A 64,060-nucleotide genomic window follows, 5' to 3' on the forward strand; every position below is an offset into this window, starting at 1 on the left:
CAAGACTGCCGATCCCTTTACAGCAGGGTTTTTCAGCCTCGGCGCTCTTGGTATCTGGGGCCAGGTAATTCTCTGCGCTGGAGCTGGCCTAGGCATGGTAGGATGTTTAGCAGCGCCCCTGGCCTGCACCCACTGGGTCCTGCAAGCATCCTCCCAGCTGTGAGAACCAAATGGTCTCCAGACATTGCTCAGGGGCCACTCAAAACAAGGTCAGCGGAAAGGAATTCGGCCGTTCGTTTATGGCACCTGCAGAGGCCTTAACTGCTGAAAGCTAATGCCCTCGCGTTTACAGCAGCAATTTTCTAAAAGTAACTCGCCCGAAAACCACCCAGAAAATCTTGTTCCAACACAGATCCTGATTCAGGAGATCTGGGGCGGGACCTTCCCTGAACCTCAAAGGTCCAACCCGGACTAAGTGAGTCAGAATCTGTATTTTAACCGTATCTCCAGGTCATTCATATGCACATTAAATTTTGAGAAACACTGCCCTATAAGAACACACTAGAATTTAGCTGAAGTTGAAGTCCTGGCCTGCAGACTTGGCTGAAGAAACACAGGAAATGCAGCAAATCACAGCTCTGGCCCCAGTGTCTGCAGGACTTGCTTAGGGAAGCGTCTTCCCCACATAATGAATCCTTGTCTTGTGCTGTCTGAAGCTCCTATGGCTCTCTGACACCTGCAAAAGACCCCTGCTATCCCCTGCACTGTGCTGCCCTCTGTAGTTCAAGGTCGAGTTGAAGTAGCCTGCGTGCTAAGAACTCCATGGCCCAGGTTCATGCTAAGTCCCGCCCCATCAACCAGCTAAGATCATCACCTGAAGCTCCACCTGGGTGGGAACAGCAGCTTGTCTCAAACGCCACTCGCATTTTGCTTTTCTAGTTTGACTCCTCCTCTGTTTCCTAAGTTCTCGGCTGACATCAGATCTGAGTGTTGGAGGCTAGGCCATTAAATATGATTTGTTCCCTTCCTACGTCAGTAGCTTCCGTAGAGAATTTTCAGTTCTGCTGCTTGTTAGGCCCAGGATGCCTTACCTCCCCTGACTAATTTTGTTTTCATGGTTTGAAACATTTTAACACAAACACCGTAGAGTTTATCCTTACCTCTTCTATGCCATTTACCACTCTCTACTGAGAATTAGAAGCTATTTCTGCACCAGCTTGTCCCCGCCTCTGGGACCACCCACAGGGCAAGGCTACAGGTCTGGTTTGCTTTTGCACGCAGACAAAACGTTGCCCATAAGAGATGCTCAATAAATGTGTATTAATGAATGCTGATGACTGTTTATACCATGCTCCTTGGTCCATTTCATTATGAACTGAGTAACCCCCTCCCCCACTCCTGGGTGTGACCCAGGGCCTGGTTCTGAGGGTTAGCCCACCCCATCAGACCCCTCTCTCCTAACGGCACTCTGAAACAGTATCTTGCAGGTCTATGCCATACTCTCTAATTGGCTGATGGATTTCTGCCTTGTGTAGCCTTCGGTTAACGTTTGAAGTTACCTGTCTTTTTTGTTCTCATCTTGGATCACCTTTGTTCCATTATCTCCGCGGCTAAGGACTTGATTGACAAATCGTTTCAGATCTCGATCTGGAAATGTTCTCCGTGTAACATCAAAGTGGAACAAGGCGACTCTGCCTCGGAAAACACTCAAAGCTGTTTTAACCTTTGGTGAGAAGAAATGAGAAAGGGGTGGGCCCGAGCTTGGCTGTGGATGTCTTACAGATGGTGAGATTTAACACTGACTAGCCTGGAACTGGGGAATGTGGTAGTAAAGGTGGTGCCAAGGAAGAGGAAGAGGCAGCCACCAGCATGGTTTCTGCCACGACCCTCAAGAACAAGAAATGTCACATCGCTTTAGTGTACCAAATAAAACCCATTCGGTTCATTTAACCCAGGTTGGTGGGCCGTGTAAGTCAAGTCTCGGGGGAACTCTTCCTCTCCCTTGGGGTTGTACAGCGGTCCTGAGGATCTGCCCAGCCCAGAACATTCTAGAAAGAGTCGCGGTACACCCCGGCTGTACTCCCTAGTGATCACTGGTCCCTTCGAGAGGCTGGAGTCCATGGATCTTTGTTGAGGTTTCCAACTGCAGCACCTGGTATTCAGCTTCCCCTCCTCATGCTCCCCAGACATCTGCAGCCAGGAGTCTCCTGGGTGTAGGCAGGACCGTATTTCCGACACCCCGGGGAACCTCCTGCATGAGTCTAGAAATTTCTCAGTTTCCAATGACAGAACCCAAGTCAAAGTAACATAAGTGCCCAAGAGAATGTCTTGCCTCACATAATCTGAAGGTTCAGAATGAAGTCAAACGATGTTGGATCAAGGAATTCCTCTCTCCCCCTCCCTCAGTATATTGGCTCCCGTCCACAGGCAGCTTTATAGATCAAGGCCCCAGGGAAACAGAAGACCCAAAATCAAATCTGATGAGAGATTCTGATGGGCCCGGTTTATGTGCCTCTTCCTGGAACCAGGCCTGTGTCCGGGAGAAATAAAGAGCTGGGCTCAGACAGTGTGGGCTGTAAGTCCACCCTTGTGGTGGGAAGTGCAGGGCGCCGTGACCGCTAACTCCAGGAGATCACGGGCGAAGGAGGGAGAGACAGTCTTGTTTATCAGAGTAAAAAATGGTTATTACCAACAAAACGGAGAGGAAGTGTTGACGCCCTTCCCACTGTACCACACACACGCGCACACTCACATAAACACACACTCCCATAAACACACACTCACACAGAGAATGCCTAGTACCTGGACGTCCAATCTCTCTCCCCCCTGCCATGTGACCACCGCTACACCCCCCAGCAGAACAATCAGAAGGCTTTTCCCTATTTCAACAAGGTGTCTGGGGGTCATTAGAGCACTTAGTGGGGACTTTAATGCCCAAGATAAAAGAACTCTTGCTGCAGGCCAAAGGCTGGGTCCCTACCCCTTCATCTGAAAGCAGAACCCACTGAATGACAAGCCCCATCCACATATATGAAGAGGCTTAATGTCTTGCTTGTGAATATGAACGATGAAGGACCATGGAAAAGGTGAAGGAACACTGCAAAATGAAGGAGGCCAACATAATTGAACAAGGGGGAGGAGGATGACTCAGAAGAAACAGCTCATTGCGGGAATCGTGGGAGGCAGGGTGCGCGGGGCAGACGCCTTCAGGAGTGTGTGTCTCCTCCACATCGTCTCATTTCTCCTTCCAAGTCCAGACAATGAGCCTGACTTTCCACATCCTGTGATGTTTGAGTTCGCCAACCCAGGCTACACGAGACCCACAGAGCTGCCCGAGTCAGCACCTTGAATTGCAAAACCTTGGGCTGGGGCCCCAAGTCACATACCCAGCCTGACCCAGCATCTTATTCTTGGTGGAGGAACCTCAACGTCTGTTCTCACAATTTCTCCCCAGATTTTTGATCATAGGAATTAGTAGATTCCTTCTATTCTTTCTGCGATAACCCTTCTGTTTCTTACTCTAGAAATTCTAACCCTGAGCTTGCTGGGTTTTTTTCACATTTGTTTATCGAATACTTAAGTGCCTATTGTGTGCCAGGTGTTGTTCTAGGCACTGGGGAGAGAGCAGTGCACCAGACAATGCCTGCCCTCAAGGAGTTCCCATTCTATTGGCAAAGAAGAAAAGAAACAGACAAGGAACATAAAATATGCTGGGTGGTGCTGGCATCCTAAATATCTCCCCCTTGAATTAACCTAATTCTGTCAAAGCAACCATCCCACCATGAGGCCTCCTCATTCCTCAACCCCTTTGAATTGTCGCTGACAGGAACCACCCAGTCTGCCAAGCTGGGGCCTTGGCGAGCAGGTGGCTGTTTGGTGACCGTGGGTACCATGGCAGCTGGTGCGTCGAATCATGGCTCCACCTCTGCCTAGTCACCTCTCCCAGATCCCCTATTTGCCTCAGGGCCTGTTGTCTACAACCTTCTTCCTGGTACAATTTTCATATCAGTTAAAGATATTCATTTGTGCCCTGGCTGGTGTAGCTCAGTGGATTGAGCGTGGGCCTGCAAACCACACGATCATGGTTCGATTCCCAGTCAGGGCACATGCCTGGGTTGCAAGCCAGTTCTCAGCAGGGGACTCACGAGAGGCAACCATACACTGATATTTCTCTCCTTCTCTCCTTCCCTTCCCCTCTGAAGATAAATAAATAAAATCTTTTAAAAAATAAAGATATTCATTTGCAAGTTATAGAAGCTTAATCTATCTAACCAAAGCCCAAAACGAACTTGGTGAGAGGATGTTGGGTGACTCATAAAAACTAAAGAAGAGCTGATGTCGCAGCACTCAGGAGGGACAAGAGGCAAGGAGTCTGTCTCAGTAGCAAGACCTCAGGAATGGCCTCTTCAGGACACTGGGGACAGAACGCTGTGCTCCTTCTGTCTTAAACTGGCGTACCCTTCTGCCAAAGACATTGAGTCCCGGAAGAGCGGCTGATTGGCTGGTTTGGGTCATGTGCTTGCACACGCTGATGCTTATACACACTGCTGCTTTGTACACATTTCTGCCGGGCTCACTCAGGCTCACACATTTGCTAATCTGTCCGTGGAGACAGTACGGTGTTTTCATCTTGGCAATCGACATGGTGTTAGAACCCCTAATGTTTGCTCGATTGAATTGTTAAATTCTTTTCTCTCTTTGTAGGACTTGGTGGCCCTTAATTTGCACCTATCTGGGGTACCTCCAGGCAAAACCAAGGCGTTTGCTCTTGCTGGCATTTTCTCTCAGCCTTCTGGCAGCTCCTCTGTCGGTGCTGTAAGACTTGCTGGGAGCACCGGAGCTGCTTTGCTCTGTTCTTGAGACAAGCTTGTAGTTCTCGCATCTCATCTTGCTGGCTTCTTGGTTTAAGGAAACCCAGTTGCTTGGCTTGTGTTCTGTGTCTCTGTGTTGTGCTCTGGCTGACCAGCAGGGGGCCTGGTTGGGTCTTAGCGCACTGACTTCCGGATACCACTTTTGTATCTTCCAACAACTCACCGCAGCGAGTTTCATAGTCCTGGCCTGACACGGAGGCTTGGGGCAGATGCCCTCTCCAGGATTCCCCCAGACCAGTCAGAGTTCTTCTGGATTTTTCTCTGGGAGTAGTTTCAGCTGCACAATCTTATAGACTTAGTTTGAATTTGGTATTTCTTTCCAGCCAGTAGTGGGTCCTTCTTCCCACCCGCCTTTCATTTAATAGGCATTTCTGTATTTGCTGGAAGTGGATCTACAAGAAACCAGTGAAAGGGACACACTCTGTGTCTCTGCAACATCCATTTGCCCTCTTGACACCATCCCAACAGAACCCCGGTTTTCCTTTGGGGATCCACGCCTTCCTTGTTGCATAGCAACCATGCAGTTGTTTAAGGACTCCTGTCTCCTAGATCCAAGGATGGGCCCAAGGGATGGTCAGCCAGCTTCCCTACTATCCCCTTTGCCACAGAGGTTGTCCTAGACTGGCCTTCCCAGAACAAACCTGAAGATTTCTGTGCAGTGGCTGTGGGAAGCTGTGCCTCTTCTCTCTCTCCCGGTGTGAATGCGGACGTGTGAGGCCCCGTTTGCGTGCTTGTCTTAGCGTCACTAGGGAGGCCATCTAAGAACAAAGGTGACGCTGGGGGAGAGCAGCATAGGAAGAACCGCACAGGAAACAGAGCAAGAGCCACGATCCAACCGTGCCCGCCAGTCCCCGTGCCCCCCCCCCCCGCCCCCGAGTCTTCGCGGACTTGAGCCGGTAACCCGCTTCATTGTTTCACGTGGAAAACTGGTTACGTTGTCGCTGGCGATGAAAAGCGTCAATACATAAATATATGGTGTCCTATTAAAAGTAGCAAAATATACTGGGGTCCTGCACACATAATGCCGCTTTGTATTACAAAATCTTTTACTACAAACCCATAAGCATGCCATTCGGTAACTACAACATCACACTCAAGCACACCATATGACATTTCAGGCGAAATATTCAAATAAAAACTATAAATTATTAGACCCATATTCTTGCTCCACCAACCGCACTCAAGCAGGCATTACTTCTGCCAGGCCCTGTATATGGTACAGATACAGATCTTCTTTTCTTTATTCTTTCAACACACTATTTATTGAGCGCATTTTGTGCTAAGCGGTGATGACTCTCCTACCCTTATGGAGCTTAGTCTGCAAAGGGAGAGAGATAATCAAACAGTCATCAAAATCTTTAAAAATGCTAATAAACTGTGATGAGTGCTTTGAAGGAAAAGAATACGATGCTTTAAAAGCATGGAATGAGACTTCTGTGGCAGAGACACCAAAGAGTCAGGCTTCCTTGGTTGTGGGGAGATTATTACTGGCATGGAGGCAGCAGCCCCGTCAGGGACTACATCTCCCAGGTACTCTTTGCCTTGGAGTGAGGTCACGTGATTATTGCTGACCAGTGGCATGTGAGCAGCAGTGATGGGTATTGCTTCCAGGCTAAAACACTAAAGAAATGGTGCGTCTTCCCCACCTCTTTCTTCTTCTGTCTGCTGGCTGATGTCCTTGCTCAGGGTGACTTTGGAAGCCACGTGTTGGAACTGGAAAAGTCTTCAACAACCTGGATTCCTCAAAGGCTTTGTGAGGCAGAGCCAATTGGCATGGATCTGTTACACGAGAGAGGAATAAACGTGTATTGAGTCACTGAAATTTGGGGATTTGGGTTACAGCCACTAGCATCACCTTAACTAACATTACCTCTTAGACAAAGTGACATTAGTGCTGAGATAGGAAGGAGCTCACAGAGTAAGGAGGAGAACGTGACGCACAGCATTCCAGGTAAGGGTCCCAGGACAGGAAGCAGTGTGATGCCTGCCTTTAGCACCTGTCGCGTCCTGTGCTGGCCACGTCACTGAGCCAGTCCCCAGCATCTCTACTGCAACGCGATAACTTCCTTGTCAACTGGTCTTTTCACCTAGGCACTTACTATCTTTCAGGGCCTGAGGGGTTGCTTACGATGTTCAGTTATACCTTTTGTGGATACAATGTGCCAGGCACTGAATGTACATTAATCTCAAAGAGGTCGAGGCCACTTACCCAAGATCACAGAACTTCTAAGTGGTAGAACTGAAACTTAAGGTCAGGTCTGTTGTCCAAAGCCCATGCACATCATCATTGTGTGTTAATATGTGGCATATCACTTCCTGCTATGGGCTGTTGGCAAATGTCGGGCTATATGAAGGTCATAGGATTCGTCCCTGTGAACATACCCACCAGATGTCCACTCACCATAATTAGAAGCTGGTCAAATCAACACATTTTCCACATGCCTGTGCATGGTAAAGCTCTGTGCACCACGTGAGGGAGAAACAAAGACATAGAAAGGCAGGAGAGAGACCCGGTTTCTATTCCAACATGGTCACTAACTTCGAGTGACTTTCAGCAAACTGTTTGTTGCTCCTCTCTAGGCCTCAGCTGCCCCTCATAAACCTCGAGGGATGCAGATGAGATGATCTCCAAGACTCCTCCTGGCCTGATGCACCCAAGATCTATAAGAATCAAGTTCCCACTTGACCTTATTGTTTTGCTGCCCTGCTCCATTGGTGCTGCCTAATAGTCCCTGTACTTCACTGCTTCCTGCTCTGTCACCTCATTCACTGATTCCTACAAAAGGACAGGAAGAAACACTGTGACTCTTGCTTCGTGATGATTCCTTTCCAGTGTGATGGCCTCTCTAGCATCCACCCTCCCCCTCACCCAAGTGTGTAGCAGCAAAGGGTGGGATGCTTCCAGATCCAGCCCCCCGGAAGTGGGTTCTGATTGGTGTAAGCCATCAGGGGCTGGCCTCTTGGCCACTGTAATTGGCCCAGGCAACCCAGATCTAAGCCAATCATCACTTGCCATTTTCCCAGGCACAAGAATTTGCTCAGTCAGCCCAGGATCTAAGATGAACCAATCAGTGCTGTTGTTGATAGTTAAGGGAGAAGTCTCTCTCTCTCTCTCTCTCTCTCTCTCTCTCTCTCTCATAAGAACAAAGAAGCAGGTGGTCCCAGGGAGCCACTGGTTGACGCTCACATCACAACCATAAGTACAAGACTAAGAATAAAGAGGATGCATCGCAAGTAGGTGATCACAGACAACTGAACCCGAGTCCTGACCAAGACTTGCCTGGCAGGGAGTCCACCTGGGGACTCTTCACTACTCGAGCCAAAATTTCTTGCAATGTTTAAGTCACTTCTTCTGTTCCTTACAATCAGTAGAATGTAAGTAAGTTCCCAGAAAGCAATTGGACTATGTTGCTTACACAATGCCTAGGACAGTGCTGTTACATGGTAGGTACTCAGTGATAGTTACTGAATTAATAAATAAGCTGAAAGTGACTTGGTTGACACCAGGAGTGATGTGAGTTTTAGGAACTCACTGTGTCTAAGAGCAGTGGCCACTCCTATGAAACTTTGCTCCTGCCCTTGAGATGCTTCCAGGGCAGTCGCCAACAGACGTGGAAGTCATGCGTTAGCAAATACAACTCGTGGGCCAAATCCAGTCGGCTGCCTGGTTTTGTGAATAAAGCTTTATTGGAACACTGTCATGTCCTTTTGTCTGCATGTTGCCTGTGGCTGCTTTTGAGCTACAAGGGCAGAATGAAGTAGTATGACTGGCCATATGGTACATAAAGCTTAAAATAAGTACTATATTCTCCTTTGTAGAAAAAGTTCACGCCCCTCCCCGGATGTAGGTTGACTTGACTCTGTCCCTGAAGACGGCCCCTTTCTATCAGTCTAGTGAATTGTCTGATGCCACAAATTCCTCCCCTACCCGTGTACAGGTTCCTCTGTAATACGAGCTTACGCCCTCGGAGGGAGGGTCTGTTCCTCCACCTCCTTGCATCTGAACTGGCTTGTGACTTGTGTGGACCGGTAGAATGTGGCTGCCATGGGTGGGTTTCAGGGCCAGAGGACCAAGAAATGGCGTAGCTTCTGCCTCTGACTTTTGAGACGCCAAGCCCCCCGTGTAAGAAAGCCCGATCGAGTCAAATGCAGGATGAGCTGTCACGCCTCTCACCCTGATGGAGCAGCAGAGTGGAGGCGCCTTGCTGACAGCCAGCACCAACCAGCAGGCACGGCGGTGAGGCCACCTTGGACCTTCCAGCCCAGCAGGCCCTCCAGCTGAGGACAGCCCCCGCAAGGGAGCCTGCGTGAAACCAGCAGAGCAAACACACACCACCCCCCAGCATTGTGAGGAACAGCACATGGTTGTTCCTCAGGCCATTGTGCCTGGTGTGGTTTGTCGCCAACAGAAGGCAGCTGGAACCCAGGCTCTTTTGCCTCTGGAGTCCCTCGCTAGGAATTCCAGCAGGTCCAGGGTCAAGGCCCAGTGTAGAGCTCCAAGGCCTCTTGCAGATTCCCAGACCATCGTCTCGTAGTTTGGCTGAGGACGCAGAGGCCCGCCTCAAGGCTGGCCAGCGGCAGAGTCCGAAGGCTGATGGCCCACATCCCCGTTTGGGATTCATCCCTCCAGCCTGTGCCTTGGGCTCCCCCGGTTCCGAAGGAGCAGCGTCTCTGGGCCCTGGGGCATGGGTGCTGTCACCGGGGAGAGGAAGTTCGCAGAGTTTGGGGGAATCCAGATTACAAAACAAAGAGACTCCCAGGGCACCTGGCTACCTCCAGGGAGGGCAGAGCGGCAGGCTCTGGAAGATTAAAGCACAAATGGTCAGAAGAGGCAGCTCAGGGTGGCCTCGGTGCATCCATGGAACTAGACATCAACTTGTAGGACCCTGGCTGGGCCTCAGGGCGTGAGTGTGAAGGCGGTGTCAGGCCTGTCCCTGCGCTCACCACTGGGAGGCAGCACGGACTGCCCCATCCTGTGAACTGGGCAGGCCTGGGCCCTTGGTTGGTCACTTCCTTGGAAAGACATTGAACCTAAGTGTCATCATTTATAAAATAGAATAACGTTCTCCTCACGGGGTGGTGGTGGAAGCTAGTGTGTGACGGACACCCGAGGAGGTAGGGTCACTACCAGCAGCACAGACCCGAGATGAAGGCCACAGGAGGCCCTGCCCCAAGCCCCTGCGCTAAAGAACCCCACATATCACACAGACACACACACACACATACATAGACATGAACACACAGAGACACACATACATACAGAGACGCACATATACACAGAGACACAGACACAGAGACACATACATGCATGGACACACCACATACACAGACACACATACAGGCATGCACACACATATAGGCACATACATGTACATGCCGAGAGAGACACACAACACATACAGATGTGTCCCCCCTTGGGGCTTGTGCACATGCTCCCTGAATTTACTGAGAGGCCTATGAGTGGCCCTGCTCCTTGCCAGGCACTCAACACTGACCGGGGCAGCGCAGTCCCCAACCCCAAACGTCCACATTCAGGACCAGCACCCTCCAGGCCCCGGTGAGACAGGTCCTGGTGTTTCTGGCCCTGTGTCCGGGAGACAAAAGGCAGCTGCATCAAAGGCTCACGAAGGCCCGTGGGCTGTGCTGTTGCCACATCGCGATGGACTCCAGCCACTGCTTCAAAGGAAGGCGGTGCGAGCAGGAGGCGCCGGGAGGGCCCCCTCCTCCTCCCTCCTCCCAGCGGCCTGAGCGCACGAGGTCTTGCAGAGGGAACTTCACATCCCATGAGTTCTGGACATCCATTCTCTGTGTCCCTTCACTTCCAGTTCAGGGGCCTGGGGATGCTCGTGACTCAGTGGGCAATCCACCCGTGTCACGGGGCAAGAAGGAACCCCTGGAGGCATCAGAGTGCATCTCACTCGGAGACTCACACGCCTGCGTGGCGACACACAACCCACCTCACGGAAGCAACTGTTCGCGCCGGCAGCCGGGGCCACGAGCACTAGAATTGCAAACGCTTTTATTTTCATTGAAACATTTGGCAAAATGTAACTGAATTTCAATAAAAAAACTCTCCAAAAGCCAACCTTACTCAAGTAATTTTATTTAAAATGTTTTATACTCATTAGCTATAATTGCTACTTTGCCTTTTTATTTAATAGAGAATTTAGAGCATTTTAGAATAAAAATCTTTATGAAAACATATTAAACAATTTTTATTTTTCTCTAGATTTACTCTTCATTCGTGCTTCTTACGAAACATAATTAAATTGTATACACTTTGAATACAACTACATTTTAAAACATCTTTTAGGTCATTACTGTCAAAGGAGCACAAATTATAAAAATTTGATTACAACATAATCGGAAATTTTGCTGAAATGAAAAACAAATTTTACGAAGTGAATGTGTACTAGTTTGTAAAGAATGCACATCTCTACTTTATAAGTCATTCCAATATGGCCAGTCCACCAGCTGAACACCCAAATGCACGTAATTACAATTCAGCTCAATCAGTTTGGACATATTTCTGATCTTCCGTCGTGTGAAAACTGGCTCTCCGTGTATTCTTTAACTTGCCATTAGGAAAGTATATTTGAGCTGAAGGGCTGAACACGCTTTATTTTCCAGTCTGTTGGCGTGGCTGATGAACATTTCAACACACGGCAGGGGGACCCCCGACTCCACACAGGTTAAAGGGTTGGGGGGGGCCTGACCACCACTGACCAGAACAGGTAGGTTCCTGAGGTCTCCGGGGAAGGGAGAGGAGGACCCGCAGGAAGGGGCTTTGTAGGGGAGGCCCCACATCTGTGCTACCGGGTCACAGTGCTGCTACCAGCGGGGATGCCAGTCATAACCACCGAACTTCCGGTTCCAATCTGTCCCGACGATGCGACGAGACAGATAGTGTCAGAATCCGCCCCACTGCATGGATGAGAAAATAGAGACGGTGGAAAGGGAGTTCCTTTGCCCAAAGTGTCTAGCTAGCAGGTGGTAAAGCCAGGCGGCCTGACCCCTGGAATCCTCAGCGTAAAGGACCCCTCACAGTGGGCGGGGCCTAGGCACACCCCACCCCCACAGGCACATACAGACACGTGCACCCCAGCAAAACACACAGGCCTCGTGCTGCCCACGGCACCTGCCTGGGCCTGCAGGGGCATCCCTGCTCCCCAGAGCCCCACCTCCCTCTGCCCTCTGGGGTCAGCAGTGAAGCATTTGCAAGATCAGGGTCTGCTGCTTCCTCTCCCTCCCCAAATGACCAATCCATGAAGCCCCGCCCTGCCTCGTGATGCATGAGGCCTATGCCATCCTGGAGTGTGCTGTGGCCTGCTTACTGGCCTTCTCGTCCTTGCTGGTGCCCCTCCTATTCACATTCCTGGCAGCCGGAAGCATCCTGCTTCAGGGCCTCACAGGCATTCCATTGTTCCCTAGACAGACACCAACAAGTGACTGTATCATTTTACAGGGACGAAGGCCACCTTGTGAACAACGCCAGCGGGCCCACCTCAAGCATTCTTGTTCTTTTCTCTCCATCACAGATGGAGAACCCAACTGTGGGACCACACTGTGTGAAGCCTGTTCCCATCGGAGGTACCCACCTTCTTGGCCTTCAGGTGCCCACAGCAGCTCCCCACTGGGATGAAAATGTCATGCAGTTCTTTGCAGACTCCGGCCACCTGCCTATCAGGCTCCAGCAAAAGGCTTCCTGTGGGGTGAATGGAAGGTCAAGGTCCCGAGATCAGCTGCCCTTCAAGGCTGGTCATCACCAGCCCAACTACCCCAGCCTCCTTTCAGCTTCTCCTGGGTGCTCTGTCCCTCTGACCGCCGGGCCTTTGCACAGGCTCTTTCTGTATTTAAACCCTCTCCACTTCTATCTTTACCCAGGGAACATCTTGAGATCCCTGCTGAGTCTCTTCTCCCCCAGCAAAGCCCTCGCCTATCCCCTGCCCCAACAGACGTCCCTTTCAATGCTCTCAGAGTCCTGTGGAATATTCTGCCAAGCTGTTGACCTCTATTTGTAAGTTTCTAGTAAATAGGTAACTACTGCTGTCTGTCTTCTTCTGGACCGTCAGCCCCATAAGGGCAGAAATCACACCTGGTTTGATTTTCCCATGTATCCCCAGCACATAGTAATTCCTCAACATAGTGTGATGACTGAGCAGACAAAGAATCCTTTGGGTTACCCCACTTTTCTGTGAGTCTGCCGGATGCCTCGGGGAAGCACCAGAAGTGGTAAGATCAGGCAGGTTAGGAGCGCCAGCCCAGTGCCTGGCACACTGTAGGAGCTTAGTCAGTGGTAGTTGTTTTGACATTTTTATTGCTAGGATGGTGATGACGACGATGACTTCTAAACTGCAAGGGGCAACTTTACTCACCTCCACTCCAACCAGCCCAGTCAAGTAGGGACAATCATTTCACAGAAATGCTGGGGACCATGGCCCAGCTGTGGGCTGTGCCCCCTGCCTGCAGGGGGTTCGTGCTGTGAGCTGCTGGGACCGCAGCTGCCGCCTCCGTGGCCAGGTAAGGAGGGAGAGAGAGACCCAACATTGCCAGGCCCCTCCTATAGTCATGGCACCTTGCAAAGGGATTTACACATTCCTTTTCCTTTCCATCTGGTCCAAAATTCTGACCGGTAGGTCTAATCATCCAAGGACTATGGATGATGAAGCTGGGCTCAGAGAGGGCACAGGATTGGCCAAGGTCGCACAGCTCCTGAGCGGCAGAGCTAACTAACACCCAAGTCCTATTCTTGCTGATGCAGAGACGATTCAACCACACGGTGCCACTGCAGAGGGAGCCATAAACCAACCACGCTTCCTGGTGCTCCAACCTCTCCTCCAAGCCCAAGTCCTCCCAACGCCCCTGCTTCCAACGTCAGCTGGGGACACAGCCAGCCGCTGCCTGGAAGCCCTCCTGGATTTCCCTGCCCAGATTTCCGTGTCTGGCTCTGGCCCTTCAGTCATCGGTTTTCTGCCACAGGTACCCACTGGCGGGGACTTGCAGGGGCCCCATCCTGGCCAGGCCAGGCTTCAAAATGGCTCGCCAAGGGCTTGTCTCAGAAACTCTGCCCTCGTTGGGAAACGCCCTGCCGCCGCTGCAGGAAGGGCTGTGGGCCAGACCTCCCCAGGAATCAAAGCGAATTCCCAGTTGTTTAGAAGGCAGCTCCTCAGTGACTCACCGTTTGGGCTCCTGTGACCCAGGCCAGGAGCCAGGGGCTGCCAGGAGGTGCCCTCATTAAAATCAAAAGGTGATGGTGAGCATTGGGGAGCCCCTCCCTGGAGACCACAACTCACTGCCTTGAGCACTCCTGGCCGGGGAGGGGTGGGGGGCGGGGGGTGCTCACCTCCCTGGCCTCTCTCCCCCCAAGTCTGCTCTGTGTGGGTGAGAGAGCCCGGCATGATGTCTAGGAGGAGTTATTAGCAAGGAATGGGGCAGGAGGCAGAGCCGCTGCCTAATGGACATCAGGGTTCACCAACTTGCCGCTCGTGTCTGAAACCTTTAATTCCAAATCGTTGCCAGGGATCCCTGCCACCAGCTGTCCTCTCCCGATCCAAGGAGACACCTCCCAAGAACTGCGTCCCTGGTGGGTGGGGACTGCTTCCTGTCCACAGTGCGAAACCCGGCCTCTCTACTGGAAAGGAGGCCAAGGCCAGGCCCCACATCGGGGCCTACAGGGAGACGTTCCTGGCCCCTAAGCTCAGGGCCACAGCGTGACTTGTGCTTTCGTGAGCCTTTTCCTGCCTTTGGGGGAAAAAAACAAAACAAAAGTAAAAAGCCAATGTCAAGGCCTCATCGGGATGGAGACAAATATAGCCCAGGCTGGATTATAGTTATTCTTCTCTTCCGGTTTGAGAGAAAACATCTTGAGGCACCTAAAGGCGTTGTGGGTGCTAGGCACCGGGCCAACTGTCAGCAATTAGGCCCTTTGAACTGCCTGCCCCAAATTCTGGCTCACTAAGGACTTAGGCATGGGCCTCAGTTTACTTCTCTATAAAGGGGGGTGACGGTAGCACCCATGTCGTGGGGCTCATGGAGGGCCCCTTGAGATTTCACCTGGGGGGTCTCATCTCAGTCCCGGCACAAAGTAAGTACTCCGTTCGGTCCACCTGCTTCGCTGCCCTTGAGCTTCAGACTAAGGAGCCAAGGGTGGGACGCCTCCCACCCCCACCACAGGAAAACCCATGTGCGGAGCCAGGAAACGAACCTGCCCAAGGCCACGTAATAAACAGCAGAACTGGGGCTCCGAGGCTGTAGATCAGGCGGCTCCCAGGGCCCAGACGTCAGTGGAAGTGGATAGTCGAGTTATCCCAGTCCCAGACCAGGAACAGGGAGGGCAGAGCCAGGAGGGAGACTCAGGCCGGGGGACAGGGGTGTCTTGTCTCCATTCTGCCTGAGTGGACTGAAGGGAGGGGGCGGCCATCGGCACACGAGTCACTGGGGGTCCAGGGCCAGGGGGCTTGTGAAATTTCTGACTACAGTGGAGCCACCCTCTCCTCCATCTCTCTGACCATAGGGACATCAGCTTTCCCTGGGGGATAAGCTGGCCTGGGGGGCCACTGCCCCACTGTTGGAGAATTTGGGGAGGTAGAATTCACATCTGGGGGCATTTTCACTGCTTGTCTGACAGACAGGAGCCTCCTCAGGAAAGAGCAATAAAGAAGGTCCCTGAGCTCAGCTGGCTTGTAGGCTCCTGGAGAAATGGCCTCCCAGGCCCCCGGTGTCCTGCAGGGTGGTCACCCTCTGGGTGACACGGAGGCTGGGCGGGAGGCGAGGGGCGGGAGCAGAGTCCACACTGGCAGAGCCAGCTGCGGGGAAGCAGGACAGACTCAGCCCTCCCAGGCCACGTGAACTTAGGCTTCTCCGCCGCTCTGGGCCTCAGTCACCGTCTCAGTGAAATGGGGGTGAGAAGAAAATACCGAGAAGGAAAAGCACCTGGCCCAGCCCCTGCTCCGAGCTCCATGGGCAGAGCTAGTGATGATTTGGGAGAAGGGGCAGGGACTGGGAAGGGCCCTGAGAACAAAGACAGCACCAGACTACCCCCCAACTGCCTGGAAGCGGGGCTCACACCCTTTACTGGCCCCTCCCCTGGGGGCTTGGCTGAAGTGTCAGACCTGGAAATATCCTTGTCCCATTGGGTATTCGAGGGTTAATCATGGGGAGTGGACAGGACCGGGTATTTAAGTAACCGGGGAGGTGAGGAGGTGACCGGAGATCAGAGGGGGGCCACTCACGTCCTTTCCCTGCAGCTTGGCTCCTCTGCCCCTGCTCCCCTCCCCTCCCCTCCCCTGCGATGAAGCCTCCCCCTCTTCTGACCATCCTCTGCCTCCTGGGTAAGTGACCTTTGCGACCTTCACCTCTCCGCTGACCCAGCTGGGAGCCTCTGAGCCTGGCCTTGGGGAGGGTGTGGTGGGTCATCTGATCCCAGTTCTGCTGGAACTCACAGACCATCGGTGGGTGGGTGGGTGCAGCCCAGGGGGGCTGGGGGGCAGAGGGACGGGCTGGCAGGGACCCCAGGCAACACACACAGCTTCCAGCCACCCACACTCCATCCCCCCGCCCAGCTTCCCTTTTGGGAAGATCTGGAGGAACTGGGGGAGTCCAGGTGGTTAGGAGACATGGTGGGAAGAGGGTACTTCTGGGGCGTGGGGCTGACACCTGGGGAGAAGGTCAGGACCCCTGGGAGACATTTGGGAACGGGTGGGGGTGTTCTGGGAGATGGTGCAGGAGAGCAGGAGGGGATCGGGTGCCCTGACGTGAGGGGGGACGAGGGGATCCGGGCGCAGCGGGTGTCAGGGAGACGTCACCCCTGACCAGCGTCACTGGTGTTGGGGCGAGATGCGTGGAGACATGAGGTTAACTGACAAGCAGAGAGGTGTCTGGACTAGGACTGGAGGGGACCTCAGGGGGCCCTCGGGGATCTGATGGCACCCGCCCACCCTCCCTCCCTGCAGTGGCCCTGGCTGGCGGGAACCTGGTCCAGTTCGGGGTGATGATTGAGAGGGTGACGGGGAAGTCGGCGCTGCAGTACGCCGACTATGGCTGCTACTGCGGCATCGGCGGCTCCCACTGGCCTGTGGACGAGACAGACTGGTGAGCACAGGGGTGGGGGCGGGGCCTGCCTGGCGGGTAGAAAAGCGGAGGCCAAATGCCATGTGGGGGCCACCTCCCCTCCGAACCCCCGCGGGCCCGGGCCCCCAGACAGTCCCCGGTGGCCCTTCCAGGTGCTGCCACGCCCACGACTGCTGCTACGGGCGTCTGGAGAAGCAGGGCTGCGAGCCCAAGCTGGAGAGGTATCTCTTCTCTGCCAACAGGCGCAGCATCCTCTGTGGTGAGTGAACAGGTGCCCCAGACACTGGGGAGAGGGCCCAGTGTCCGACAGGAACCCCTCCTGAGGGCGACCCCCGAGCCAGACCCTGGGCTGGAGGGGTGGGGTCTTCCATCATCACGGAATTGGGGACAGGCATGCCCATCACCCAGATGTTCACCCAGCACCCCGTCCATCTAGAGAGCCCCGGGACCCAGGCGCCTGGTCTCTCCCCCAGAGGCCTCCCAGCTTCAGCCTCTGGGGAGAGGAGCCAAGGGACAGAGCCGAGCCAGGTGCCGGAGGACCTGCACTCACACGCCCTCCCCGGTCCTGGGAGGCAGCTACCAGTGCAACCCCAGGGCAGAGCACGCTGGGGCTTTGATTTGGGACGGCAAATCCCATTCCCAAGGCTGACCCCCCCCCCCCCNGTGGTGAGTGAACAGGTGCCCCAGACACTGGGGAGAGGGCCCAGTGTCCGACAGGAACCCCTCCTGAGGGCGACCCCGGAGCCAGACCCTGGGCTGGAGGGGTGGGGTCTTCCATCATCACGGAATTGGGGACAGGCATGCCCATCACCCAGACGTTCATCCCGCACCCCGTCCATCTAGAGCCCCGGGACCCAGGCGCCTGGTCTCTCCCCCAGAGGCCTCCCAGCTCCAGCCTCTGGGGAGAGGAGCCAAGGACAGAGCCGGGCCAGGTGCCGGAGGACCTGCACTCACACGCCCTCCCCGAGCCTGGGAGGCAGCTACCAGTGCAACCCCAGGGCAGAGCACGCTGGGGCTTTGATTTGGGACGGCAAATCCCATTCCCAAGGCTGACCCCCCCCCATTCCGTGGGGCTGTCGGGCTAGGCCCATTCGCTCAGCTTTGCCAGGTCCGATGCCCACTTGGACCAACTAGCTCTCCTCTGGTCCTGGCCCTGGGAAGCAGCCAGAACCAAGTGAGAACGAGCAGGGCTTCGTGCAGCCCTGTTCCCCCGGGACCCCAGACCAGACAACCAGGGGCATCTGGAGGGCGAGCAGGCCCAGTGGGGGAACAGGGAAGGGCTGGGGGAGTCAGAGAAGACTCAGCTCAGATCTCGAAGGTCTGCCCTGGGGGAGAGCGGAGCTGGGACCAGAACCGGGGGAGACAGATTTGGCCCAGTTCCTTGCTCCTGCAGCCAACTACTGGGCCGCTTTGTCAGGAGTGAACCCCCCTCACTGGGGGTTCAAGCAAGGCTGGATGGCCACCTGTCAGGACAGTGCTGGGAGGGGTCAGGTGGGTATGGACACAGGCTCGGGGCTTCACCTTCTACGCGCTGTGTGGCTTTGGGGGCACAAGGGAGCCCCTCAAGAACCTCTGCCTCCTCCTCCATTAACAAGCGGATAATCGCGCTCACTTGCCAGCCTTTGTCCAGCTCCGAGCAGGAGCTGCCCTAAGGACTGGCGCCTGGTTGGAAGAGGTCGGCACCTCTGCCAACACTGAGTTTTGCTGAAATAGCAACCAGGGCAGAACCCAGATGGGACATGGAGACTGACCTTCTCGGGGAACAGAGCCCAGGCATTGCTGAGCTGCGAGGCGTATTCCTGGGGACAGAAAGGAGCCAGAGCCACTTGGGCGGACAGGCAGTGAGGGAAGAGGGGGCTTTGGGCCCTGGTGCCTGATGCCAGTTCTGGTCCCCTGGCTGGGTGTGGGCGCACATGTGGAGGGGGGATGGTGAAGGTAAATACCAGAACAATGGGCTCCATCCACTCCTGGAGAGAGCACGGGGGACCCAGCTTCAGTCCCAACAGTCTCCAGTGGGCGCTGGCAGCTCTGGGCCCACACAGGCCACCTGGGATCGAGTCGCTGTCACATTGTGACTTTTGTCTCTGCTAGATGGCTGCAGTCCACTGTCAGCCATGCTTCACAGGGGTCGAGAGCTGCTGCCCCCACTTCCCAGGGCAGGGGAAGGGAGGTGTAGAGAGCTAGGGACAGAGCAGCGCTTGGGTTGGGGGGAGGAGGGACACTCTTACAGCTGTCCAGCATCCGGGCCCCAACAGGCCCTCCTGTGTTCCGCCCTGTCCTTATCCATCCCCGAGACACCCAGCCCCTGCCCCCCCCCCCCCCCCCGTCCCCAATGAGAAGCGCTTCCAGCAGAACAGTGGGGGCGAGCATGTGGCCCCGATCAGGCCCATGTGTGTGAGTGCAGGAGTCGGAGCCTCTGGTCCCATCAGCAGGCGGAACTGACTGGCCTTGTCCCACCAGCAGGCAGAACTGCCTGCCAGCGACAGACCTGCGAGTGTGACAAGACAGCTGCACTCTGCTTTCGCCAAAACCTGGGCACCTACAACCGCAAATACGCCCATTACCCCAACAAGCTGTGCTCGGGGCCCACCCCGCCCTGCTGAGGCTGGGCCCCACCTCCTCCCCATGGCCTTCTGAGGCCTCCACCTCCAGCTGCTGTAGCCCCGGGCCTGGGGAACACTCGCACCAAGACCATCCTTCTGGAAAATTTCTGACCTGCAAACCCATCCCTCCCTGAGAACGCCCAGACTGTGACCTGGACCACCATGGGCCTCCCAGGCCATGTTCCCCTTAGGGAGAGCCACGCCCTGACCCCTCCAGCCTAGGAGATTGTGTACCCCACCCCTGGAATCTCAGTTCCCTCTTCGGAATAAATGAATAATGCTTCCCGTCGTTCTAATATTCTCTGATTCTAACATTGATTAATATACAGTTTCATCCACTCATTCATTCATTCATTCATTTTGAGGGAGCACCTCCCAGGTGCCATCGTGGAGCTGAGCACCCGGAGAGGGCAGGAACACATCCGACAGGGGTGGCCCCGCATGCAGTTCCAAACATCCTGTCCTTTTGGTTTCCCATTATAGTAAGTTTCTGTGATCCTTTTTCTACCTCCTTACCTTCTTATCCAAGACAATGGTGGCAACCTCTGGCCATGTGGCAGGTTGTAGAAGTATGGAACATACTGTCCCCAGTCTGTCATCAGGCTTCCTCCAAGTCCCTCCCATCAGCAGACAGGCTAAGAGTCCAAAGAAACGCTCAAATCATCTTACCCAAACTTCACTTTTGGGTAAGTGAAATTTGACAGACATCCACAGGCCAGAGAGGGGAGGTGCTGGCCGAGGGGTCCTCACTTCCAGGCCAGTGCACCTTCTGTTCCTCCTGGGTCGGTATCAGCTACTGACACGCGACCCTCGGGTTGTCCTCTCGGACAGACCAGAGTGCCCTGGCCATGCCAGGCTCCCGATAAACAGAGGGAAGAAAAAAAGATTTGAACATCGCAGGGCGGACTCTGGCGGCAGGCATAAAGCATTCAGTGCCTCGAAGGATTCTCCCCAGGTAGCCGGCAGCCTGTCCTGGAAGCAGCGTGCTTTGGCAGATTCTGCCCCTGGAGGTGGATAGGAGGCCTCCACTCTCTATAACAGGCTGATAAAGCCTTGCAGGATTCGGGTGAGTCTATTCCACGAGATAAAGGATACAGAAAGGCATTTCACAGGGCAACGCTCACAGTGGACATGCCACAGAGTGAAGAAATCAAAGGATGGTCGCCATACACTTTAAAAGGTGACTACATTCTGTGCTGGCAAAAGGAGGGGGCATGTGGGCCTGCTTTGCTCAGTAAAGAACCACCAGAAGGTTGGCGTTAAAGCAAAAATGGGTTGCACGGGGAAGAGCCACAATTGTTGGGAAAAGTGGTCCTGAGGCGCCCTCTGGTGGCCATTTTATTCAGGCTCCTCAAAGGAAACCTAGATCTGCTTTAAACCCGGTTTCCCTTCGTAGAAATGGGAGCAAAGTGTGCTTCTGAGCGAGTGAAATCAGTCGGCTTGCATTTTCAATAATAAACATGCTAAGAAATAACCAAGTAAGTCCTTACAACCATCTGAGAGTGGTGGGGCTGCTGCATAAATGAGAAACTTGGGAAGAAGGCGCAGACTGAGGAGAGATGGAGCGAGGTTATGTTCCAGGTGAGCTGATGGGTGTAGGGTTTCCATGAGGCGAGGGCCTGGGGGTCAGCAGCTGTGTGACCGCCCGGCAGAATGAAAACGGAACTGGAGACCAGGACTCCAGGACACCTGTCGTGACCTGACCGCAGACCAGCTCGTCCGTACCCTGTGCTTTCCCAGGGATCAGTACCCGGGTGGTGAATGAATCAAAGGGTCTGTGTCAATTCCGTGTGTGTTTGTGTGTCTGTAGTACATGCACTTGGTTTCCTGCTGCGGACTTGTAGAAAGGACCGAAAAAATGAAACCGAGCCCTGAACTGAGGGCAGAGGGCCCAGGGACAGACCCTCGGCTCTGCCACTCAGCAGTGGGGCCTCTGTTCTGGAGCCCCACCGCTCGGCGGCACAGCAGCGGCAGCAGCAGGCTTGTTAGAAATGCAGACCCCAGACCTGCTGAGGCAGGATCTACAGGTTAACAAGACCCCCCGAGTGGTTCGTGAACACACAGAGATCTAAAAAGCACCAACATGAACACACCCTCAGGTTCTGCATTTGCGGCACAGAGCATCGCCCCGGCAGGCTGACTGCGGCCAGGCTTAAATAAGGCGGCGTGAGCAGAAGGACACAAAATAGCGCCTAGCATGTAATAAGCATTCATGTTCTGTGAAAGAATGAATGTCCTAATAACCACATTAGGTAGCATCTATTCGGCATGTGGCGTTCACGGGGCACTAAGGATTTTTTTAATTCAATGAAAGAGAAGAAAGAAGGAGGGACAGAGGGAGGGAGGGAGGGAGGGAGGGAAGGAGGAAGGGATGCGGCTACATCACCACCGGAGAAGGGACTTCGTTGCCTGTTTCAGAGCTTGCCCCTCCAAGTCTGACAACGGGATGTGGATTGGTGTTGCTTCCCCCCCCCCCCCCCCTCCCATTTAACCCCTAACAAAGTACAAACTGGCCGAGTAAATGGATTGCGATCACACTGGCATTCCCGAGCTAATGAGAGTTCGGTCATGATTCCGCGGACACCCACCTGCTCCTTCAGGGTTCTCTGCAGTGTGTCCGCTGGAGAACGGAATACCATGTTCAAGTCCATTCTTTGCCTCAATGGGCTTTTCTACAAACTGCTCCCGGCTCCTTGCTGAATGCTGAGGGGGAGACAGATCAGACGCGTCCCACCAGCAGACAGACATCTGTTGGGGACCACTCTGTGGTTTCGGATACTGCAGCCCCCCCACAGCAGGCTCTGAAAGGGGCCAGTAAGTCTCCCTGGAAAACCAGGGGACGCAGACAGCAGTCAGGACACCCGACTCTAACACCGAGGGTTCCCGTGGGAATCAGGCCTGATAAACACATTGTATCCTTTGAGGCCTGCTCTGCTTTGCTTTGTATGGTCCTGGTAATTTAAACTGGATGTTTAATTTCAGGGCATAAGGAGTGAACTCTTTCTCTCACGAAACACGTCTTAAAGAACCTCTGGCATCAGCATGACTTAGACCCTGACCTACGACAAATCTGTGTTCCTTCGATTGTTATCTATAGATAATACCTTGTTTCTGTATGACTGTAGCCTTCTTGACATTGATGGATGAGCTATGCATGTATGCTGTGTACACCTACACATACCATTCCAAATAAAAGCCATTTGGAAGAAGGACTCAGGGCGTTCCCCACTAGAGTGAATCGCCTCCCCCTCTCCCACTGAAGCAGCAAGATTGTGTCCAGGACGATTTATTCTCATCCTCAGCAGACAGGAGAATCCTGCTGCACGGAGTAACTCCCCCAGACACCCGCAGCGATCCACGCAGCTCGGGTTGGAGCTTCAGAGCCCAAGGCTCTGCAGCCGTCCAGTCTCCAGTCTCCATGCGGTTAGCCGAGGCACCTTTATCTCCCCACAGCGTGACATCCACCATGTCGCTCCTCTGCCCCCTGAACCATCACCGGCTCCCCCCTGTCCAATCCCTGCTGTTCAAGCTCGGTGTCTCCTGCTTTCCCAGCCGTGTACCCTGCTATTTCTCTGTGCTCCTCCCCACCCCCTGAACGTGCCACCGCCTTCCTGCCTCCACACCTCTGCGCAACAGCTTCCTTCCACCCAGGAGCTTCCTGTCCATGGGCTGCTCCTCCTCGTGTTCCAGTCCACGTGGCGTAAGGCAGATCTCAAATGCGGCCTTTTCCATAGAGCTTTTCCACCTGAGGCAGGTTTCACCCTCCTGTGAATGGCTGGGCAGTGTGTTTCTACCCGTTATTTGGCTTCCTGTTCTGGCTTCCGATATGCTGGACGCAGACTGCCCCGGGTTCCTATCTATGACCTTGGCTGAGTTACTTATTTCCTCGTGTGCCGTATGGGGACAGAACCATCAGCCCGCAGGGTGGTTTTAAGGTTTAATGAGACAACTTACTCAAAGTCGCTGGAGTGTTAGTGAAGCTGCATCTAGACTAAGCCACTTATTTTTGCCTTATCGCACCCACAGTACAGTAAACTGTAAAAAAAAAAAGAAAGAAATCTGTCCCAGTGAACCCATGGACACATCACTGGAATTGTTCTAGGGAAGTGGCATCATACATATGACAAATATTATGCTAATTTATTTGATAGCACTCTTGAGTGCTCACTTCTCTTAAGTGGACATGTCTGAAAACCACTAACCTTCAGCGCCCCGAGCTGATGCCCCTGAGAGACAGAGGCAGAGGCGTAACCGGGTGGGGGAGAGCGCGCAGCACTTTTCCCAGAGGGCGTCTACCTGTGACGTGTGCCAAGGTCAAAGGGCACACAGGGACCAGCAGCTGACTTGGAAACGCAGTCAGGGCAGACTACGTTCGCTTGACCTTTGCAATTCACTCAGGATGAGCATTGTCTTCCGGCAGCACAAGGCACGTGACTGGCGTTTTGTACTTCAGTCTGTCTCTAAACGAACTGCATGTCCTCGGCCCTGCCCTGAACACCTGGGACGGCACACTCAGGGTTCTCTTTATGCTGGTCCTTCCGTCCAAAATGCCTTAGCTCCCTACTTCCACGTCCTGTCTCCCCTCCCACTCCTAATCCCATCGCTTCCAACCCCAAGGCGTCCTTGAGTGCCCTTCTGAACACACAGCCCTCCCTGCGCTACCTTCTTTAGGGGACGCGTTCTCCCCACTTTCACCCGGGACTGACACTGTTGAGGGTCCACCTCTGACTCATGCCCAGGAATAAGGACCCCCACAGTACAGGTTCAATAAATGTGGGTTCGGGGAGTTCCTGGATGACTGGGTGGGTGAATAAACTGAGTAAAAATGGACTATCTTGAAATACTGAAGTCCCTCGACCGCAGGGAGACCTGGACAAGCTTCTCCGAAGTGGGCAATTTTGCCCTCTGCCAGGCCAGAGGCAATCGAGTGGCAGGACCGATCTTCGCCCTTTATAACCAAAGTGGTGCTCAGCGTTTGCCTCACTACAGCCCAAGAACGCCCCGGCCAGAGCCATCCTGGGGCCAAGTATTTTATGACGTTTTGGTTGTACCTCAAGGCGCCGAGGACAAAATTAGGAGAGGGAGTCTCAAGTTGCAGAGGCAAGGCAAGGCCTGGCAAAACCAATCTTGACTTCCAATTGACCAGACCCGTGGTGTGGGCTGGGCCACCCCTCCCCTTCCCTCTCTGAGGGCCTCTTCCAGCTGAGTCACCGCTGTCCCTGTGTGTCCCTGTGTGTCGGGTGGAGTGCGCCCCTCCTAGGATGGGGTCAAACTCTCAAGAGTTCCACAGAGAGCCCAAGGTGGCAGCCAGAGAGCTGCTCCTGGTTTCTCTGCCCCAAATAATCAGAGGTGCTCTTAGACACCCAGCAGGAATCCCGAGGGTCCAGGCCCTGGGGACGGCTCCGCCAGTGTGCGCTCCCCTGCCCTGACACTCCAACCCGCCACCTCAGCTTGGCGGGCCCCCAGATGCACGCGCACTGAGATACCACTCCGTGAGGACGTGCCTTTCGAGCAAGGTCTCCAAAGAGGATTCTTCGCAGGAGGCGCTCGCAGACTCCTGGGCTCCAAGAGCGAGTGATCGGAGAGACACAAACAACTTGCACCTTTGTCTTTAAACTAGAATTTATTGGTACGCAATAAATTTCCCATAGATAAAGTGGCACATCTTTGCAGCTTCTATTGCACCAAGTATTGAAGATTGAAAACACAATGAAAGAAACATTTGGTTTTGAAAACACTGCAAATAGCCAAGTACAGTACTTTGGTAAATAAAAAATGAAATGGTTCAGATTAACCCAGTCTGTGGGAGGAAGCGAACAGACTAGAGGAAATGGACTGTAGACACCAGACGAAGGTCCCGCTCCCCCTGTCGAGCCCTAGGGATAAGGCTTGCTGGGTCCGTGGGCCAGGACCCCACAGAGGTCTCACATTTAATCTCCAGACTGAAGCGAGAACAAGTATAGTGCAATTAGAAAAGAGAGAAGGTTCCTGAGCCTGCGAAGCTGCGTTCACCACAGACACGCACGCCCCCTCCACAAAGGGGCCTGACGCCCCCCGCACGTCTGCCTCAGGAAGAGGAACACGGAGGTTTGAAGTCCTGGCTCTTTTCTTCTCCCTGAGCTCAGTGCTGGTGGAAGATGCTGGAAGGGTAGGATCTAGGGGAGATGAACAAGGAGGGTAGGAAGGCGTGAGGAGCCCCACACCAGTGCTCCTCAAGTTTTGGTCGAGGGACCCACCAGGCTGAGGCCTGTGATGGCCGTGGACGGCGGGCAGCAGCGCCCAGCTGGACACAGAGGGCTGGGGCAGGGCCCGGAGGTTCTGTCCAGAGATCACAGCCTCCCCGGCTGCCAGCCCAGTGGGCAGAAGCCACTCTGTACGCTGGGTGTGTCCTGCTTTTCCAGAAGTGCAGTCTTTACAGGCACCGCCCTCTCGCCCGGTTTCCCTGCAAGGGCGCTATGAAGTGCTGTAGCCAGCGGGGAGAGTGAGCCTCTGGAAAGCAAGCCCTCGGGGAAAATGGGTGAGAGCCCAAGGGCTTTCCAGGGATTGCTCTGTGGTTCCGAGCGGCGCTGCGCTGTGACTGGCGCTCGCTATGCCCACTCCACTCCATCCATTTCCCCCTCCAAGAGAAGATGGTGGGGGACCTGCTCTAATTTAAAGATGCCATCCGGATCTCCAACTCAACATCAGCAAAAAAAACACGACCCACTGGAAAACACACCTCAGAAGCAGCGCCACGCCCCCATGACCCGGAACCTTGGTCAGGAGGCCCAGGGTTTCAGCCATGTCTGTTCGGAAAGCTGAGAGGGCCGGGTCGGCGGGTCCGAGACTGACGAACAGGAAGGCTTCACTGGGCCCTGGGCCTGAAGGTCTGCTTCAGAGGCTCGAGGTGACGAAGGCACCTCGTCAAGGTGATGAGCTGTGCACCCACCGGGGTGGGGGCCAGAGAGGCTGCAGCCGTAGCGACCGCAGACTCGCAGCCCCTCCCCACCCGCCCCCAGGCCCCGTGTGACCGCGCCAGCCCTGACAGGGAGTCCAGTTTCCTTTCGCCGACTGAATGTCCAGGCTGCACACTGCACGGAGGTAACTGATCGCATCCTGTGTCTGCCCAGAAAAACCCAGGCAGAGTCTCAAGTTTCTTCGAACGAGAGAAACTGCACGTGGACGACAGGGACCCACTGGAGCACAGTCCATGCCAAAGTCCGTCTGACCCCACCTGCTTCCTATATGAGCAGCTCTCCCGCATGGTGTGGCCCCCGCCCGCCCCGACCGTACCGTTTCACGCTGTAAGAGCTCCCAGGGAAATGGGGCATTTTAAACCACCCACACAAAGGCTCCCTCGAAGCCCAGCACCCGGCGCCCCAAGAGGGAGATCCCACTTCGCAAGGACTCGGATCCAAAATGGGTTTGGAGGTGTCTTCACAGCTTAAATAAGAAACCACAGACAACCTTGGCTAACATTAAAGGTTCTCCTTTCGCTCCAATTCCTCACCGGTGCCGAAGCACGCGTGTGTGGCACAGAGAAGTTAGATGTGCACACACACTCTCTAACACCTCCTGGGGCCCCGAGCCTCCCCAGAAGTTGCGGTTGTGTGTCGTTTTAATACACCCACCTCCCTGGTACAAAGCTGCTGCCACTACAACTGTTTCTTGTTTTGACTTTTTAAAAAATCTGTTTTTGATTCATAAAACCTTTAAGTCTACTAAGCAGCTACAGATCGCAGCCCCACCCCTTCTCCTGGCCTCACCGAAGGCTGCTGAGAAGCCCCACGTGGCAGCTGAGACGGAACAGAGGTTAGAAGAGACCCACTTCCTGACGGGAGCGCACGCAGGCAGCCCTCCCGGGACGTGTCCCCGACGGCGGCCGTGTGGGGCTGAACACGGCCTCCCTTCCGGCCGCCCGTGGAGTGGTTTTCAAGTGACTATGAAGGCAACTAAGTACACAGACTCCACCCACCTCAGTCTTCAGGGAAACTGAGGCGGTGAAGTCTACATTCGAACCCTTAGCTAGAAGACATCGCTGAAGGTGGATACACACGCACCCATCCCTGATGGGTAACGTACTCAACGCAGACCGGGGACAGCCAGAAAGCTACAACACAGTGACAAAAGAACATTACTGCAGCCGGCTGACTAGTTGTTCAAACCCACTGCTATTTTACTCCAGAAATGCTGGAGTCTGTTACCAGATTTAGGTAATTTATAAATAAATGTGCCCAATATTCTTTATTAACTTTCTAGCAGCTTCTAAAACTTCTAAAACCTGCTAGGGCCCAAGGCCACCTCCACTAACAAAGTAAATAAATCGATTCCACCACTTCTGACAACAAGCCTCCCTTAAGCTATTTCTGACTCCGAACTCTCCTGAATTCCTGGCACACAATCTCGGTCTTCGGGGAGGATCTGGTCTCCTGCACTCTCCCCACCCCCGTGGAGACAGTGAGGTGGTGGAGACCCTCCACTTGTCTGCACCGAGCCCCAGCGCCTCTCAAAGTCAGGACTCCGCAAGCTGCAAGGAGAGAACGCTCTGCAGTTTCTCAACCTGGCGATGGTACAGTGTGTTGTGCCAGAAGATGCCCAAACTACAATGTCCTGGGAGCAACCCCTAGAGGCAACTGATGCTCCAACTCCAAAAAGTCACCAAAGAAAAAAAGCAAAAAATTAAAACACATCATTAAACCGAAGAAAGCAAACCGCCTACTGGCAGCCAGTCCAATGAGCCCAGGGGGCCCAGACGCAGCCCACCGCGCCGTCAATGCTTTCCCTGGGCTCTCCTTCGCCCAGCTCTGAAACCCGAGGAGGTGAAGGCAACACTGACCTTTTCAACAGTGTTCCTTACCTCTTAGGTCCCCACAGGGTACAGACTACGCAAGACTGGCCACTTCAGACATTCCAGTTTTCAGGGCCACATCCACCTAACTCGTCTCGGGAGTGACAGACCACCACCGCCAGATCCCTGCCGCAGACGGTCCGCCCTAACTCCCCGATGCTTTAAGGTGGCTCTAGGGAGCTTTCCCAACACCAGAAGCCCAGACAGAGCTTAAACAGAAATAAAGGCAGCACTTCACGGTTCACTTTCACAACACACACAAAAACTTAGCAACAGGTCAAGTTACCTTTTATTTCTCCAAAGGCATCTAAGTCTAGAAAAGTGAGGAAGAAAACAGTTACAATATGAAGACAAACAACCTTATTCTTCCAGACATTCTCCCCTACAAAACCAGGTACTCGTGAGCCTCTTCCTAGGCAAACGCTCCAGAGCGGCCTCGACTCCCCCGCTCAGCCCTCCACGCTGCCAGAACCCCACGACTCCACCATAAGCAGCAACGGGCCGTCGCCCCGGCATCCCGGCACACGCACCGAAGTCTCAACAACACCACGCCTTTCCCGCAGAGCCCAGGCCTCTCCGACCAGCAGGCGCGTGAATCGCAGGGTTGCAGTGTGAACGAACCCCCGCACCTGGGCCCCGTCTGCAGCGGCAGCAGAGTCGGGAAAGACAAACACCTGGTTTGAGTCCCGCCCGGACCGCAGGCCAGGCCCTGGCTCCCGGAACCTGGGGAGAGCAGAGCACACCTCCTGAAGTATTTTCTGATTAACCTGGGTTAAAAGAAAATTAAACCTAGACAGGTTCCTGAGTTGGAGATCGTACAGACTATCCTGCATATTAATATTACCTGTCCAAAGCTGAAAGAGAAACAAAGGGAACTTGTCGTTTTGAATTTCCTGCAATTCGTCTAAACTACTTCATGAACAATTACATCAAAACTCACCCCAAAGCTGAAGGAAAGATCCCAGGGTCACTGAACTCTGGTTTCCGGCACTATCAGAGCAAATGGAGTCCTACCCACAAGGTGTTTCCTGATCTAGCAACCCACCCTAAAACTCAGCATTTCAGTTACAGAACACGAACCGCTTCATTGGACTTCCGTTAAATCACACACATCACTAACGGAACCCGAACGCAGCAGGGGCAGCGCACGGACACTAACTCGGGGCACGCTCCTGTGTGGTTCTTCGGGCTGTCGCCAAGGACGGCCTCCCTGGGGAGCCCGTGGCCTCCCTGGGGAGCCCGTGCCCTCCCGGCGCCTTCCATCACTTCCCCCCACGCCCGCCTCGGGGTGAGTCAGATGTTGAGGGCGGCAAAGGTCTTCACCAAGGTGACCTGCGCATTTGCCTCCGCCTCGCTCCTGTTATTGTCCCTGTGGCCACTCCTGCTCTCCAGGGCTTTGTGACGGTGCCTCTCCTCCTGCCGCTTCTTCTTCTCCAGGCGCTGCTGCTCCCTCCGCTGCCGGCTGGTGACCTGAAAGGCAAGACCTTGGGTGAGGCGCCCGCTGGCTGGGCCAGGCTGCGCCTGCTGGGGGCATGGGGCTGACAGAGGCACAGAGCACAGGCCACCTCACACCAAGACCAGGACCAAGAAACCCCACCAAACAGAGCAAACGTGACATGGTTTCCATTACTGCTCAAATTTCCACTGAAATGTACATCCCATCCCCTTGTGAACGAGCAAACAAATCAATTCCATTCTCCTCACAAACCAATTCAAAATGACACAAAAAATGCTAACCCGAGGCCAGCAAGAGGTAACCCTCAACCATGCCAGAGGACACCTTTCTCTACAGAACATAATGCCCCAGGTTGGAGCTAACAAACTCCAGAAACTCACTGCATTTTTGCCTCCACCCATGGCTTTTTACATCAGGTTGCATTTTGAGCTCAGAACTTCTTGGTGAAAGTCCTTAAAACGGCGTCATAAACTATTTGTAGGCATGGGGGGTGGCAAGGGAAATGCACAACCTTTCTGGGAAGCACTTGACAATTTACCAAAAAGCCTTTTAAAAAAATTAAATATCCATGCCCTTTAACCTATCAAGTCTTCTCCTGGGACTTTAGCCAAGAAAGTAATGCAAAATACAGATTTATACAAGCAAACGCTGCAAGTGTTCACTGCACATGGTAACTATTTAAAAATGGGACTGTGCAGCCCTGGCCGCGTGGCTCAGGTGGTTGGAGCATCACCCCGTACACCAACAGGCTGGAGGTTTGACCCCCGGTCGGGGCATATCCGGGAGGCAACTGATCGATGTTTCTCTCGCTTCCCTGTGTTTCTCTCTTTCTTTCTCCTTTCCTGCCGCTCTAAAATCTTTTTTAAATGGGGTTTTACAGCACAAATTAATGTGGAAAGCAACTGTGCCCACGGGAACGCCGGGTGGGAAAGGCGGGTGTGCACGCGCCCACAAAGTTCAGTTTCACTTCCGGTCGTCACTGCGCGCACCATGCAGGAGGGGCCTTCGTTCTGCTTCCTGCCATCCCTTACGCACTCCCCATACTTTCTACAACTGCCACTTTATAAACCCAAAGGAAACTACGCACTAAGACGAGCCCAAGTCCCCACGACTGCCACGGAATTACAGCAGCCCACCACGCGCCCTCGCAGCCCCACCTTCCGCACCTTCGGGAGCTGGTTTGCATTTGCTCTGTGCTCTTCACTAGGGCTGGCCCGCGCCTTACTGTTGTCAGTCCTGCCTTCATTTAAGCCCTGACTTCCAAAAGTCCCGGTGCCACGGCCACCCTCCTCCCATATGGGGCCGCTCTGCTTCGGCACTCGGCCACCGGACTCGGGGTTCTCCTCTGCATCTTCCAAAGAGAGATATTGTATTAAAATTGAGAACCAAAAATAGTTACACAAATCGATTCCTATCAAGTGACTCCAAAATTACCGGGCCCCTAGTTCTCTATCATCCGGAGAGCAAGTTTCCTTGGGGCAAATTGTACTATCAAATCAATACAGCAGGGAACATAGAGAAAAGATATTGGTAAAATTTGGAAATTTATAAGTAACCTGTTGCCCAGCCTCATCATCAGCTTCCTACAAGCAGTGTTTTGTTTCATTAGATAAACCACTTTTTAACATGAACATTTAGGGGGAAATCTTTCATTTGCACCCCCAAACCAGAAAAAGAAACAGGATGTAAAGCTTTGCTACAGTATAGTAGCCACCAGTTACACATGACTATTCCAAGTTAAATGAAACTTAAATCGTGGCTCCTCCGCCTCACGGAGCCACCCAGCACTCAGCACACCAGGCAGCACGGATACTGGACAGGGCTGCTTTACAGTCACAAAGGCCAGGCTAGCATTGCTCCCTAGGACGACTCAGCAAACGTATGAAGTTGGTGACAGCGTGCCCTGTCACACGGAAAACTACAATGCCAGGAGTAGCACCTGCCACACAGTGTCTGGCAATTAAGTATTGGAATCATTTTAAATAAATGACTCAAGAAAACTGTTAAGACATCACATCTTTCTTCCTTCCTCTGTGTCACAAAATTAAATTCAGTTCAAGTAAAAATAATTCTGTATTTTACCAGAATTGCAGATGCTAGTAATCTAAGTATTTCCATTGGAACAACAGGGTATTTTTCTCTCCATCCAATTTTAGTTATCTTTTTTATTTTATAAAAAAATCTTATTTCTAAAAGGATAAAGTCTCCCCTGACACTCTCTGCCCCTCCAAAACTGGGTCTGGCAGCCTCTCCTGCAGGCCCCAGCACCCTGGGCCCGCAACTCCGCCACACATCGTTGGTGCAGGTCAGGCATTGGTCTCCATCCCTGCCACTCTCCCCCAGAGGCAGGACTATCATCTAGGAAGTAGCCTGCACAGAAAGTGCTCAATAAGCAATTGCTAAATGAATACATAAAAGGACAGCACAATTACTTCTGTGACTTGATTAAAAATAAATATTTGGAAAATCACCAATACAATCATTTTGAAAGCTTATAAATATCAATCATGGACTTACTATTTCTTTTCCCCTGGTTCATCTGAAGCATGGCAATTATTGCGGACTCAATATTATAATTTTCAGCTTCCAGGTTCTGGACTATCAGATTAAAATCCTATCCGAAAAACAAAGAAACACTTGAAAACTCTGGAAACATTTTCCTGCCTCTGCTGCCACAATTTGATCAACAAAATGACGTAATAGTGAGAACTGAGACAAGGTTTCAAGACCTTTTCCATTTAAAAAATGTTGGTTTTCAATAAAGTTGGGCACGTGAATAACTGGTTAATACAAATAAATTCCCTTTATAAAATGCTTTTGCTTGCACAAACATCAGGAAAAAACCCACGTGCTTCCTTGGGCCTTTGAGCAGTACTGGGTAAAGTCTACACACGAGAGAGAAGTGAGCCAACAGCGCCTGTTAAGTTGATCACACAACCCCATGAAACCGCAAACACCACAGGCCCATCCGGGCCATGGGGCACGGGCGCAGCACCACGAAACGAGCAGGTGGGCTGAGCACAGCAACGCTGGTTCAGAGGCCGGGGTCGCTGCGGGGCAGAAATACTAACTGAGCAGCCGGTTGCGCTGCAAACCTTCTGGACAGCGTCTTCCACCTCATCCTGCAGGTTGTCTTCAAAGTCGACCCCCTTTGTCTTGATCTTTTCTCTTTTGTTGGATTCATCTTGATGAAGTATCTGAAACTAAAAGAAATTTTAGGAGTAATCATCGTGAACTCCTGTAAACTATGTTCAAATTCTTCAACTAAGGAAGACACTCTAATCTCAAAAACATTGCAATATATAGGAAAAAGATTCCAGAAACAATCTTAAGAGCTATGACTAGGCTAAACTTCATCCAAGTACTGAGATTTCCAGTCCACAACAGAAGTATTAAAGAGAGCGGCCCAAGATATGGATCAACTGTTCGGTAAGAATGGCATCAGAGCTGTGGCTGGTGTGGCTCAGTGGACTGAACGCTGGTCTGCAAAACAAAGAGTCGCTGGTTCAATTCCCAGTCAGGGCACAGGCCTGAGTTGTGGGCCAAGTCCCCAGTAGGGGGCGCATAAGAGGCAACCACACATGGATGTTTCTCTCCTTCTTTCTCCCTCCCATCCCTTCTGCTAAAAATAAATAAATAAAATCTTTTAAAAAACAAAGCCCACAGATTGTTAAATAAAGGTGAGTGTCCATAAAAACATTGCTGGTTTTAGCTCTGGGCACCCAGCTCTCGACCTGGCTCCTTCGGAACTGAGACTACAGAAGGAGACAGAGGCCTCGCTCACATCCGTCTGGAGATGGGCGGGAGCTTCGGAGTTGTCATTGATCCTCCGAACGCTGTCGTAGTGCTCTCCGTACCGATATGCGATGTGCAACTCCCGCACGTTGCTCTTATCCGTGCCACGAATCTGGAAGCAAGAGAAGGGAGATACCATTGAGGATCTGGATGGCGGCAGCCCCTGGAGAGACCTAGACAGCCCAGGAAGCCCAGTCCAAAGGCTCTACGTGAAATGACTGGGAATGAGCGGGCGCGTCCAGAGCGGTTCTGATCCCTTTCTCCCATCCGTGCATGGAAGCTTCAACATGCTTAGCATGGAAGCACATGGAAGTAAGTCCACATGAAAATGCCCATGCAAAACCTGGGGGAGTTCGGTGAGGTTGAACAGGCGTCAGTCCCAGGGCACTGACGCCTCCCTCCGGGCAGAGGCCCTCCTGAGGGGAGACCCACAGGCGGGTGTAGACTCGTCAGGCCCGAAGCCCCACTCCCTGCGTCACACACGTTTATGTAGCTCACAGGGACACCCACTCCATTTGTACCCAGAAAGGACATGTAGGTTTCAGCGTCTCTATCGTTGTATACACCTGCCTGTTACTAACGCGAGAGTTCTTACCCATGACAGTAGCAACCAAAGCAGTTTCAATTCCTAAATTTCATGAGACGGTTCACTGGGGTGGGGGAAGATGGAGGAGATCCAGAGAATACAGTAGTTCCATTATACAGCAAAGATATTTTATTTTAAAACATATACTTTCAATGTTTAGCAATCCATGAAAGAGAAGCCTATAAAAATGTATTTGAAAAAATTCTAACTATGCAGAATTATTTTCTACAACTACTTACAGAATTGAGAAACAAAAATAAAATTATGTCATCAAAGGCAGGAAAAGCAGGCTATGGTCACTCAGATGACAGAGTAAGCTTCCCTGCAGAATAGGGTCCCTCTGCTGTGCATTCAAACGATTTTGATGGCTTCTGCTTCCAAGTGGTAATTGAACGACACAGAGTTGGGACAGGGAAGAAGGTAACAGCGTCCCCGGCTCCAAGCCCAGCACACTCAGCAACACAGCCCGGAGCACACACACCCCTACTGCTCCCCTCCCTGCGAAGTTCCTCCCCGGCCCACGGAGTGTCTCATTATTTTGCTGTCATTTTGTTAAAAGGACATTACGCCAGACACAAGGGCTATATACTACCATTAAGGTGACATTCTGGAAGGGCCAGACTGTAAGAGCCGAGTCAGATTGGTGACTGCGGCACGGGGATGTGCGGAGGGACAGGGACTGCAACGGGACATGAGGAGACGTTCGGGGGTAATGGGAATACTTTACACATTGACAGCGGCGGTGGTTACATGACTACATTGGCCCCAAAAAATATACACCTGAGAAGGGCTGATTTTCCAATATGTTAGTTGTATCTCTATAAACTCACCTTTATTCTTTTTTAATACATTTTATTGATTCTACCATTACAGTTGTTCTATTCCCCCCTTCATTCCCTTCCCCCCGCACACTCCCTCCCCCACCATTCTCCCCCCTTAGTTTATAACTCAAGTTCTTTAGATTCTATATTTCCCCCACTATTCTCGCCCTCCCCCCTATCTATTTTCTACCTACTCTCTACGCTATTTTCTGTACCTTCTCCCCCCTTCTCCTCCTCCCACTCCCCTGTTGCTAACCCTCCATGTGTTCTTCATTTCTATGGTTCCACTCCTGATCTAGCTGTCCTCTTGGTTTGCTTTTGTTTTAGGTGTGGTTGTTAATAACTGTGAGTTTGCTGTCCTTTCACTGTTCATATTTTTCATCTTCTTTTTCTTATATAAGTCCCTTTAGCATTTCATATAATAAGGGCTTGGTGATGATGAACTCCTTGAACTTGACCTTATCTGAGAAGCACTTTATCTGTCCTTCCATTCTAAATGAAAGTTTTGCTGGATAAAGCAATCTTGGCTGTAGGTCTTTGGATTTCATGACTTGGAATACTTCTTTCCAGCCCCTTCTTGCCTATAAGGTCTCTTTTGAGAAATCCGCTGACAGTCTGATGGGTACTCCTTTGTAGGTGACTGTCCCCTTATCCCTTGCTACTTCTAGGATTCTCTCCTTCATTTTAGTCTTGGCTAATGTAATTATGATGTGCCTTGGTGTGTTCCTTCTTGGGTCCAACTTCTTTGGCACTCTCTGAGCTTCCTGGATTTCCTGGAAGTCTATTTCCTTTGCCAGACTGGGGAAGTTCTCCTTTATTATTTGTTCAAGTAAGTTTTCCACTCGTGGCTGTTTCTTTCCCCCTTCTGGTACCCCTATAATCTGGATGTTGGAACGTTTAAAGATGTCCTGGAGGTTCCTAAGCCTCTCCTCATTTGTCTGAATTCTCATTTCTTCATTCCTTTCTGGTGGGATGTTTCTTTCTTCCTTCTGGTCCATTCCATTGATTTGAGTCCCAGGTTCCTTTCCATCGCTATTGGTTTCCTGGACATCTCCCTTCATTTCAATCAGTTTAGCCTTCATATGTTCCTCTAGTTTGTGACTTTGTTCCTCTAATTTGTGACTATAATCTACCAGTTCTGTGAGCATCCTGATAAAGTGTCTTGAATTGTGCTTCTGAGAGGCTGGCAATTTCTCGGTCGCTTAGAGTTATTGGCTCTGGGACTTTGAGTTCTTCTTGCACCATCTTTTGGGCTGTTCGTGCCTGTTCCATAGCAGGATCAGAACCCTAAAGTGTTCACTAGAACAGGGCAACTAAGTCGATGGGTTGTGACGTTGTATGTGGGGGCGGGGTCAAAGAGGGACTATGGCGTCCTGTCTGCTGCCCGCCGCAGCAGCCCCCACAGGTGCCGCAGCTACTGATGTCACCGGGCCCTCGTGTTTCGTCCTGCTGCATGAGAGTGTGCCACCGCTGTCAGCCCTCGCCCCCTGGGGCCTGCGTGGTCCGTCTCACTGTGCGCGAATGTGCGACCAGGGTCAGTCTGCCCCGCATCCCAACTGGTTCTGGCTGCCTGCGCGCCTGGGTCGGGGGATCTGTCCTACCCGACCCTGCTCGCTGCTGGCTCCGCCCCTCTTACCATCCCCATTGAGCGGTTAGATGTAGTCAGACTTCCGTATAATTCAATTTTCTGTCCTTTGGTTGTGTCTTTGTTTCTCCAAACCTTTGTTGTATTCAAACTTGGTTGTGGGAGAAGGCACAGTGTTTCCACCTATGCCTCCATCTTGGCGGAAGTCCACTCACCTTTATTCTTAATAAGCAAAGGTTACACCGCTTAGTCACACGGGTTAAACAACTTACACAGGAAAATACGGGCCGATGGTGCATGAAAACAGCGAGCAAAAGGCCACCGCTGCCTTTGTCACAGTAATACACAGGGACACACGAGTGTGTGCCTACATATGCAAGGACATGTCCAAGTGTGTGCAGGTGTGTTTGAAGGGTGCATAAACACCCCGTGATACCTATCTTCCCAGTTCCGTATGAATGTCTGTACAGCTCAGAGTGTGTGAGTGACGGGGATACACACTAAATGTTAACAGTAACCATCTCTAGGGAATGTGGCTCTGGGTGAATTTTATTTGCCTGTATTGGCTTTTCTGGATTTTCAAATTTTTCTACAATTCATGTGTTTGACCTTTCTAATTTAAAAAAAAAAACAAGTTAGAAGTGGAGGGGTAGCGGAGGGGGGAGGGCTGACAAATCCCACGCCCCCCCTGCAGGGGTGGGGCTGCAGAGCGCAGGAAGCACTCTGACCATGAGGACGAAGAGCGCGGGGCGGTGGCCCACACACCGTCACCCAGGCTTTGACCTTCCACACAGAATGTTGGGTTTGATGGAGGGAGGTCAGGGCGATTGAGGGTCCCAAAGCGCTTCGCAGCCTGGAAATAAAAGGGAACTACATGGCTCGGCGACGTGTTCTGCCGTCCAACAGCTCACACGTGGCGCCTGCTGTCAAACCTCAGCTGCTGCCCAGAAACCGCGGGGGCCACGCACACGGCTGAGCTGACCAGTGGGACGGAATCTGACATCCTAGGCCGTGAAGTCAGAACACTCTTTTTAGCAACGGTTATTGGGGTAAATTTGGTCCATTTCCCCTCACCTAAAAACACACACATGTATGTGGGACTAGGCATAGTCCAAACTAAACTTCTGTGGCCCTTTGTATTATCACTTAGATATTTTACAGAATTATCAACAGTAGTTCTACATTAGGCTCTCTGCCCCCAAACTACCCAATTAACTGCATGTTGAATAATGTTTCTGGCACCTAAAGGCTTCTGAATTACATATTCCAGACTCCATGTGAACTTGGCACAGAGTAATCCAAGCCACCACAAGCTTCCGGTCTTCGGTCAGGTTCACAGTCCAAGTTGCCCTACATGGCTCAATAGCAGAGGCCACGCCCCACCATTTAGGATGTCCCCAAAGCAACTGAAGAAGAGCTTAAGACAAGCTCTTGACTCGGTGACCTACCTGCCACAACGGGGCATTAAGCTGATGAATCACCACATTCAACTGATGATTTCTTGCAAAGGCCACAATTGCATCATTGCCAGCAAAGGTACCAGGCTTTGCCAAACTGGCCACTGCATGGAAACAGGAGAGAAAACTAAAGTCTTTATAACAGAAAAACCCAAATGCAAGCTCTGGTGCTTATTTAGCCCCAGACAGTGAGAAACAAGGGTGCGCCTCTAAAAAGTCTGCTAGTTCTGGCCGAGTCCAGGGACCCGGATGCTGAACAGCACGCAGACTGCTGCTCAAAAGCACACCAATCGTCCACAAAGAAAGGGTTCACTCACTTACTTCTTCAATACTTATTTGCTGAATGCTTCCTGTGAGCCTACCTCTATAAAAGACCCAGGAAATGTAACGATAAATAGTGATTATAATAGTTCGCATTAATGAATGCATATTACGTGTCCAGCACTGCTTTACTCCTCACGATTAGCACTTTTATTCCTCAAAACGACGCTCTGAGAGGCATTATCATGCACGCCATTTTACGGATGAGGAAACCGAGTTATACGGAGTAATTTATAACTGTGCCTGAGCTAACAGAGCCAGTACACAGCGGAGCTGAGATTACAGCCCAGGCAGCCTGACTCCAAGGGCCTGGCTTCTGGTGACTCTGTTTCACAGCCTGTCCCAGTGTGCCCTTGAGAAGGTCACAGTCAGTGGGAGGCAAACCAGAAGACGGGTACTGCTGCTGTGTAAGGGCTACAGGAAGGGGATGCAGGTAAAGAACGTGGCCTTGCCCAAAGAAAGGTCTGACCTCTGCCCCAGGGAGATAACCTCTAAACCCTTCAAGTTTCCCAAGTGACAGGAAGGTCTGTGCTAGTCACAGTGGGCTCTTCAACTCTGACCATGTGACATCAGCCGGAAGTGAGAACTGGGGAACGAGGCAATCAATCAGTAATGCCCCCGTGACGAAACGGGACACCGAGTTCGGGGGAGCTTCAGGGCTGACAACTCTGCATCACACACACATGCCAGGAGGGTAATGCATCCCCAGGACAACAGAAGCTTCCAGACTCTGCCCTTTGACTACTTTTGACTTATAGCCTCACCATGCAATAAACTGTAACTGTGAGTATAAGGGCCTTCAGTAAATTCTCTGAGTCCTTATAGCAAATTATCGAACCTGAGAGTGGTTTCCGGAACCCCCACGCCTGCAAACCCAGATCAGGGTCGTAAGCCACTGAGGCAGGAGCTGGGGGGGCGGGGGCAGGTGTTACCAGAGACTCAGCTTAGACGGCTAGGCTGATTCCCCAGTGACAAGTGGAAGATAGAGACACAGAAGAGAAATGATGTTCCAGGCAGAGAGGAGAGATGGAGGGAGGGGAGGGGCGGCAGCACACCTGAGTCCGCGGAAACTCAGAATGCTAAGAGAGCAGGGTGGGAGACGAGGAAAGAGAAATAAGAAAATCACGGCTCTCAAAGGTCTCAAGAGGCTGGACTTTACCCTGCAGTCAAGGGGTTGTGGGCAGGGGAAAGGTGGACTAGACGTGCATCTAGGTCACTACACTGCTGCAAAAAGCAAACTGAACAGGTCAACGGGCAAGGAGACCAGTCAAAAGAGCACTGAAGAAATCTAGGCAAACATCCACAGGACCGCAGAGGCCTGACCTCCTGAGGTGCTAAGAGGAGAGGAAAAAATACTGAGGTGGACATGACGAGACTCGCTGAATGACCGGGCATGGGGAGGAACAGAGAGGAGGCATTAAGAACATTCAGGATTCTAATCTGTATATCTACACACTTGGGGAAAAGACTGCCAATTCTCCAAAGCCATCATCTAAAGGGAAATAATCCTAAAAGATACAGAAAGATGAGAGGGCAACCAAGTCCTGAAAAGTTAAGTGAGCCTCTCATTTATTCAGCCAACAAGTATCTTCCGAGAGCCTCCCATGGGCCAGGCGTCACCATGCCGGGAAGAGACACAGCCCCGCCCTCAAGACTCTCAGCGTGGCAAGGCAGGCGGACATTCGAGACCCAAAACTCTGATATGAGTGACAACGCAGTAAGTCTGGTCTTCAAGTGACACGCACACAGAACGTGCAGACTTCTAAGTTTCCTTCCACATCGCTACAGCAGTCAGAGCCACCTTTCACTCTAAGGCTCAAATTCTTTACGAAGCACCAAACAGCAATCAGGGATGCACTGTGACATTTCAAGAAAATGTTTTCCCACTGACATCTAAAGTGACTCACCCTGGACACAAGTTCCTTGCCCTATCTCACCCCAAAATCTACCAATGACCTTCACTGAAGATGTTTAAAGTGGAATTTCAAGTCACAAACTAAAAACTCGCTTTTTAAAAAAAGATTTTATTTATTTATCTTTAGAGGAGAAGGGAAGGAGAGAGGGAGAGAAATAGCAATGTGTGGTTGCCTCTCGTGCATCCCTTGCTGGGAACCCAGGCATGTGCCCTAACCGGGAATCGAACTGCGATCCTTTGGTTCGCAGGCCCGAGCTCAATCCACTGAGCCACGCCAGCCAGGGCTAACCACTCTCCTCATCCAAACTACTTTAATTGGATCAATGACACAATTCACTTTCTGCAGCTAAACTCCAAAACTTGCCCCACAGACCCACGTTTAATCCGTGGGCTGCTGGCCACCTGGTAAGCCGTGTCTGTGCGCCAGACCAAACGCATACAGGGAGCAGGACCATCAGCTCGGTGATGGGCAGCGACAACTCACGGGGCGTCTGGCTGCTGCATCCCCTTTGCTGCTGGTGCCCATCGAATGAGTCCATCCCCTGTGAGCTACCATCACTGACAGCTGCCCCCTCCCCTGCTAACAGCGCAGCTCCCTAGCCACTCCCCAGATGGAACCTACACAGTCACCTTTGTCCCCTTCTCCCTTCCCTCTACCTCCAGTGAGCCCTGTCAATCCAACTGCCAGCTGTGTCCTGATCTGGACCCCTTTCCTCACCCCCAGCAGCTGCCTCTTTCATCTGGCCAGTGTGGAGGGCACCCCAACTCCTCTGCCTCCCCATTCCTTCCGGACATGGTCCCCAGAGTAGAGCTCTGAGCACAGGAAATACTCTCTTCCCTGGTGAGACACAGATAAGACTGTGAATCCTATGATGAAAACGCCACTGTAAAACAAATATATCAGCACCTGGCATAGTACATCCTCAGTAAGTACCTGTCAAATTAAAGTTTAAAAGCTCAGATGCATTTTCTTACTAGATTTGTGCCTAATACGGAATTAATTAAAATCACTAAAAGATGTGCCCCAAATAGAACAGGATGTGTCTGGATTTTTGGTGAGAAATTAAAATAACTTTATTGATTTTTCTGATTGTAGAAGTAATACATGATCATTTAAAATCAGGAAATGGCACAGCCCTGGCCACGTAGCTTGGGTGACTAGAGCACCGTCCTGATACAGCAAGGCTGTGGGTTCGATCCCCGGTCAGGGCGCGTACAAGAATCAGCCAATGAATGCAAAAATAAGTAGAAAAACAAATTGATCTCTCTCTCTGCTCCCCTCTCCGTCTCCCTCCCTCCCCTCCTATAATAAAAAAACAAACATTTAAAAAGTTTAAGAAATGAAATCAGAAGAATCTACAGACACTAATTGAAAATACACACAGGCCCATCATCCCCAGATGGCTAACAGTTAAGCACTAATTTTAGTTATCTCGTTCAATTTAATCTCCCCCAAAGGAGCCGAGAATAGGTGCTACTATTATCTCCCCTTCAGAGGGGTTTAAAGAGTAAGTGGTTTCTGAAAAGAACTGGAGTCAAGGATAAACAACCATAAAATGTCTGTGTCCTCCCGGAGTTTCTCTAGTGTATCTACCTTAAAAAACAGGACCAATCTACGCCTACTCCTTTATAGCCTGCTTCCCCCACGTCACTTCACAGCATCATTTTTATTAAGGGCATTCACATGAAACCCACTGAATCCCAACTGCCTAGCATGCCGCCTGTTACAGAGCAGACAAGACTTTGTCCAATACATGCCGTCCCCTACGTAACCAAATCTCTGGCTGGGAGCGGGGAGGCTGACGGATTTAGTTACCCAAGGTGTTCCTCCTGGGGGACCCAGCGTCCCACGGCAAACCTACCGTGTTTCTCGAAGGGAATGTCGTCTTCTACGAAGGGTTCGAAATCCTCCCGCTGCTTTACCATGTAGTCCACTGTCTCCTGTCGGTGCTTGAGGTGATTTCGTGAGTGTCCCTCCAGCTGGTCGCCAAGGGCTCTGAACAGGCAATTGCTATCAAAACAAAAACGCTGGTCAAAACCTTTAAAAAATTAATTGAGCTCATCTAAACCAACAATGTCTCACGCTTGGCCACCCGTAGAAATCGTTCATACACAGGAAAGAGGCAGCCTCAACGAACACCCCCTGATCCTTCCCAGACTTCAGGGGAGAGCACCAGGGCAGGTGTCCAACAACATTACCTGCGCAACAAGTGACAAACCAGGGTGCTTTCCCCACTTAGCGGCGGCTGACGAAGGAAAGTCGTTAAACATTCCTGGGCCTCAGCTGCTTTGACAGGTGAGGCCGGTGATACACGCACGGCCTGAACACAGGGTCCGGACACTGCAGGCCACTTCACAAGGGCTCTGACTCCCAGACGCTCTTCCAAGTGGCAAATCGTGTCTACTGCCTCTTTCCTGAAACGGGTTTCACTACAGCTGCCCAGCTAACTCATCGGTCACCCAGCAGACAGCAGCCACAAGATGACCCTCTGGCAAGCTCCCGATACAAGCAACTGAACTCGGCACCCTGCTTTGGCCCTAAGAACACCGGGGCACTCGGATGAGGCGTGGTTACACTGGCCGTGGCACTGTCCTGCCTCCCAGGTCCTCCCCTGTCACCCAGGGGCCACAGGGCTGCTGCTACTCCTGCCAAGTGAAAACTTGAAACACAAACAACTTGATTGTCATTTTGTCTGGTTTCCAAAATTAAAATGCTGCTAATTAAGCTTTAAGAGTTATCATCACTTTCAAACCCCCAGAAGACTTCTACCATAAAATTCCGAAGTATATCAGACACAGAGCTAAGAGACACAGAGCTTGAAAAAGACACACACAACCCAGTCTCCTTAGAGCTACGCAAACAAGCCGTTCTGAAGCCCAACAGTTGCCCCATTTCACACCAAACTGTTCCCTCTTCCACATGAAAACCCATGAGACTCTAATTCCAAAATATAAATGTATCAGTCCTTCCAGAAGGACGTCAGACGTAAATGCACAGGAGGAAGAGTAGTTTCGTTTTTTCATTTTCAACTCAGAAAAACAAATTTTCAATAGAAAGTTGAAAATTTTTATTTCAACTTTCAATCTATTTTTATAGAGGCAGGAATCTCTTCAAACATATAAGGATTTATACTATTTTTTTGCAAGGGGGGAGGAAAAATGTAGAGATTCTATAAACTAGGAACCAAGAAGCTGTGCATCGATCGGAGGCAAGGCTCTGGAAGAGGCTAGAACACCGTGTGCTACAGCAGACTGAGGTATCTGCTGCTAAATCTAACAGGCAGTCTTTTCTCAGCCACAGAGAAAAAGATAATGACTGAAGCATTCCAAAGTTAAGCTTTCCCCTCAAACTTTCCTTAAACCTGCAAGCATCCGCCGCCACCACACCTATTCCATAATCCAGCGTAAGGGGTGTAGTTAGCCCACAATTACGTCTTTATTTATTTTTACATTTAATGTATGAAAAGTCATGGTATTCTACAGAAAGTAACATGCTTTCTAAGAAATCTTAGTAACACGGGCAAATGTTCCCCATTTAAGCCAAAAAAAGCAGGTATAAAACCACACCACGTGAGCTCAGACACGTTCACTTGCACACCGCACACAGACGTACACGAAGCAAGAACACCGAAACCATGTCCTAACACCTCTCCCCATGTGCCGGGGACTGCTGTGCACACTCCACATGGCGTCAGTGTGCTCAGCCCTCACAACTCAGAACCAGGCACTAGTACTATCCCACCAGACAACTCGCTCAAGGCCACGTAACCAGGAGGTGGTGGACCCAGGACACAAACCCAGGCACCAAAATGTCAGCTGTAGTTACTCCAAGGTAGTAGAATTAGAAGTAAAGGTTGAGGACTTCCGGCCAAGATGGAGGCATAGGTGGAAACACTGTGGCCCCTCCCACAACTAAATTTAAAGATAGCAAAGTTTTAGAAACAAAAACACAGCCAAAACAGTGAAAACTGACCTGAGCATCCTGATCACCAGGATCCAACTGGAGCATCAGGATCATCCTGATCCCAACTCAGGAAGTTGGACAACAATGAACCACTCAGCCAGACCAGTAAGAGGGGCAGAGGCATCGGCGGAGCGGGGTCAGGCTGGAAAGATCTTTTGGTCCAACCGACCCAAGAGCGGAGGGGGAGGTGGTTGGTGGATCGCAGGCGTGGGGTGGCGACGGGAGGACCCAGTGAGGGTGCAGGGCAGGTGGCTGACTGTGGTCACACATTCGCGTGCAGATAAACCAAACGAAGGAGCGAACAGTGAGACAGACCCGGCAGGCTAGGGCCTCAGCGACGGGAATAAGAGCCTAAAAGCACCAACTGGACTTTCTCAGAGTCGAGGTTCCGGGAGAGGCTCCCAGGCCGACAGAGTTCGTTGGAGAGACCCACAGGGTCCTGAAGAGTACACAGGCCCACACACCCGGGAACCAGCACCGGAGGAGACCAATTTGCTTGTGAGAAGCAGCAGAAGGGACAGAAATCTGAGAGAGCAGAGCAAAGCGCCATTTTCCTTCCCCTCTCTGACCCCGCCCCCATGTACAGCATCACACCCCCCTGGTGAACACCTAAGGCTCCGCCCCTCAGACATAACAGGTGCAAACAGACCTAACATTATGACTCAAGAACAGCTCAAAGCCCCAGAGCCTATAATTCTAAGTGACCAAGAAATAGCCAGCCTTTCAGATGCACAGTTCAAAACACTGGTGATCAGGATGCTCACAGAATTGGTTGATTTTATCCACAAATTAGAGGAACATATGGAGGCTAAACTGATTGAAATGAAGGGAAATGCACAGGAAACCAATAGTGATGGAAAGGAAACTGGGACTCAAATCAAGGGAGAGGACCAGAAGGAAGAAAAAAATGACCAAACAGAAAAGAATGAAGAAATAAGAATTCAAAAAAGTGAGGAGAGGCTTAGGAACCTCCAGGACATCTTTAAACGTTCTAACATCAAAATTATAGGGGTACCAGAAGGGGAAGAGGAAGAGCAACAAGTGGAAAACTTATCTGAACAAATAATAAAGGAGAACTTCCCCAGTCTGGCAAAGGAAATAGACTTCCAGGAAATCCAGGAAGCTCAGAGAGTCCCAAAGAAGTTGGACCCAAGAAGGGTGTGCAGGGTGGAGGGGAGTGAAGGGGGGGAATGGGACAACTGTAATGGCATAATCAATAAAATATATTTTTTTAAAAAAGAAGTAAAGGTTGACATATATATTGTTTTAATACTTTTCTATTATTTACCAAACTTTCCTGAGCTCATTAAAAATCACTGAAATGAAAAATCGAGAGACAAATCACCCCCTTTTCTGACAGGGGCCAACAGAGCAATCACCGCCCGAAGGAGCTCCGGGGTACCCCGCTGTTTCCTGAGGCCACGCCCTCACCCATCACACACCACAGGGCTCCTCAACCCCCAGGCTACTGACATTTGGGGGTAATTCTTGTTGGGGGCGTCCTGTTAACTGTGCCATGTTCGGGAGCATCTTCGTGCTCTGCCAACTAGATACCAGTAGCACCACCACCACCTCCCTCCCCGCCAGCTGTGACAACAACCAAAAATGTCCCCAGACATTGCCCAACGTCCCCCAGGGGAGCAGAGTCACCCCCCCTTGAGAACTACAGCGCTACTGGGACGTATGTAAAGGCCTTGCATTTGCATCCCCCAAAACAACCAAATGCACGGCAGCAGGTAAGGGTTTTCTGGGCTCCATCATTTGGTATGAGCCACTACTGTTAGGAAAACTCCTGGGTTCCTGGGCTGCAGTAATCCCAGTCCGCACGCACAAAAGGGCGGGGGTGGGGGCGTGCAGGCAGGATCTGTTCTATTCTTTGAGGTCAGTCTACAGCTGGAGGGCTGGGTACCATTCTGGTTACTGCATTGTAGGAGAGAAGTGTTCAGATGAAATGATAGGAATTTTTTTAAAGATTTTATTTATTTTTTTAGAGAGAGGGGAAGAGAGGGAGAGAAACACTGACTGGTTACCTCGCACACGCACCCCCAACCAGGGACCTGGCCCGCAACCCAGGTATGTGCTGTGGCCTGGAACTGAACTGGGAATCATTCAGCTCACAGGCTGGCGCTCGACCCACTCGACACTCCAGCCAGGGCGAAACGATACGGTTTACACTGCCTACCCGACGAACACAAAGGACTGCTGACGTTCAGATGGAAGGTATGTTACACTCGTACAATAATATAAAACTGGAGCGCCAGAGCTACAGAGACACGGTTTTAGTGAATAAAAGGAAGCTTACAGCTCTATGGGCACAAACTGCACAGACTCCGAATCCTGTACACTTCTCCCTGAAGAACCCCGTCCCTCTGCACGGGACAGTGTGGCAGCCACAGCCACGCGTGACTGCTCAGCACGCGACATGTGCTTAATCCAAACTGAGGCGTGCTGTGGGGGTAGAGTGCTGGATTTTGAATAGTATTTTTTAAATGTAAATTTCACATTAAAAATTTTTATATTGATTATATGTTGAAATACTTTATAGAGTGGCTTAAAACACATATTAAAATAGTTTCACCTGTTTCCTTGTAGTTTTTTAACGTGGCTACTGGAAAAACTTTAAATCACACACACGGCTTCCACTGAATTTGTTGGGCAGCACTGCTCTCCCTCACTGGTTCTCAAAGTGTGGTCCCCGCAACACTGGCATCACCCGGGAACCTGTCTGAAATGAAAACTCCGGAGCCACCCCAGGCCTACTGAATCAGACTGGGGCTGGGGCCCAGGAATCGAGTCACGCCAAGCGTTTCAGCCAGCCCTCCAGGTAACTCTGCTGCGTGCTGTCTGAGAAACACTAGCCTAAAATTCTAAACTCTAATAAATCAGTGGTTTTCAATGATGGCTGCACATAAAAATCACCTCTGGACCTTTTAGAAAATGATCAATAAGCAGGCTGCACTGCCTGAGACGCTGGTGTGGCCAATCTGGGGGAGAGCCCGGCACTGCATCGCTCCCAAAGGTCCCCGGGTGACTCTACGGCGTCACCAGGGTTGAAAACCACCATGCTAGACAGAGATGGGGCTGCTGTGCGGACGATACAGGTAACTAACAGGCAAGATGGTGTGTGAGTGCCCGTCCATCACCGAGACAGAAACAACATAAAAAATAAGACAACGTGTTTTGAGACAGAGCTAAATGGCTAAAAGCAGTGATTCTTTAACGTTTTAATTCTGGAACACTCTCATTACTTATGTAACTTGGGGTACATGGAGTAACTACAACTGGATACGGTTCACAGGATGCTGATGTTGCTTGTACTGCCTAATGCAACTAGAGATGCTTTTCACATATAGCCAATGACGACTTAAGGACAACATCAAGGTTAAAATATTTCTTTCTTGTTTTGAAATTGAATCCAATTTACGTGGGTGCACTTTCCAGACAACATAACAAACAGGAAAATGACCCATGATGCATTACAAAACCCTATAAATAGCTCCCTGGTTAATCTTTGCAAAACTGACTCAACTCATGGAAACACCAGACTCAGGGGACACCGGCTAATTTCTCCCCAAACACCCGGAGGCTCCAGAGTGCGAGAAGGGCTGTACCACCCGCAATGGGTACGCTCGCATGGCAAGACGCTCTCTCAGGCCTCTCCACATTGTAATCAGACCAGAGTGGAAAGACGGAAGAGTGACAACTGTCAATTATTTTTTTATATTACCGTAACTTTATACCTCCCAAAGAGTGCTCAATAAATATTAATAAAAGAACATGCTGACGCCTGCCGGCCCACCACATACACAGGAGACGCCCTCGGTGGCAGTGACCCAGCCTACCACCACACAGCCGAGAGTGCCGAGGCACTAAGGGGGGGCTGAGCCACAGTCCACCTCATGGGAACCTCGGGGAGAGTGGGTTAGCTTCGTGGAGCCCGCACAGGAGGCATTATCATTTTACCTACCACTGTCCAAAGAACAAAGGCCTCGGAAGTGAGAAACACGAGCACTCCAGTCAAGCTGACCTCTGGCCTCTACGGCCTCATTGCTCCCGACTTCTAACACGCACCCTACATGATGTCATCCTAAAAACGTGTAGGCCTCTTAAAAATAATGTCCTCTGGTGCCTTCACATGTCACCCCCCACCCTGGAACGTCCTCCCAGCGTGCTCCTAGTGGTCCCCGAGACCCGGCCTGCACAGGACCACCTCTGAGAGGCACTGAGCACAGTGTGCGTCCGAGGAGAACCTGCTGAATGAACGAGAAGGCCGCGCTGACCACTTCAAGGAGCATCAGCCATGTCCTCCTCAACAGCACTGCTATAATCCACCACTGCTGAGAATGTATCAGACTTTATTTACATACGTAATACATTCTCAAAGTGCGGCAAGGTCTGGGGGTCAGGCACCTCTGAGCCCATCAGGGCATCCACCAAATTCAACACTGAGATGTTGCTTCTCTCTGTCACACTCACTCTCCCACAAGTGTGCAGCACTCTCTGGAAGCTACCTCATGCACAGGCCATCGCTCTAAGCCAACGCAATGTGTTTGTGTAATCTTGTTTTAAATGTTCCTCCCTTTCTGATACAGCAAATATTCCTAGCTATAACCCACATACACAAAAGCTCTTTGGGGTCCCCAGTATTTTAAGAGTGTAAAGGGGTCCTAAGACCAAAATGTTTGAGACCCCCTGTTACATTTCTGACTACACTAGGAACTCTGTATCTTAGTCTTCAGTGTGGTCCCAGCTCCTTGCTTCCCCAACGCTTGCTCAGCTAACTGCAGAAGAGTGCTCTTGGTGCAGTGGGCGGGGAGGTGCCACCCCCACCCCCGGTCTCCCAGCGCATCAGGAAAGCTCCCTCAAGATCCTGCAACTTCCTGTGGTGTGATTCCTGCTCCTAAGCAGCCTTCTGTTGAGTATTTCCATTTCCTGGGCACCCTAATGCTGAGAATACCATACCCAGTACAGCAGACACAAACATCCAATCCTGGGCAAGGAACAGCCCCACCTTAATCCCACTACAAAATACTCAACTAGTGCTTTGATGTACATAGCAGTGTCTTGTGCTTTTGAGTTTGCTTAAAATAAGGCCCTGAATAGTTAATAAACTTTTTATCTGAACAAAATCAAAGTACTACATGAAAAGCAAGACCCAACAAAGCAAAGACTGCTGGGACTTCACTAAGCAAATGCCCCTTTGAGAGGCCCTGGTGAGGGTCTAGCTGGCCTCCCGCTATAATATTTCTATCATTCATTCATTCATTCATTCAACAAAAATGCACCGAATGCCTCTACGTACGTACTGGGCTATGCTAGGTGGTGGTGAATAAAATACAACCAAACTCCAAACCCAGTTAGTCTACAGCACCGAGCATGTGTAGGAAAGTAGGGGAAGGGAATTCTGCGCCAGTGCCTAACGGTCTTGATCAATACCTGTCTTCCTCCCTCCGCCCCTACCCTCCTCCTTCCATCCAGGCTCCTGTTTCCACATCCCCTTTCCTTAATCCGTTTTTCCTTCCTTTCTCCCACTCTCCCCCCGCCCATTTATTCATCCCTATAAAGGCTGGACCTAGATTCCATTCCAAACCGCAAGGAAGCTTGGGTAAGTACTTTTGCTTACTGAGAAACTGAGGCCCATGAAAATAAACAGAGAAGTTGCCTTCAGCCAAAAACAGGCCCTCACAGACCTAATTTCCCAAAAGGGGGTAAGGAGACCCCTTATAGTAAGGGTTCCCAGGAGGCGAACTGTTATACCAAGAGAAGCCCACGCCTCTATGACCGTCATTCTGTCCGCTCTACTTGCCGTCCCGCTCTTCAAGGGACTGGCTGCATCTCATGCCTGCAGGACTCAGCTTAAATGTCACCTTTCAAAGAGGCCTTCCTGCACACCGATCTAAAGAACACTTGCTCCGGTTTTCTTTCTCCGCACCTCTTCAGCTTCCTCACGGCCCTCGCCATTAACCTTTGGAGGGGGGAAGGGGAACGTGAGATTACTCGAGCGTCCCCGGGGAGGGGCCTCGCCGTCTCTCCAGCCGCTGGACCCCCTGTCCTGGGGCGCGGCTGGCTCGCGGGTGGCTCTCGGAGCCGCCGAAATGAGAGGGCGGACGAGGATGGGCGATGGTCGCCCAGCCCGGAGCGTCGCCCAGCGCATCCCCCGGCGCCGCCCCCCGCTCTCCCGGGCCCGCCTCACCCGTCCCCCGGCACCTCCCGCAGCTTCAGCCCCAGGGCCTGCAGCTGGTTGGCGAAGCTCACGAACTCCTCTTCGCAGCCGCCGCCGCCGCCGCCAGACTCAGGCCGGTTCCGCCGCTCCTTGGCCAGGGCCCGGCGGGCCGCCCGCTCGTCCCGCTTGCGCTCGGCCTCGGCTTTCCGGCCGCCGCTGCCCGGCCGGCTCTTCGCCGCCTGCTTTCGGGACATGGCCTTGGCCCCGCGGCCCGCAGCAGCGGGAGGAAAAGCCGCAGGACCGCGGGGCGGCCACTCTGGTCCACAGAAAGGGAAGCGCAGCGGCCGAAGAGCCCAGCGACGGCGACGCGATCACCACGGTTGCGCCGACCCCAGGCGCTCCGGTCACGTGGCAGAACCCCGCCCCCTCCGCGGGGCTTGATGATCATAGAGATATCGCCTGGGCGGGCTAGAGAGGCACACATCTTTGTTGCCTCTGCTCTTCCCCCTAGCGGTGGGTAGTACTCCAAATGAGGAGCCGGGGCGTCCAGGGAGCACAGCGTGGGAAAAAGATACAGACTGGTCAGAGTGGGATGAGAGTTGCGGCAAAAGCGAGGAAAGAATGGAAACTAAAAAATTTAACTCTAGCTGTGAGCCTACATTTAGGAGAGACGCTTTCATATTGTTTAATTATCCCAAGTTTCAGGAATCTGAGGGGTTAACTAGGTTCAGGAAGATCACACAGCTCAGACGCGCAGAGCTTTGCCCTGGTTTCAAAGGTGTACACTTCGTTTATTTACCCTGCCCTTCTCGGCCTCTCTACTTTCCCTCATAATTCAAGGGAGATGGAGCCTTGGTCCAAAACTACTGGCTCCTCTGGTCACCTTGATTCCGCCCAGGGTGAACAACCTCGGTTTGTCTGGACTGAGGGTCTTCCTGGGACGCAGGCGTAGCAGGTTAGTCGGTTACCTATTCCACACTCACCTGCTCTGGAAGCTGATTCCAGCAGTAATGGCCTCTACTCCCTCATCCCAGCTTCTCTTTCTTAACTGTCTCTTCCCATCGTGATGCCACTGTCCCCTCCTCTTGGCCATCTAAGCAATCTTCGTCGCCATCTCTGGCAATGTTCCTGATGTCTGCCCTTAACGATCTCATTTTCTCATTCCACTTATATGCTGCTCTTTGGCAAAAGCCTGCACGTCCTCAGTTTTGATTAGCATTTGTATTTATTTTTGATGTGTAAATAACTCCCATTTCAGGCCCCGTGCTAGGTGCCAGGTGTAACACAACCAAAGAGACATGGCGGTTGTCCTCTGGAAGCCCACATTCTAATGGGACCTAGAGCCAAGGGCAAGGCAATCACAATTCTACTCAACAAATACTATTAAGGAGGAGCTACAGGGTGCTGTAAAGAAAAATGCAGAAAGCCTTCCCAGAAGGGCTGAGTTCTAAGCTGAAGCTTAAAGGATGAGTAGGACTTGGCCAAGCTAAGAAATTTCTGAGCAAAGGGCCTTGCGTCTCCAACACCGGAGCTCAGTTCAAAGGAACTGGAGGAAGTGCAGTCCAACAGGGCACAGGGCTTGGACGGTGAGGCAGGAAGTGGAAGAAAGGCTCAGCACTGGACAGTCTCCCAGCGTGTACGGACGGGTTTTACCCCAAGTCCTCAGCTCCATGGGGAGTCCTTGAAGGGTTTTAACCAGGGAACTGACATGATCAGGTTTATGTATAGAAATGTCTTTGGCTGTAGAGCGGAGAAGAGGTTAAAAGTGGGGTGCCGGTTAGGAGGCTGCCCTCAGTGTCCAAAGGGACTGGGATGGAGGGGAAGAGAAGTAGATTGGAACGGTAGATTCACGCATTACGAAACGGGGTCGGACTGAATTGTTGTGGGAAGTTTTACACGCTGCGCTGAAGTTCCTGTGACTCTTTCTCTGCGGATCCTGCTTTGATTCTCAGGAAGAAGAGCAAGGGTTGTGCCCGGCTCTGACTTCTCTTGCACAGACATTCCGAGGTCTGCACTGACCCCTCTACTTGGATTTAGTAAAGTTGGGAGGCAGCGCTGGGAGTGGAAAACCCTTGCACAGGATGGCAGCGGCCCCGAGTCTGGTCCAGGTCTGTGACTGACTGACTCTATGATCTTGGGTTAGTTGTTTAATCTCCCTAGTTTCCCTTCCCTCACCCGTCAAATGGGAACAATAACAATGAAGGCCGAATCCAGTAGTAAAGATAATAATGATAAACTTCTATGGTGCTTACTATGTACCAGGTACTATTCTCATTGCTTTCCAAACACTATCTTGTTCATCATTACAGCAACCCAGTGAAACATGTATTGTTTTTAATTTCTTCTTCATAGAAGAGAAAACTGAGGCACAGAGAGGTTAGGTAACTTTCCCAAAGTCACACAGCTAAGAGGGAACAGAACCAGGATTTGAAGCCAAGCCATCTGGCTCCAGAGTATATGCTCTTGACCACCGAGTTATACTACACACGTACTTGGTTATAAACTGTAAAGAACTCTACATCATACATGAATTTGTTTCATTGTTAACTCTTATATGCCTCCCATATCTGTCACTGATAGGGCCTTTCTACCATCCCTATTGTCCCCTATCGCTCTCACCTGATTTCCTATTTAACTTCCTCTGTGTTAGATCAGATCATGAAGATTTTAGAGCCTGGTAGGCCTGCGTTTCCAACCTTTGGCCTTACATGAGTTATTTAACTTCAGAACCTCAGTTTTCGATTCCGCAAAATGCCTACGGTGACATAAGATGGGGTGGGAGATTTGTAAAGATTAAATAAAAATGCAAAGGCCCCGGGCCCTAGTAACTAGCAGCTTAATGAAGCTCTTTGCATCATCTCGCAGGTTGTGGAAGGTTCAGGAGCTCAGGGGTCAACGCGGCCACTGCAGACTTTAGAAACCGGGGGAGAAGGGTTTGTCACCACGGACTGGAAACGCCGAACACGTGAAAGTCGTGACAGAAAAGCTTGCCCTTCTTGGAGACATCTGTCCTTGCATAAGCCCTCAGCCTGCCAGCCCATGCCTGGAATTTCGAATGAGCAGGCTTCTCCCAGCTGGGGGGCGTGTGTTAGAACACGTCTCCCTCTGTGTGCCATGAATACTGCCTATAAATCAAATCTAAAGGCCAGAGCAGAGGAGTTCTTGTGAATTAGCAGGGTGCTTTACCAAATTCACCAGAGGTCATTTTAAAAAATCATCAAAACTCATTGTATGGCATTTAGCACAAATCAGTTTAAAAAATGTTACTAGCAGAATTTTAGTGAAGAAACGCAGCTTCAGGACCATAAAACATATCATACAGGCTGCGGGGAAATGCAAGGCTCACCTCTCACACTGCCGTCGGGAGGTAAACTAGCCTGGCCGCTTTGGAGGGCAATCGGACCATCTCTGGTGACATTCTAGAAGCCCAATGACCCAGAAATACCACATCTCATTATCTATCCTAAAAATCCTGTAAACATGCACTCGGAGGTATGTCCAAGGATGTTTAAGGCTTAATGGTGTATAAAGGTAAACAATTAAAAGCCATGCAAATATCCATCAATAGGAAAATGGCTTCTTAAACTACAGACCAGGCATGTATTAAATAGTCTGGAGCAGGTTAAAAGATGGAGGTGGAGGGGAAATGAAGTAGGCCTACGTGAACTCACATGGATAGCTTCCTAGACATGCGGCTGAATGGAAAAGTGTGTGGCAGAGCGAGCCATTCCAGGCAGCCTTTATGTAACACAGAACAAGAACATAAAATGGAAGAACTGTGTGTTTTCAATAGGTATGCGTGTGCACTTAAATATGTAGAAAATGGTCTGGAAAGATCAAGTTCAAATTGGTAAGAATGAAGAGGGAGGAAAGAGTGAATGGGACCTCATCGTTATCTGCAATTGTTTTTAATGAGGGCAAGGTAATTGTGTATTATGTCTATGATTAATAAAATATTTTAGTACACTAGCAAAATCCAGTCCTTCCTTCCCATTGAAGCCCTATCGCCTTTTGGGGAGGGACCTGTTTTACTAGCTAACTTGAATATGTAATAAGGATATTGCTTTTCCTGAAAAGTCGCTATTAGAGACTTCATTAAGACTCAGTAGCCAGAGGGCCTTCTCCTGGCCCGAGAGCCATTCCAGACACAGCAGCTCTTGCCAAATAACAGAAGGAATAGTCATGGGCTCTTCCCTCACCATTTGTGTTCCTCGGGCAGTGGGAGCTTCATTAAATTCCCACCACACTCAACATCTTTCTGTGAGCTGACGTCTTATGAAATCCTGTCACTAGCTTCTCCCCACTTCATACTCCCCCACTCTAATGATCTCAGCCCTGCAAAGGAGACATTTCACTTTGACATTGACCAAATACTGACCCCTAGAGCTAACGTAAGGGAACTTCCAGAATGAATGCCGAGCTCCCACACCTCACACTATCGCAGCTTCTTTGCAGGTGGCCAAGGTAGATCTGCTGCCGCCGACGGCCACCTCAGCTCGCGACAAGGTTGGCGGAGCTCACACTCCAGGAAACGGTAAAACCGCAAACTTGGACACACACCGTCCTTACCCCTTTGGGGGCCATCCGTACCCCATTTTGGTATGCTCTGGAAACAGAGAGGATTTCAAGTCTCTAGAGGATCTCAAATGAAGAATGGATTCTCTGTTAATAAGTTGCCAGTCTCGAGCCAACTTCTACAGTATCAAAGTTCCTGGACATTCAAAGTTAGACTCAGGAGAAGCTGAAGGCAGCAGTTTGGCTGATCAAGCAGCGGGGACAGCTGCCTGAAAATCTATGAAATCCAAGGCCTGCGTAACGAACGTTAATTACTCCCCAAAGGAATATGTAAGACTTGTTGTTAAGGATGCTCAGTCTAGGGCACCCTACAAGGTAAAACATCGTTGGACTGATGATGGTCATAGTCTCAGTCCACTGACTAATTTATGGTGTGGCCTGCATAGGAGGCACCTATCCCGTGAGTGTCCATTAAAAGACCCCTGATAGAAATGGCTTATTGGGTGACCAGCTGGGCAGCTGATAAAGTTGTAAGTTTCATGGATTAGTGTTGGTGGGAAGGTAGTTCAAGGGCCACCAAAGGGGCACAATTGACTTGTACTCCTGTGTGTCCTAAGTACAGTCCAGAAAAGACTGTCCATATAACCCCTGGGCGTTCTGACTTGTCTATAGGACCTCTCAATGTGTGGCAAAGAGGTGTTATCCAGCTGCCCCCTTTCCTAAGTTTGTGAATCTGTCGTCATAGTTTGCACATTTTCTTATTGGCTTGAAGCACTCCTTTGCCCACAAGCCTCAGCTTCAGCAATTGCAAAAATATTATTAGAAAAGACTGGCCCTGGCTGGTGTGGCTCAGTGGATAGAGGGCCCACCTGCGAACCAAAGGGTCACTGGTTCAATTCTCAGTCAGGGCACCTGCCTGAGTTGCAGGCCAGGTCCCCAGGAGGGGGCGTGTGAGAGGCAACCACACATTGCTGTTTCTCTCCCTCTTTTACTCCCTTCCCCTCTCTCTAAAAATAAATGAATAAAATCTGAAAAAAGAAAAAAGAAAAGGAAAGACCCTACTCACGTGGGGTATACCCTCAGAGCCACATACTGACTGGGAACGCGTAGGGGTTGGCAAAAGTAGGTTTACAGTCGTGAGTACCCAAAACACACAGTTTATTCTTGTATTATTATTTATTTATTAATTATTGCATTGTTTATTATTATTATTATCATTATTTCCCTCCTCTTGGCCACCCCTGTGCTTTACTGGCCATGTTATGAAACAAGTCTGTGAGGTTTGGTCTATTCTGCAGCATCTTCATTGTGCTCATGTCCCGCAGTCCTCTGCACTGGTAGGATAAATGGCGTTATTAAAATTTAATTGGCAACATTCCTGGAGCCCTTAAAACTAGCTTGGCCTAAAGCACCTCCTCTGGTCCTTTCCAACCCGAGAACTGCTCCCCCTGGGAAACGCAAACCGTCACTCTTTGAAATGATTACCAGCCGACCCATGCGTTTGGCCCTCCCTGGTTTCGTTATTCAACTAACTAGAGACGTGCGTCATTACTGCAAAGGGATAGTTGGAGCCTTAGACAAAAACCACACCCTGGTAACGGTCTTTCCACCGTGTGCTCCCAGGAGATGAGGCAACAAACCTCACCATCTACATACACCAGGTGATTTTTGTCTCCTGGAAAAGACACCTTCGCGAATATTTGTTGCAACCTCGATGGAAAGGACCACATCGGGTACTCTTCACAGATCCTTGTGTCGCAAAACTTACTGGTGTCGATCCTCGGATTCACGTTTCTCACCTAGAGAAGGCTCCAGTGGGACCGCTGCACTGACCGGAGAATTAAAACTAAAACTAACTGGGAAGTCAGGCAGATAGATGACACCTGACTGTGACAGCCTCCCTGAGGTTCAGGGCCGTGTACCCTGCTCTGACCTTGTTACTGATCCTCTTCAGGATGGACCTGCTCCATCATGCCGATGCATTTGCTGAGCTTCTTGGATACTCAATAATTCCACATTCTTGACAGTTTCCTAAATACCTAGATGGATATGCTCATTGTCCATGAGGCTTTTGGAATATTATGGTTAATTGTTCTTCTTAGGCCTATTGTCTTGCTAAAGAAGGTCCACTCAATTAGCTGGTGGCTTGGGGATATCCCTCAGCTACTTCCTGTATTATGTCCGAAATAGTGACTAGACAGGACTTTGTTAAAAATCTGTTTAACCTCCTGGCTGGTGTAGCTCAGTGGATTGAGCGTGGGCCTGTGAACCAAAGAATCACAGTTGGATTCGCAGTCAGGGCATATGCCTGGGTTGCAGGCCAGTTCCCCGTGGGGGACACATGAGAGGCAACCATACATTGATATTTCTCTCCCTCTCTCCTTCCCTTCCCCTCTAAAGATAAATAAATAAAATCTTTTTAAAAATCTGTTTAATCTGAGCTTGGAGTCTTTTCCTCCGCTGAGGGCAATTCTGTTGGCAAATAGGAAAATAATGTTCTAGTGGGCTATTCTCAAAATATAGCAACTGGGGAAAAATCTCTTCGAACACTGGGTGTGTCTCCAAAGAGCAAGATGGTCCGGATCTAAAGACAACCCCTAGTCACACGTATGGCCAACTTCTCCCCGGTCCCCAGTCCAGTCCAGCCTTAAAACTGTTACTGAGTAAGGCTATTTGATTGGGTCTCTATTCTTTGTTTTTTGGCTGACAGCCTCCAAAGACCTTTCTCAAAAGAAGGTCTTTGAACTGGGCCAAACCCCAGGTAGCTCAAGGTCTCTACCTTTGCTTTCTACATTTGAAACTTGCTACAGGGATGAAATTTTTCTTATTGTTCGCCTCAGAAATCACTTGTATTTAGCCAAGCAAGGTTCACTTTTTGCTGCCAACACCAATCAAAACTCTTTGTAAGTGATTTACACAAACTTTTGGGTTTTTTTCTTTTTCCTCTAAAACCCCTGACTTGTGTTCACTAGTGGGCACTATTTGGGTTGCTACTCATATCTGTGTACTTGAAATTGCAGTTCTTCGAGTCCAGGCAAAGGCTTTTGCTTGATTATCGCCTCCGGACAATTTCAGGTTGACATTAGCTTTGAGCCCTTGGCCTCCTGCTCTCTTGCCTCTCTCACCCTATTGCCCTCAACGGAGTCTTTTTTTAATTTTCAATTTGCCCGTCCCGTGAGGATGGGTTCTTGCTAAACAAAAGTAAATGTCAACTAAGGTGTGTCCAAACCGTCACAGACCATACGATACCAGACTTGGAACTGATGTTACATCACTCTCTTTAATGGGCAGAGGGGGCATATGAAGACGTCAAATACTCGATACACAGATCATCACCCAGCCCCACTCCACAGGTTCACTTGGGCAAAGTGGATGTTCTGTACAGATGGCTGGCTGGCAGAGTCTCTGAGAAGGACAAGTTCAGAGTAGGAGTTTCTAGTACCAAGGCCAACTCTTTGATGTCATTATTTGTACCTAATGTTCTAAAAATGCAGCGCGGTTTGATTATCTTCTGTGACCATTTCCTAATAGGCCACAGAGAAGAATGTGACCAACAAAAGTCATCTCTCTCTCTCTCCCCCGCCCTCTCTCGGTCATTCTGTGTTTCTATGTCTGTTGTTGTTGTTCTTGTGTGTGTGTGTGTGTGTGTGTGTTTGCACATGAACACGCACACAGAGCTTTGTCACCCTTTATCTCTTTTTCCATTTATGGTTCTTGCTGGTGGCGGTGGCTGGCCCCCCTGTGTGCCTCTATCTGTTCTGCTTTCTCTCCCGGACTTTACCTTCTTTCTCTGGATTTCCAGCACTCTTTGCGTCCCACCCACTTCACCAATGGCGGACTGGAAAGAAAAGTGTTTGGAGTGCTCAGATTGAATCAAGTCCAAATCCCACTTTTGTTGCTTACAACCTGTGTGACCAGGAACATTTTCCACCACCTTCCCCAGCTCTGGCCCCTCATCTGGAAAACCAGAGCGGTCATGGCTTCTACTCAGAATGGTTCTGAGGCATTGATATCATGGCCCTGGTCCAATGAACACAAGCTCCCTCCCCGTCTCCCTCACTTCTCTCTTTTATCTACCTCACCACTGCCCATCCTCCCCACTTGGCCTTGAAGGCTACAACACTGAAATATGTTCCATATAAGAACTGCTTGTGCCCTGGCTGGTGTAGCTCAGTGGATTGAGAGCAAGCCTGCGAACCAGACAATCGTGGTTCGATTCCCAGTCAGGGCACATACCTGGGTTGCAGGCCAGTTCCCAGCAGGAGACGTATGAGTGGCAACCACACGTTGATATTTCTCTCCCTCTCTCTTTCCCTTCCCCTCTAAAAGTAAATAAATAAAATCTTAAAAAAAAAAAGAACTGCTTGTATGTGCAAAACAAACAGGTTTGTATCCTCCACGGTTCCTTTTTCTGGCAACTAAACAGAACATTCTACACTGCTTCCTAGGGGGAAAAAAGACATCGGTTTCTATTTCCATGTGACTCCGACTTGATTTTTCCATTTCTTCAATGGCCCCTGACTAGAGAGAGGGCAAGGTCACAGGGTGAGGGTGGGGGGCTCTGATTCCTGACCTGGACACTCATGCTCATTCAATGACTTGGCTAGTCCTTGAGCAACAGGATTTATCTTTGCCTCTCCATAACATTATCTTTGTTTGGTGTCCATTGTTGCAATCACCAGTGTAAATGACCTGGCACTGCACCATCAGCACCTGTGCCAGGCCCCTGCCCTGCCTCACAGGCGACCGACCCAGCAAGGGAACAGCAGGGAGCCCTGTGCTCACAGGGGGGCAGCGGAAAGGCCACGCTCTCTCCTTCCTGTCAAACGCTCCCGTGGAAATTTTCCTGGGGTCAAAAATGTACTGTGCTCACGGTAGAAATTTTTAAAAGACATTAAAGAATAAAAAAGAAAGGAAAAGGGAAAAAGTATTCATAATCCCACTCTCAGAGATAGTGATTATTGTCATTTTGGTGTCTTAGGTCAAACCATCTGAGATTGCTGATAGTTGGTCATTTTTAACCTGCAAAAGTGATCATTTCATGGGATTTAACCTAATACTGTCTCCTGCCTTTTCACTACAATGAACATGAATGCATTTTTTTAGGATTTTTGTTTATTTATTTTTAGATAGAAGGGAAAGGAGGGAGAAAGAGAGGGAGAGAAACATCAATGTGTGGTTGTCTCCTGCACGCCCTCCACCAGGGACCTGGCCAGCAAGCCAAGCATGTGCCCTGACATGAAAGCATTTCTAAATACAAAATTGAAGTAGGCTTATATGTGTATGTGTGTGCTATCTCTAATGCCTGCCCTTTTATATAAAACATTAATTATTACAAATATGTATGAGGAGTAATGTCATAGACGCCAGTATGCATAACGGTTTCCTTGGGAAATAACATGTCACACAAACAACTGAAGCCCGCCCTCCCCCACGTACCCTCTTCCCCAACAGTCGCCCCCTCCCTATCGCCTTGTGGTTACCACCTTGCAAACCTGGTGTTTATCATGTGTAGGTTTGTACTGCTACACAGTGTGCAAGGTTGCTCATCATTTTTAACTTAATGTAAATGGCACCAAGTGGACATGTCGTTCTATGATGTTTACTGCTTATTAAATATCATTGTGTTTTTCACTATCTAGCCACATTGACCCTTGTAGCTTTTGTTGACTCCTTTTCAATTGTTTTGCTGTTAAATGCTCAGGTTTGCTGTCTGCCTTTCTCCACTAGACTCAGTTGCTTCGTGCCGGGGACTCTGTCTTAGTTATCTGCGGCTTGGGCGGCTCCGGAATGGGCGGCAAGGGGAGCAGAGGAGCACAGGAAGTGAGAGGCCAGTGCGCTGGAAACCGAGCCCAGTGTCCTCTGCGGGCTGCCTGAGGCGGAGAGCACTGATGAGAAGAAGGGTCTCGTGTCTGGGAGAAGCAGACGTCACAGCTGGACACTCCATGGTGGTGTCACCCTCCGGTGCTGGATTAGGGGGCTGGTAGGGCCCCCCGTCCGGAACTGCAGGGGAGGGGCGAGAACGTGGGGAGAGCTTCTAAACTGCCCCCAAGCCCATTGCTGGAAGATGAGTCCACCCCTTGCACCATCACCACCAAAACCCACATTTTCAGATAAAGGCATTGACACGTTCTTAGGATTTTTAAAAATATATTTACCTCCAAGCTTTTCAGGCAATTGAGGTTCATAATTGGTAGGAAATGGCATGGCTGAAGCCTTAAAACACAGACAACCAAAAAAAAATTCCTTTAGTAGTCCAAGCTTCCCAACCCTGAGGAGTTTAAAGCATACTTGTAAGCTGAGCTGCAAAGCACAGGGTCAGCAACGAGCCTCAGGGGCGGTGAGGCGGCTCCTGCAAGGGTGCCGGGCTCGGGATCCAGGTGCAGCCGCGTTAGAGTCCCACCGCTGCCTCTTCCGGGTGTGTGATCCTGGGCCGGTTCTAACCTCATTCCATTTCTGTCTCTTTATCTGCAAAGGAGAGACCTTAATGCCCTCCTTGCAAGTGGATGGGTTCCAACTGCCAGGTTTACTGCCTGCTGCACATTCTATACATTGAGCAACTTTTATGAGCCCAGCTGGTGTGGCCAGAAACCGCCTTTGACTGTTGAAGCTGAACCCACATGGTAATAGAGCGAGAATGAAAACTCCTCATGGTTACGAAAAGCCAGCACCTCACCGTCGTCACTGCCGTCCAGTACGGCAGCTGGGCATCGCTGTTCACGGCCCTTCTCCGGAACATGTCTGTCCTTCGAAGAAGGCACGTGGCTGACACCCCAGGAAACTGCCTTTGGTTCTATGTTCGTTTCTTGTCTTTGAGAAGATGGAGGGAAGAGAAGATGGAGGCATGGATCAGCAAAGTCCAGGAGGGACTCAGACCTAGAGATGAGACCTTTCAAATAAAGTTGAATATTTCAAGTTCCTGTAAAATTTCCAGGTGCAAAAGCACCCTGAAAGGAAGTGAAACCTACAGGTTTCACTGTACCAGGCAAACATCTTCTCCCTCTCTCTCTCTCTCTCCCCCTCTCTCTGTTCGGTTAGAAGAAAAAGGAATTGGCATCAAAATGACCCTTTTTGGAGTAGGTCTGTTCAAAGAAATGAGCATTTCTTTTTTGTTTTCACCGATATTAATGTCACCCACATACTTTACTTAAATCAGCCTTTGCTTTCATTTACACAGCTAGAGCCACTGGGATTTCTCCATTCGGCTGGTGACAAAATGCCATGTTTTGTATGGTGACAGAAAGTCCCTGGAATTGTCACGATGGTTACTTCATAAGGGGTATACGTGTCAAATGACTGTGTTGCACACCTGAAACTAATGTGATATTTATGTCAACTGTGCCTCAATTTTTTTAAAATGGGTCACACTTTTTTAAAATGTGTGCACCATTTGATGCCTAACCTCAAAAATAAGTATTACGGCGTTTGTTATCCTGGGGAAAGTGGTAAACGGCCTAAATGCTTCCCAAATGCATTCCTAAATGCTTCCTAAATGCTTCCCAAATGAACGAGGATGCCGCCATGTCATAGAATACTCTGCAGCCGTTCCAAATAGTCTTGCTGAAGACGATCAGTCAAATGAGCTGAAAGGGAATAACGAGCACCACGTGTCAGGAGGGGGGAAAGCAATTCGCAGAGACAGTGTCATCCCATTTCTGTAAACAAACAGAACGAGACACGGGGGAAAAAACACAGAATGAAAGCACAGATACCAAAGGCTAAGTTGGTTTCCTCTGGGAACGTGGAAATGGAGGTGACTTTTATTTTCTTTGTTTGCATTGTTGCATGTTTGCATTGTTCTAAATTTTGGATGTTGAAGTTGTATCACAATGGTTATAAGAGAAAGTGCCCCCCAAGGACGGGAGTGGTTCTTGGAGCACCTCGGTCTGCACCCTAAATCTTCCCCCAGCCCCGGACCCCTCGGTGCCGGCGCTGGAGCAGGCTTCCGTGGGGAAGGTCAAAGGCTCCACTCTTTAGGGGGCAAATCCTAGCTTTGATTCATGCCAGGCATGTCACCAGTGACACTAGTGACTCATTAGTATCAGAATGGAGTAGCTGTCATACCCATTAGGTTGGCCTGCCCAAAAAGAACACTGAAGAGTAAGAACTCAAAGTTTTTTTTAGAAATTTCCTTGGGGACATTCATGCGTACAGCTGTGACACTGGCATTGCTGTGGCATCAGGAATTTGGGATGGTCTGGCCATCAAGTGGATGGCTGGGTCATTTTATTTATAGGCTAAAGAAAGCTGCCAGCTTTGCTGTGAACCTAGAACCTGCCCTTGGCCCCCTCTAGGTGAGACAGGAAGGACAAGTCCGCCCTGGCACCTTGACCCGTTGTGAATCTACTCTCTGCTCTTTTTATCCTTTATACAGTTCAGATTTGCAGTCATAAAGCCAGGCCGGTCTCCTTGCTGAGCACCAGTAATTTACAAACGGGAGGGGCAGCGATGCATTTGGTAGCAGATCAAGTGAAGATGCAAAAATGTCAAGAAGTAGTTGACACCCCCGTTCCCAACTCACAATTAGAGAGTCCCTCCAGCTCTAACACTACCACCTACAGGAAGTTACCCTTAGACCAAGGACTATCATCTCTCCATCCTCAGATCAGTCTCTGGCATGAGAAAGAGCCTGGGAGTGAAAGGACGAATGAGTATGAATGAATGGATGGGTGAGTGAATGACTGACTCGCATGCGAGTAAATGAATGTGAGAAGAAATAAATGAATGCCTCTCTCTGCTAACGCTGTGCAGAGGTGCCTACTCACGCATTTCACAAAAATCTGCTGGGGATTTGCTGTCTGCCAGGCTCTATGGTGGGCACTGGGACACAGAAAGACAGACAAGCTCCCTGATTTCGGGGAGCTTATTTCTAGTAAGGGAGAAAGTCAGTCCCCCAGAAAACCAATACGTGCCTGATATCGGATGGCAGTCGTGCTATGGGGAAAAGACTCAAGATCACGTGGAATAGAGCACCTGAGGTGGGAGGGAGCAGGGTGGTTGGAAGATAGGGGAGCGGGGAGCATGGTTCATTCCCTGTTAGAAGGTAGCATTTAAGTTCTGACTTTGAAGAACTTATGAAAGAACTTGCCTTCAAGTGCTTACTTAGCTTATTTCGAGTACTTTATTCTTGACAATAAAATCTCAAGGACACGCCTGACATCGTCTTTTTCTT

The 64,060-nt window shown here is 50.8% G+C and overlaps 2 protein-coding genes across 4 annotated transcripts; one reads left to right on the plus strand and one right to left on the minus strand.

Moving 5' to 3' along the window:
* Positions 1-13,661: 13,661 nt before the first annotated feature.
* Positions 13,662-50,768, minus strand: OTUD3 (OTU deubiquitinase 3). 3 transcript variants are annotated; one of them, XM_037032790.1, is made up of 9 exons: positions 50,404-50,768; positions 42,109-42,257; positions 38,002-38,114; positions 33,551-33,673; positions 32,838-32,969; positions 32,284-32,380; positions 30,933-31,117; positions 29,587-29,780; positions 13,662-13,673 (listed from the first exon to the last, which is right to left on the minus strand). In XM_037032790.1, exons 1-8 carry the CDS (start codon positions 50,625-50,627, stop codon positions 29,604-29,606), a joined length of 1,200 nt encoding a protein of 399 aa, XP_036888685.1. In that variant the 5' UTR covers positions 50,628-50,768; the 3' UTR covers positions 13,662-13,673; positions 29,587-29,603. The 3 variants fall into 3 exon arrangements, with proteins under 3 accessions (XP_036888685.1, XP_036888686.1, XP_036888684.1); XM_037032791.1 differs by lacking the exon at positions 13,662-13,673 and having other exon boundaries at positions 27,719-29,780; positions 32,838-32,963; XM_037032789.1 differs by lacking the exon at positions 13,662-13,673 and having other exon boundaries at positions 27,719-29,780.
* On the plus strand, positions 16,102-19,483 carry PLA2G2E (phospholipase A2 group IIE). Its single transcript, XM_037032792.1, has 4 exons — positions 16,102-16,141; positions 16,763-16,901; positions 17,033-17,139; positions 19,341-19,483. Exons 1-4 carry the CDS (start codon positions 16,102-16,104, stop codon positions 19,481-19,483), a joined length of 429 nt encoding a protein of 142 aa, XP_036888687.1.
* Positions 50,769-64,060: the final 13,292 nt, after the last annotated feature.

This window comes from Sturnira hondurensis, unplaced genomic scaffold (genome assembly GCF_014824575.4).
Source record: "Sturnira hondurensis isolate 20B ecotype Veracruz unplaced genomic scaffold, ASM1482457v3 Scaffold0021555, whole genome shotgun sequence".
Lineage (NCBI taxonomy): Eukaryota > Metazoa > Chordata > Mammalia > Chiroptera > Phyllostomidae > Sturnira > Sturnira hondurensis.

Excerpts from the sequence above, each read along its gene's own strand:
- PLA2G2E (XM_037032792.1), top strand. The coding sequence starts at position 16,102 with ATGAAGCCTCCCCCTCTTCTGACCATCCTCTGCCTCCTGG. Across the intron at positions 16,142-16,762 it reads GACCATCCTCTGCCTCCTGG|TGGCCCTGGCTGGCGGGAAC; the intron begins GTAAGTGACCTT and ends CCCTCCCTGCAG. Across the intron at positions 16,902-17,032 it reads CCTGTGGACGAGACAGACTG|GTGCTGCCACGCCCACGACT; the intron begins GTGAGCACAGGG and ends TGGCCCTTCCAG.
- OTUD3 (XM_037032790.1), bottom strand. The coding sequence starts at position 50,627 with ATGTCCCGAAAGCAGGCGGCGAAGAGCCGGCCGGGCAGCGGCGGCCGG. Across the intron at positions 33,674-38,001 it reads TTAATGCCCCGTTGTGGCAG|ATTCGTGGCACGGATAAGAG; the intron begins GTAGGTCACCGA and ends TCTTGCTTCCAG. Across the intron at positions 31,118-32,283 it reads GAACCAGGGGAAAAGAAATA|ATGCAGAGGAGAACCCCGAG; the intron begins GTAAGTCCATGA and ends TCTCTTTGGAAG.